Source organism: Corylus avellana, chromosome 11 (assembly GCF_965113065.1).
Source record: "Corylus avellana chromosome 11, dhCorAvel1.hap1.2, whole genome shotgun sequence".
Classification (NCBI taxonomy): Eukaryota; Viridiplantae; Streptophyta; class Magnoliopsida; order Fagales; family Betulaceae; genus Corylus; species Corylus avellana.
The window spans coordinates 11,635,736-11,707,824 of NC_142500.1; the positions used below are offsets into that span (position 1 = coordinate 11,635,736).

A 72,089-nucleotide genomic window follows, 5' to 3' on the forward strand; every position below is an offset into this window, starting at 1 on the left:
CCCACAGAAGTATCACTTTATCTTTTTCTCCAATCTTAATTGCAAAATTCAACTATGTATTCAACATGTTGAATTTGTTGAGGTGCTCCAGCATATCTGTATTTTCCTCAATTTGTAAACCATATAGCTGCTTCTTTACGTACATCTTATTCATCAAATTCTTTGCCATATACAGACTCCATTTTTTGGCAAATTGAATATGTCTTTTCCTCATCAATCACATTGTGAATGACTTAATCTAACAAATTAAGACAGATCGCACTAGCAACCTTCACATCCATCTCTTCCGAAACATCATTGTCCATCTTCTTAGGTTTCTTTGCCTTTTCCAATAACTCCTTGTGGACTCCTTGCTGAATCAATAAATCCTTCATCCTTCTCTACCAAAGAGAGAAATTGTTCTTCCCATTGAACTTCTCAACTTGTTGTGCAAAAAATGATAACAATTACGGTAAATAAGGCAAGAACAACCATACACAAAATAAACTAAGATTTAAGTGGTTTTCTCAATGTGAGGTACATCTACGGGCGGAGGCGATCATAAAGAAATTCACCATGAAAGATGGAATACAAAAATATAGTATAGATAAAATCACTTAGACCCTAAAAACTCAATATACCAAAATCTCATTATCACACAATAAAGATTATTCCCCAAAAGAGAATTTAAAAGACAGAAATACAAACTCTTCTTTTGCTGGGATAAGACAATGGTTGGTCTTTATTTTATCTCTTCCATTGTAGCAGGATCTTTTTTATTATTGTAATTTAACAAGAATTAACCCAATGGTTCGTTATGAGTGATACGTTGGCCTTGTTGGATGAATGTTGATAGAATTACATTAACTAGTCTCACATGCTTTTGTAATAGTATTAATAAAACAAATATGTGTTTCTCACATGCTCAAGAGACACAAGCCACTTTGAGAAATTAAATTGGAGGAATTCACCATCTAGTTTGTAAGAACTTTATATCCTATAAATTTGTAGTGTCAAGCATAAATAGTGGATTTAATCCACGTGGTTACATGTAGCATGTTTACATTCCAACCTTTTTGCAAAAAGAAAAAGAAATGCATACGTTATGACTTGATTCCTTCTACAACTTTAAATTGGAGACTGTCAATCATATATTATTGGGATGCGATATTGCCAAGATCATTTCGAGGCAATGATGGGGATTATGTCTTAAATCTTAATGTATTATATTTGAATGATATTCCAGTTTGTAATGAAAAAAGTCATTATTTACTGATTTAGTTAATTGAGCATACAACATATAACCTTTTTACATGCTTATTTTATTATTTATATTGCATGTGCATGTAAATAGTCCTTAGATTACATTGAATATGGTCTATGGTGTGAGTAATGAGATTATCACACAAGGTCTTAGGCCATAAATCTTGTAGTTTTGAATATTTTCATGTTCACAATCGATAATAGAATTGAACATTCTATTTGCGAAGATAGTTAAATATCAACCATGATGATTTATCTGGATCAAGTAAAGTGGTAGACTTCAAGTTGATGTGTAGATCTAATGCATTAAATGGACCATGAGAGTTGTTTTTCCTGAAAAATACTGTCAACAGAAATGATTGTAACTCTCGAGACTTCTTATAATATTAATTCTAAATCTTGAGAGAATTGTGAACTCAGATGTCAAGTGGAGGTCACTATGATGCATTTAGGAGTGAGACATTTACTGCGCTTAAAATTCTCTGTGCATTGGGTGATCACATGTAGCATTGTTAGAACACTTTTTTGAAGAAGGAATCCAAGTCCTCTATTTGAAGGATAATAAATTTCTTTATGAGATAGATTTTATAAAATAAATTATTTTTCAATCCCTGACTTGGACATTTTGGTAAGGATTACCAAAATGCTTATGTACATGACGAAAAGAGTTTCATAAGTATAAGAATAATAAAAAAAATCAGTTACTCAAGGATAAAGATATGGAGAATTAAAGTAACATCATCTTTGGCTTTAATTTTGCTACGGAGGATTTCATGGAAGAATCATAAGTCAATATTAAAAAAAGTCTAAGAGATTAATTGATTTAATGGAAAATGTAAACTATAATGCAATTACAATTATTTAGCAGAATCAATTGTAATTAAATAATGACTTGCGATAGTCAAGCCTATTTGAAGTTGGTTTTTAATTTTTCTTTTGGGTAGCTTGTCGAGCTAATGTAAATTAATTTGGTAAGACTTTTTATTTATTGGACTGCTTGTTTTTATTTATTAAAACACGGGCTAGCTAAAAAAACAATGCATGAGATGCAAGAATAGGAGATTGGGCTTGCGATAAAATTCAAGCCTAAGGCCACTCTAGTAGACGTCTGGTCGTGAGTAAAATTTCATTCCTGGCCGTGTTTTTTGATGAGTGGAGGCAGTGGCGGAGCCAGATGTTTAAGAATGTAGGGGCCGTAAAAAAAAATTTGGCATCCGAAATTTTTTTTTTTTCCGTCTCTATGAAAAAGGAGAAAAAATGGAATCTTTAGATGCCTTCCTCGATCTTTTTGCTAATATTATGTGAAATTATCTTACTTACAAGTTACAAGTGAATCAAAGAATAAGAGACAAGAAAAAAGGGTTTTACAGGCACTCATAATTATTTTTCAGGAATTACAGTTTTTATTACAAATTTTATTTTATTTTATTTTATTTATTTATTTTTTTTAAATCAGAAATGAGAATGGAAAACAAAGAAGAAGGAAGGAGAGAGAGAAAAGATTTAATCAGAGCCATTAAAATGGGACGGAGGGAATATACCAAAGATTTGGTTTTACATATAAGATGCGTGACGTAGTCACAGGTGCTGAAAAACAGTGATTTGTACCAGGCCCATAGGTGGAGCTGATGACTGCGTCTGTCTGACTCTGAGAGAGAGAGCGTTTGAGAGTCAGAGGGACTGAAGGAGAGCGAGCGATGGAGAAGAGAAAGGGAGAGAACTCAGAGGCGAGTGTGTGAGAAAGAGGGAAAAGAAACAATCTATTTTTTTTTTTTAATAACTTTTGGGGCTACGGAGTATGGAGCAGACTGCAAACCAGCAATAAATTTTATTTTTTTTTAATACTTGGAGGGGCGATCGTGTGCTCCAACAAGTGTTCAATTTTTTTTAAAAAACAAAATTCTTTGTGGGGGCCTATATATGTAGCTAGATGAGTGGTCAGCAGGCAGCAACAAAATTTGTGCTTAAATTTTTTTTTTTTTAATATTTCTTGGGGGGGGGCTGTGGCCACCACTAGCCCATACGTGGCTCCGCCACTGAGTGGAGGCTAGGGTTTTTTCAACCCCTAGCCCTCCACTATGTAGTGAGATTAGTAGTCCCACATTGTTAGTATATCTCTTCTGTCTCTCATGTTAAGCCTATAAATAGAGAAGCCTGTAGCTCTCATTAATCATTCCAATTCTTTAGTATTTAGTAACAACTTTATATTATTAAGTATTATCAAGAATAAGTTTAAGAGTTTTGAAGAGCAAGATAAGAGCCCATGCTTTTCGATATTCTTAGTTATTGGTGAAAAGACTTGAAGATCTCATAATTTCTTAGGCTATACGTGATTTTCATTGTATGAACAAGAAGAAAAGTTTGTTTTGCCCAATAGCTAAAGAGGGGCCCGTACAACCAAGTAGATGATCTTACTTTTCGTTGTTTAATTAAAATAGCATAGATTTAAATAATCATATTTGGAAGCCTACAGGTCAAGTTTTGGCTGCTACTTTTTTAAAGCTTTTCTCAACTGATATAAATGTTTGTGAAGCTATATATTGCTGCTTTATTTAGCCACCAAGTTGGCTAATTCTCTGGATGTTACATCCTTATGCTAGAAGGTGATTCTATCATTACCAAATTTGATTAATAATTGGCAGATAGAGCATATTATAAGGGACATCACTCACCATCTTTCATGCACTGTTCAGGAAAACAAATAATTATAATAATAATTAAAAAAAAAATTAATATTTCCGACATTTTTTCCACCAAAGAAACATACAATATTATCAACAAGCTAGGGGAAGATGTAATCATGCAAAGAATTAAGAATTAAGGGTTAATCATGTGATTATTTGAAATAGAGTTAGTACACACCCGTAGCACGATGGACTTATAATATGTAGGACCCTAAGGAATGGATGAAAACAAGTGGTACCCATTGTTTCTCTAACTTGTGGCTCAAATCACACTACACATATTGTGGCCCCAAGAAGCATTCAAACCATTGAAATCTTTGCACATTAGTCATTACTTATGTCTTTATATTTCACCCTTTCGTCTAAAAGTACGAAAAAAAAAAAATAATAATAAAAAAGTGTTAAAGCTTTTGGTTTCTCATGACGCTATTTGCTCGCCTACCATTACCAATGCAGAATGATTCGACATTTCTTTGAAAGTGAGTGATGAATAAATTTTAATTATGGAATATAGTTAGGTTAACAGCAATTTGGGATGTCACAATCATTTTTCTTTTTCTTGGATCTAGCTTATGCATGTTTTTTCTATTTCAGATTAGGCTTCAGCTCTAATATCATATGTAACAACCAACTCCAAATGGTATGATATTGTCCGTTTTGAATCTTAACTCACAAGGTTTTGTTATTGAATTTCTTCTTAAAAGGCCTTATACTATTTAAAAAGAACATATTATATATAAACATATCCTATTTTCTATGTAAAACGTCATAAATAATTTAATAAGCCAACCCAATACGCCAAATTTCACATCAAGGATTGTAATGATACATGCATTATTCTTGGCATTAATGTGATCCACCTTCAAAGTGACATACCTAGACGCCACCCAAAGAAATTACCACCTCTAATTGCATGCAAGTGCCCCCACACAACCAAAAAGGTTAATCTCTCTAGTGATGGCAAATTGTTACAAGAATATGATGCCATCCAAAGAATCTTTTTTGTGGATGAGAGCAAGAGAGAGAAGATCCTGCTGCCTTCCAATTGTATGCGTGGCTTTTCAGGGAGCTCACTTGTCCGCTCATTTTTCAATGCTTTTCTTTTTTGTTTTACCCAAATAGATAAAATATGTATATATCAATAATTATCCTGTTGATTTTGGCACTAAGTGTTATTTTTATATGATATATGTAGAACCCGTGACTCCCTTCTGTGTGGTCAATCAGGGCTGTTTGAGAGCCCCACTTGCCAACTGCCCCCACCAATGTACAACTCATTTCCTACCACAGGTTAGCCCGTGAACCCCATCTTCAGCTTTCTCTCCACCCAATCATTCAACTTGTTCTCTCAATTTGCTTCAGTTTTCATATTGGTTAATTAGAGTATTTATAAGAAAATGCCCTAAAAGGAAATTGATTTACAGCTTCAGAAAATTAATCATTTAATTTTAAAATTCTCTCTTACGTTTGGGTTTAAACTCTCGTTTAATAGGTGAGACCCAATACGTGAAATATTTAATTTAAATATGATCTGAATTGACAAAATTAAAATTTAAACTTAAAACATCTCGTTTTGATATCATATTAAATCACAATTTTTTTTTTTTCAAATCTTAATTTTTACAAGAAAAAAATAAGTTTAATCACACTGGTGATGTACAGGAAAATACTTGGTCCAATAGTATATAATAGTTGCATGTAAACTGCCTTTTGGCAGCCATTAACGTTAGAATGCTCATATTTCAAGAAAATTTTCTTTTCTTTTCCTTATAATTTTCTAAAATCTTTTATTTTATTTGAATTTTTTTTTTTAATCCTTCTGGAAGGGCTCCATCAAGCATGGCAATGGATGGGAAGTTGAAACGCTTCACGAAGTCGCGCTTACCAAGGCAATAATTTTTCTTACTTAATTGACTCTAGAACCCTCCTATCATTTTCTTTAAAATTAAAAATAAAAATAAAAAAATAAAAAATTCTGAAACTTGTTTAATAATTTGAGGGACATCATTTTGACCTAATCATACATTGTTTTTGTCAACAATACAGCTAGCGTCTCCTCTATCCATACCTGATCAAAGAACCTTTTGTTATTTTGGCTACATTATGAACCACATCATTGCCCTTCCTCTTTATATGGTCTCCTGCATTCACTCACTGCATCCCATCTCCTTCAAGAATAATCGCCTGCAATCTCAGATTACGACAAAACTCTGTAGCGTACAAAGCAGCCAAGGCTTCTGCTGCTATTGGATCCAAAAGCATAGGTTTGATAAAAGGGAAATGTTATATGTACTCTTACTCCAGCTCTTACTTTTTTTGATGTGTTTCTAAAAGTTACCATTGAATTCAAAATTCAATAGTGATTCATTTAAAATCTAATGGTAATTTTTGTGCAATATCAATAAATGTGCATTTGAGAGTCTAATAGTGGGATCCGGATCCCCTCAAATTCTTAGAGAATTCAAGTTTTTCAAATTCCTAAATCTGGCCATCCATTATATCTAAGGATTAAAACAAATGCCATCGGTTATGGTCTTATTAAGGAAACAAAATAACTAATTATATTCCCCAAATAAAAAAGCAACGCATATTGGAAAGTTATACTTTACCTCCCAAAGTTGGCAATAATTTTCAATTCGAACCTCAAAGTTTTAATTTTTGCAATCCATCTCATAAAGTTTCAATTTTTTTTCAATTTAGCCATTCCGTCAGTCAAAGCCGCTTTGACTAACAGAATAGTGATCACATGATGCACGTGATCACTTTTTTTTTTTTTTTTTTCCAAAATGCCCCCATCCTTGTTGCAAAATACCCTCAGGCAAAAAATCAAACGCAATCTCAATTCAAACCCTAATACCCGTTTGGTTGCCAAGAAAAGAAAGAAAAGGAAAAGAAAAACTTGACATGTTCGGTAGTCATTTCAAACCCACGAAAAAATAAACTCCGACCCGCTAAACAAAATCTCAAATTTTCGATTCTTTTCCCAAGCTTCCTCTTTCCGTCCAGACAACCAAAAAGCGATCACCGGAATATTCTGAAAGCTGCGGGAATGATAAAATGAGAAGATTGAACAGAATCAAGGCTTGCTCCCTTTCTGACCTTAATAAGGCTTGCCTTCGCCGGATTCTGGCGAAACCTGGCCGGTAAATCATGGATCTTTGACCTGTTTTGACCCGCTTAGATTTTGCCTTTTCGTTTTTGTTTTTACTCAATCGAACCAAACCAGTATGGAATCGAGACTATTTTTACAAGATTTTATGTCCATTTTGCTTGAATGATCTTAATTTGGTTGGAATTTAAGAGATAGCGTAGTTAGAGTTAGGTTTTACTCCCAATATGGGGATTTTTTCCTGGTTGTAGTTTCTTGGAATTGATGATCAAATCAACTAATTGAGACCCCAGTGGAAGATGGATTTGGACCTTCAATTGGATTGGATTATGCTTGTTTTGTGATTTCTCCAGAAAATCAGCCCAATAAGCACAATTCAAAACCCATTCCATCAAGAACCATAATACGCAATTGCTTTTACCTACTGGAATGTTTCAGGTTTACTGATCGCCGGAGCTGGGTTGCCCAGCCACCAATGGCGCAACCATGGCCACAGGCGGAGCTCTCTCTCTCTCTTCTCCGTGAATATCATTGTCTTCCTCTCTCACTATCTGTCTCAGTCTCACTTTCCGTCATCTCTCTCTGCCCTCTCTCTCGGCATTGTTGTAATGTTACAAACATGCTTTTAATTTTTGAGCCGTTGGTTTACTATTCTTCCTATAATTTTACCATTAAAATTATACTGATGAGTTTTTAAAGAAAAAATCAGACTAACGGTTTTATGACCGTCTGGTTATTATTAAGGGGCCGCTTGGGAGTGCGGTTTCAATAAGTGCGATTTTAAAAATTGCGTTTTTAAAATTGCACAGACGTTTGGTAAAACATGCTAAAAAGTACTTTTTTTTTTTATCAATTGAGTGTTTGGATAACATTAGCATATAATTGTGGTTTCATAACCAAATTACCAATAAGGACATTTCTTTATAAATATAAAATAACTAACATTGTCTATAAGCCTCCATTTTTAACACCTATGCAAACAAAAGTATGACTTATAATTTGACATTAACTTTGAGTTTTCTACTTAGGCAATTATATATTGCTATATTACTTGTTTCTATATGCTTTTTTGTTTTTGTATTTTTTTTTTTCTTGAATCATATTCCAAACAGACATATAATAAAAAATACAAGAACAATCCATCAAATTAAACTAATAATGTTTATTGAATTTAATTGTTACATAATTCACCAATAATTTAAATTAGTACTTGATCAATCACCAAAAAAAACTTAAAAGACATTAAAAATTAGCCTAAAACATAAATAATAAAGCACTGTTTATAGCCCACAAACGGATCGGGCTATATTGTCACGAACCACTTTCATCTCCTCGTCATGTATATTGTCAATGTTTTCCTGACTGTTACTCCTTACATGACTATGCGTGTACAGTGATCTATCACTGCATACTATGATGGATTGCAGATCCCTATACATGCACGGTAATCAAAATGAAATTTTGAAAAAAAAAAATCACAACTTTACTCTGTAAAAATGGTCGAAGAACATAAACGCATATATAAAAAGGCATAGTAATCATACAAACCACATAAAATAACACCAAACACCAAAACAGTGGAAAGTTTTACAAAAGCAAAGGATTTATATGGAGAAAAAGAAAATATTGGGAGAAACTTCACTAAGGACCCCCAAACTTACACCCGTTTTGAAATACCCCCCTGAACTTCAAAATCTCTCAATTTAGTCCCCTAAACTTTCAATTTCTCTCAATTTGGACCCTTCCGTTAATTTTAGCTGTTAAAAATTCAAAAAAAGACCAAAATATTCTTGATTTTTGTTGTTTTTTTTTTAAAATAAAAAAACGTTTTAGAAGTTGGAATTTTATACAAAAGTCAGGGGTATAAATGTCATGTGACGTTTAAAGTCTGATGGAGGGGTCCAAATTGAAAGCAATTGAAAGTTCAAGGGACTAAATTGAGAGATTTTGAAGTTCAGGGGGGGTATTTCAAAACGGGTGGAAGTTTGGGGGTCCTTAGTGAAGTTTTCCCAAAATATTAAGGTGAGATTATTACCTGGTAGAGGGGCGGAGAGATGGACAACAGCGACGCACACTGCTACAAGGCAGAGAAAGGATGAATGAGAAAGAGAGGATGAAGAAAGTAAAAGAGAAAATATGGGTTTTAATATATTTTAGGTTGGTATTCTTGGTATTTTTTTCATTCCCGCTCAAAAAAAGGTAACTATTGCTCCAAATATCTTTTTAATAGAAATTGTGATTTTGTTTTAAATTCGCACTTTTTCAAATAAGTACCCTCTAATCAGCTTATGGAAATCGCGGATTTTTTTGTGATTTTAAAATTTGCGTTTTTAAAATCGCAATCTCAAACACCCTAAAATTGCGATTTGGTTTAAAATCACATATTATTTTTTTAAAAACCCACTCCCAAACGCACCCTAAGTTATATGATTTTTGTTATTCTCTTCAACTGCTTGTCATTTACTCATCTTCATAGCTTTGGAAAAGGTCAGCACTTACTTCGATATATTATATATCTTCTTCAATCTCGATAGTAAAAAAAAAAAAAAAAAAACATTTAGATATATATATAAAAAAAAAAAAAAACATTTATATATATATATATATCACTACCTTGGCCTACGAAAACAGCTCTATTCTTTAAAGTCAATCTTCTGCATATTGGCCTTTCTCCTTCCACTTGCCTCGCTAAGTTGTCAAAGAAACATATAGCATTGTTTATTTGTGAAGACTTGTTAAGTGCCAAAATATCTATATTTTAGCCCTTAAATTTATGTGTGTTAATTCCTTAATATTGTTAATTTGTGTTATTTTAGTTCCTTTTTGTGTTTTCTATGCTTTTATAGGCTTTTGCAAGAAAATGGACTAAATCTGGAAGATTTGGATTTAAAGAGAGAAAATAGAAAAAGTTGGAGCCCCTAATAGTGTGATCGATCGCAGACTCCCTACGATCGAGCGCACTACCAGAGAAGACAAAACATGAAGCAGCCATGCGCGATCGAGTGCACAACAGAAGAGGCTCGATCGCAAACATGCGATCGAGCGCACACGGGTTGTAATCGAGCACACCTGTGTGTAGGTGACACATCAAGAGGCGACCAGACTATTAGTATTTCTATATTAGGGCTTTCCAACTCCCACTTGTAATAAGAATAAAACCCTACGAATTTTCTAGGTTTACTAGTGTAAGAAGGACTTCTAGAAGCCTATAAATAGACCTCTAAACCCTGAGAATAATGTTAAGTGTTAAAATATTCATATTTTCAGCCCTTAACTTGAATATTTAAATCCTTTGGTTTAGTTAATTAGGTCATTTTAATTCCTTTTTGTGTTTTCCATACTTTTGTAGGCTTTTGGAAGAAAATGAAGTAAATTTGGAAGATTTGGGCTCAAAGAGAGAAGATGGTAAAAGTGGGAGCCCCTGACACTGCAATCGATCACAGGTTACCTGCGATCGAGCGCAGTACCAGAGAAGACGCAGCACGAAGCAAGCAATCAATGTTCGAGCGCAGAACAAAAGAGGCTCGATCGCAGACCTACGATCGAGCGCACACGGGTTGCGATCGATCTCACCCCGTGCACAGGAGACATATCAAGTGGCGGCCAGATTGTCATTCTTTCCATATTAGGGTTTTTCAACTCCCAATTGTAATAGGTTTTGAAACCCTACGAAATTCCTAGGTTTACTAGTTTGTCAAGGACTTCTAAAGCCTATAAATAGACCCTTAAGCCTCTAGAATAGGTATGCTTTGTAAGGAGAAGAATTGGAGCTCTTCAAGTTCAAGTCTCGGGTTTATTCTTTTCCTTTCTTTTCTTTTATCTTATGAAGATGTTTAACATCAACTCTATGTGTAGCTAATTTATTTAGTAGGGCTAGATTGAAGCCCTAGTTATGTTTTGTTAATATTCAATATTGGCGCCTTTGTGATAGTCTTGTTATGATGTCTAACTTGATTAATACCTAGTTTCATGAATTCCTCATATGTGTGTGCCTGATCAACATGTGCATGTGGTATGGACTAGTTAGTTAAATCAATTTGGATGACCTAGTTCTGGGTTTAACATAAGTAACAAAAGATATCCACATCGGATTCTTGGGTTAATCAACATGGGGAATCGAGAGTAGACACCCATGCCCTAGTCCTCATGTGTTTGTCGGTTTCCATAGATTTATGCTTTCTTAAATAACAACTTAGTAGACACCCATGCTAAACCCTTTAAGAAAAAAAAGAATTAGAGTAGACACTCATGCCTAATTCATTGCTTAGGGAAATCAATAGCTTATGGAGTAGACACCAATACCCTTAGATTGACAAACATTAGATATTCATAACATGATCAAAACATTAGCATATTGATATATTAGTTAAATATAATTAGTGGTAAATATCAAAGCCCTACCTTTTTTATCATTATCAGTTGTTTTATTTTACTTTGGGAATTAATTTTAGACAAGATTCAGCAGTCTTCGTGGGAATGACCCTGTATTTGCACACTATACTACTATGTTGACCTCGTGCACTTGCGGGTAAAACATCAAGTTATTTGCTTATTAATTTAGGTGGGTAGTTGTGAAACAACAAGTTTTTGGCGCCGTTGCCGGGGACTGCGGTGAATTTTGTTTAAAAATTATTTTCCTTAAGTTATGTTATTTTAATTTTTAATTTTCAATTTTGTTTTTGTCAAAAAGATTTTCTATTGATTCTTGAATTTTTCTATTTTCTGTTTCAGGTTGCGGACTAGCATTCTGTGATTGCGATCGAACGTCAGCCAAGTGCGATCGAGCGCATTGCGATCGAACGCACCAACCTGCGATCGAGCGCAGTTCCAGGCAGCATCCGGACCAGCAGCACTGAAGCTGCTTGACTGAAAAAGCAATTCAATTGATGCATGGTCTTCAATCTCAAGACTCAACCGTCATTCCACTCGATTCTGAAATTGAGTGGACAATTCCACATCGACCTAGAGACAAAGAAGAAGAGGAAGAAATTGAGATGGAAGATTTGCAAGAGAATCCAATTGGGCCAAGACCATTAGAGGCAAATCCACCACCGGTGCGGAGACCGATGAAGCAGGCATTCATTCCAGCAAACCTCCAGCAACCCTCATCCATAGCATATCAACCGGAGGTGGTAGGCAGCTATTATATTTCTCCTTAAATCCTTAATGCATTGACTCACTTCAGAGGCACAGCTACTGAGGATCCCAACTTGCATCTTAAAGAATTCTTTGATTTATGCAAGTTGCAGCATGTCCAAGGCCTAACTCCAGAGAGACTCAGGTTAGTCCTCTTTCCTTTCTCTTTGAAAGATAATGCTAAACTGTGGTATAATTCTTTGTCTGCAGATTCTATCCATACTTGGGAAGAATTAGCCACCAAGTTTCTGAAGAAGTTTTTCCCAGCTCAGAAGACAAGATAACTTAAAAGGGAACTTTAAATGTCCCAACAATGAGATGGAGATCTGTTCTTCGAGGCATGGGATCACTTCAATTTATTGATTCTAAAGTGTCCACATTACAACATCTCTCAAGATGATCAGGTACAAATTTTCTATAAAGGTTTAGATGATACTAACAAAGGGATGGTTGATTCAGCTTGTGGAGGAGCACTTATGGAGAAAAGTAGTAAGGCAATGGAGCTGTTTGGAACATTAAGTGAGCATTCCCAGCAATTCTGCTCTAGAGGAAGGAGAGGAGTCAAAAGCAAGGGCATGTATGAAGTAAAACTTAATGGGGGATCTCCCAAGCAGATGGCCGCTGTGGACAAGAAGTTGGACATGATTGTCAAGGCCATGACTGCTCAGAAAATCTCACCTTTGCAACATGACACACCAATCCAGGTATGAGCTATTTGTTCTCATCTAGATCACACTACTGAGACATGTCCCTTATCTTCATTTGCAGAACAAGAAGAGTTGAATTATGTGGGACAAAACAATTACCCCCACAAGATCAATCTATACTCCAACACTTACAATCCAGAATGGCACAACCATCCAAATTTCTCTTGGAGTAATAATCAAGGACAGCAGAGGGGGCCCCAACAAGGAAGCCAACCAACTCAAGAGTCAAAGTTGAACCAATTGGAGAATATGATACATGATAAGTGCCAAATATTGCATATTTGGACCCCTTTATTTACATTAGTTAATCCTTTAGCTGTGTCGTTATTTAATATTTTGTGTTAGTTTTGTGTTTTTAGTATTTTGTAGGTCATTGAAGAAAAACTATAGCTTTAAAGGGAAAAATGCAAAGTTTGGAAGAAATAATACTTTGAGAAGACCTAGATTGTGTGGTTAAGTCTAACCAAATCCAAGAAAAGGTTAAATCAGATTAAAGTTCAGATTGGATAAGATTTCGGATCGGATTCAAATTCAGATTCTGCACATATCTTAGTATTTTGACCATAACTCTCCGTTCAAATATCGGATTAAATTGATTCAAATGGCATTGGAAAGCTAACTCAAAATACTATAATTCATTGTGAAATAGGATTTTCCTAATTCGTACAGTTACTATGTAAAAATCGCCCCGCAATTAATGGACACGAATCTGGACGAATCCTATTCCGATTTCAGACTTCTATTTTGACTGGGAGACAGACCTCCGAATTATCTAGGTTTACTTGGGCTGCTAGGACTTCCCTAAGCCTATAAATAGACTCCTTTGCATTCAAGAAAAGACACACAATACCAGAGAGCAAAATTCTTTTGTTTAGTTTTTCTTTATGTTTAGAATTAGGTTTAGATTTTATTTTTATGTGGAGCTAAATTCCCAACTAAGGTTGGGGATAAAGCCTCACCAATGAAGAACATCAATACTTTCATGTAAGTTTTTATTATTCTGATTTTATTGGGTTTTATATTTCAATTGTTTTACTTCTAATCAATTGTATGGAGTGATTCTTGGATATCTCTTGTGATTCAAGGATACATGTGATGATTTGAGATAATTTCATATGATTAATTGCTTGGCTTTTAACTCATAAAAATTGGATATCCCTTGTGATTTGTTCTACGGATACATCTGGTGTTTCAATTGAATTTGGATTCCTTTTGTGATTTGGTCAATGAATGGATACATGAGATGGTTTTGATTAATTCTTTGAAGCATAGTAAAACATATCTATGATTTAATTTGTGAGAACTTCGGATTAATATTGATGAACATAAAGTATGTTGTTATGATTTGGTGAGTGTGAATTCCCAAACCTTAGTACCTTTATCCTTAGATTTACTTATTTTATTTAGTTTATGTTTATCCTTTAATTTTCAAAACTCAAAAGTCAAAACCCTTTTGGAACTAGATTAGGATTTAATTAGTTTAGATATAAATTGTTCTTTCAAAAATACAATTCTCTGTGGGATCGACCTCGCACTTGCAATCCATTAAACTACAATTGATTCGTGCACTTGTGAGTTAAATAAATTTGCACAACAATACACAACATGGTGACCTTTCAACAGCAATTCACGGCTGATAAAAAACAATTCAATACAAAGACTGATCAAGTCATTCAAAGACTGGAAGTGCAAATGGGTCAGATGGCAAAGGAGCTAAGTGAGAGGAAACAGGGAGAATTTCTAGCTCAAACAATACCTAACTCAGGAAGTCATCAATAGCTGAAAGCAGCCACAGTTCTCAGAGGTCCCTGTTCCTGCACCACCAAGGACATTTAAGCCACAGTCTGTAGAGCTCAAGTGCAGCTCTTCACACTAGAGACATTACAGTCACAAGTAGAAGCGTTTGAGCAATCCAGGAGCTCAAGCGCATTTACTCAAAACAGTGGTACTGAGGCCACTGAAGGCGGTACATTTTTTTCTCTTATTTTTCATCATATCAATTTCTTTACTTTACATGTCTCACTTATCCTTTGTGTTTCTTTTTCATTATTGAACATTATGTATTCAAAAAAAAAAAAAAAAATTGAACATTCTGTTACTACGATCGATTGTAACAAGTATGTGATCGAGCGCAGTAACCGAATGATGGTATTAAACATTCTGTTAGTGCGATTGAACGCATCTTGCGTGCCCTCGAGCACACCTCAGCCACACACGCACAACCCTGGCCAAATGCGATCGAGCGCACTCGGACAGTAGGGCACGTGACCTATTTTGAGTTTACTTTCCCCCTATTCTCCCTCACACTCCCCTACACCGTACAAGTCCCCATCACCTGCACTTAAACATCACCGGAGCACAACCACTTTCCCTTACCTCCACCAACCTTGAACCACCACCACCACACCACATCTGCACTTGTACGGCCCCATTCTACCCTACGGCCACCACCTTCATCACAGATCTCGTCCCCCATCCACCTCCTCAACTCCAACCCCTCCCACCTTCATTTTTCTTTTTATTTTTTTTGCATAGTGTGGGTGCTTATCCACCCACATTGTCGCCCTGTGTTAGGATTTTTGTGTTTTACAGGGGGTTTTGAGCGGTGTTCCCTTGTATAATAAAGTTGACCTTCTCTAGTGCACACCAACTGTTCGATAAAAGTCCCCAATCAAGCTCAACATGCCTAGAACTCGTGCTTCATCCTCCCGAGGGTCCGAGGCCCAAGCTATTTCTCCCCCGCCGACTTTTGAAGAGCGGAAGCTACTGTTTGAGACCACCTTCGCCATTCGCGAAGACTTCCAAAATCTTGCGGCGACTCAATGGGCGGTCGCCAAGTTCAAGCAAAGGGGGCTCAAGAAGCTGTTCAAACCGGTCACTTCCACCGCCTACCGGAGGTTGGTAGTTGAATTCTATGCCAACCTTTCCCATGACTGCAGCAGCCCTTCAATGCAATGATGAGCTCCCTCCAGAAGCTGCACATCTTGCCGAGCAACCTCCCCGATACTATGTGGCGGATATCATTGAAGACATGTGCCAAGGGCAATATGCAGATGCCCACCATAATGTCGGCAGCCGATCCAAGCTTCCCCAAAGGCTTTGGTTTGTGGACTCCATCCTGCATCGCAATGCCTTCCCCTTGGGACACAAAACTAAGAGGCGTGATCAATTTCTACAGACCCTTTACACCTTCCACAAGGATGCCTGGTACTCCATTCCCAACATTATTTGGAATCAAATACATAAATTTTGGAATGGAGTGCACATTGGGGGAGCAGAGTCCACTCATTCGTGGGGGTTGCCTTTCCCATACCTAATCACGTATATTCTTCGGAAAAAGGGCATCAAGGGCACCGCAGAAGACGAGCCAGCTACTACTACTCCTATATTTGGCATTCGCCAATGGAACAAGAGCTTCTCCCTTATGCCCCGAGTACTCCCAGCACAAGCAGCTGGTGAAGAAGAGAGTGAGGCCAAGCCGATGGCTGAAGATGAACCGGCAGCAGCAGAAGAGGAGGAGGCCCCGATCATTTTTCAAGCCGCACAGTACCGCTCCCTTAGTGAAGAGATGGCAGGCCTTCGAAGAGAATTGGTTGATCAAAGAAGGGAAGCTCGGGAAGATAAAGCATTGATGGATCAACGACTAGCTGCCTTGGAAGACTTGATGCGGACCATACTTAGCCGGTTATCTTCAAAATATTACGGTCATTTCTTTTGGTTGGAGGAAAATGCGGATGTGACTTCCAGATGGATCAGAAGCACTACTTGATGAAGAACCCCATGCCCTGTGTGGTCCTTGCCAAACCAGGGCGGATCAATAATTTTCTGAATGACCATTCTAATGTCAATCTGTTCATCTCCAAGACTAAGGTAATCATCTTTAATCTTTTTTAATTGTGAAGTGTCTGATTAAAACTAAGCCTAAAAGATTTATTTTTCTTTCAATTTATGGTTCTAGATACTTCTGATAAATTGTATTCATAATTTGAAGATGATTTGAGCAGTATCTTATCTCATTCTACCTGTGTAGAGCATTTCTTGTACATTTTGTGGTCGAAATTAGGTTGTAAATGAAGAGTATTGGCTAAGTTATATGCCATAAAAGTCTAGTTTTGTTAGTTTCACTTATATATGTTGTTGGTATTCATGAGAAGTTGAATTAACCAAAAAAGTCTTGAAAATAAAATATTGTATATGGATACACTACAAAAAAAAGATGGTTAGTAACGTGGCAAACAGTAACCAAATTTTGCCACGTCAGTAATTATTGACGTGCCAAAAGTAGCACATCAACAAATTTTTTTTTTGACATGTTGAATATGACACGTCAATATTTAATGATGTGTTACATTCAACACGTCAGGAAATTTAAATTAATTTAATTTTTAAAAATTTTATATATATATTTCTGACGTGCTGATTTTAGCACGTCAGTATTTCTTAATTTTTTTTTTGTATTTTATATCCGATTTCTTTATATATATATATATATAAATTAGCACGTCAGTATTTCTTTATTTATTCATTTTTTTATATCAGGTTTATTTATATTATATATTTCTGACATGCTAAAACTAGCACGTTAGAAAAAAAAAAAAAAATAGCGGAACATTCAACTTTAATTTTCCCTCTTCTTTCCTTCTTTTATTATTTATTCTTTTCCCCATATCTACTTTTCTTATTTAATTCCAGATATTCTTTCCCTCTCTCAATCTCTCTCTTCTCTCTGCATGCATGCAGCAAAAGCTCCCTCTTCTTTCTCAATCTCTCTACACGGCAGTAGAGCTAGAAGAAAAGCAGATCAAGAAGAAGAAAAACAAAAGGAGAAGAGAAGATCGAAGAAGAGAAGCAGAAGGAAAAAAAAAAAAAAAAAAAAAAAAAGGGAGAAGAGAAGAAGATCGAAGAAGAGAGATTTTTGATTTGAAGAAGCTCTGATTTGGTTTATTTTGATTTGATTTGAGAGATTTTTGATTTTTGATTTGAAGAGAAGAAGAGAAGAAGAAACATAAGGTTTATTTTTTTATTTGGGTTTTTGATTTTTTGAAGATTTTTTGGGTTTGGGTTTTTGAAAATGGAGGAAAGAAGAGAGAGAGAGAGAGAGAGTGAAAATGGAGGAAAGAAGAAATTAGGGAGAGAGCTGGGGGAGAAACGTACGGTTGTATTCCAGAATTAAAAAAAAATATATATATTATTTTAATTGAAAAAGAATTTAAATTAATAAATTTTTTAATTGAAAAAAGAATAAAGAAAAAATTTTAAAAAAGAAAAATTACTTTTTTAATTGTTTTTAAATTATTGACTTGTCAATTTTAAGACATCAGGAAATTTACTGACGTGTCAAAATTTAACACGCCAAAAAAATTTTTTGACGTGCTAATTTTGATACATCAAAAAATTCTGACGTGTTACATTTGACACGTTAGAAAATTTTGACGTATTAAATCTAACACGTCGAAAGTTTTCCGTTTCTGACACCCATAATTTTAACGCCCGAAACACATAAAAAATACCCCGTCAAGAGGATTTTCTGACGTGTCAGATGGTCTGACACGTCAGAAAACTTATGTCAGCGAAAAATTGGTTTTTTGTAGTGATACTTGTAGTTTGCATTTTTAGAAAATGAAAATAGAAGTTTGCATATATATATATATATATATATATATATATATAGGTGTGCGCGCGCGCACTTAACTAATTTCTTTATTTATTCCGTGAATTTCTTATTTTTGTCTTTTTTTTGTTTTTTTCCTTCTTTTTTTTTTTTTTTTTTTTTTCAGCATGACGTAGATAGAGTTTAGGTAAAGTGCATAGATTATGCAAAAGTGAGTCAAAACGCATACTTTTATATATGGATACTTGTACTTTGCATTTGTAGAAAATGAAAATAGAAATTTGCCACACTTAGCTCATTTCTTCATTTATTCCGTGAATTTCTTATATTTAGGATTTTTTTTTTTTTTTCGACATAAAGCATATAGTGTTTAGATCAACTGCATAGATTCCGCAAAGTGAGCCAAAAGGCATAATCTTGGTATTTGGATACTTGTATTTTGAATTTGTAAAAAACTGAAGTAGAATATAGTATATGGATACTTGTAGTTTGCATTTGTAGAAAATGAAAATGGAACATAGTATATAGATATTTGTATTTTGAATTTATTGAAAATGAAAATAAAACATATTATATGGATACTTGTATATTAAATTTGTATAAAATGAAAATAGAACATAGTATATGAATATTTGTATTTGTAGAAAATGAAAATAGAATATAGTATATGGATACTTGTATTTTGCCTTTGTAGAAAATGAAAATAGAACATAGTATATGGATACTTGTAATTTGCATTTTTAGAAAATGAAAATAAAAGTTTACATATATATGTGCACTTAGCTCATTTCTTCTTTTATTCCGTTAATTTCTTATATTTATGTTCTTTTTGTTTTGTTTTAGCATGAAATAGAACGTTTATGGATATAGAAGAAAGTAGACTTGCAAAATACGATGTTGATAGTGCCTCTGTAGAGCATTTCTTGTACATTCTGGTATCTTAACACATATATAACATGATTGGGTTATGGCTTGGTTGCATTGTTTTGTGGTTTGTTTTTTGGATTCAGTTTTGGATGATCTCTGAACCTATACTTCTACATTGCTTATTTTGAAAAAAAAAAAATTCAGCTAGATGCATCCATCTTTTTGTACTCATGTCATATATATATATATATATATATATATATAAAAGAAGTTCGAATCGATTTCTTTCACAATTATGTTCAAGTTTAGTTAACTTTAGTGTAAATTTGTTCAATGCTATGATTTGCAGTTGTTGCCCGTTTGATTTTTATTGGATATGTTGCATGATGCTGTTATGTTATTCAATTATTATCTAGCTCATCCTCTAAAAATATGATCATAAAACACATATTTAGGCACCTAGTTGTCCTAAAAACTAGAGGTGAAAGAGAACGAACCGTCATTTTTCAACGTACAAAGTTTTCGTTCGTCATGTTCCACTTGTAGGAATCTTGAATGAAATGAGAAGGATAATTTTTCTTTTTTCAAAACAAATTGCATACAATTTAATTATATTCTAACTTGTGCATTTAGAATTTGGGAGGCAAAATTAAAAAATTTAAAGGATAAAATTTTAATTTTAAAAATTTTTGGGAAAAACATGGCCTGGGGCCTCAGGCCATGTAGTTCCGCCCTTCCTTGTGCACTAACTACACTTCTAACTTTCTATTGAAAAAAATGTACAGCAATAATTTAAACTTTGAGAATAACTTTTATAGGGTCTTGGCACAAACTAAGGTTTTTGTGCCCTCCAATAAGAAGGCAACACATCAACGTGGAATACTATAACAAAAATATGGTGTTCCACCTAATCTTTTTTTTAGAATACCTAACCTAAAACAAAACACCTTCTAGAATAAATTTTTCATATTTTTCTCAAAACCCACCCTAGCCACCAACTTGCCGCCGGAGACGCCACTAGAGATGCCGCCGGAGACGACGCTAGAGATGACACTGGCCGGTACAAAGAAAGCCAGAGATGACGCCGTCCGGTGCCCCTCTCTCTTTCTCCAGCGGCAGGTTGATGGCTAGGGTGGTTTTAAAGAAAAATATGAAAAATTTATTCTAGAAGGTGTTTTGTTTTAGGTTAAATATTTTAGAAAAAAGATTATGGGAACACCATATTTTTGTTATATTGTTCCACACTGATGTGTCGCCTTCTTATTGAAGGGCACAAAGGCCTTGGTTTGTGCCAAGACCCTATAGAAATTATTCTCTTAAACTTTTCCTTAATTCATCCATTATTATTGTGTAAAAGTCTATAACAGCTTTGGGTATGTGAAATTCTAGTGAAGTCTTTGAGTTTATTCTTGGTTGGCTCTTCAAATCTTTAAACTTTTTTTCTCCATGAGTTAACACAAGAACAAATAATTTTCAGAGTGTTTCTAAAACCTATGTATGAAGAGAACTTGATGGGATGATTTGAGAACTCAAGATCTTCTCTATTTATAGGCTTAGTAGGGAGAGAGAATTCCAGATTTTAGCAATGTGAGACAATGAGCCATTGCTGCATGGGGCGGGGAGAAATTCTCCATGGGCCATGCGGCTTCTTGCATTGGGAGTTGGGCCTCAGATTTAATCTCAGTCCTACTGTCTTGTGTCCAATGCACAAGGCGAGGAAAAAATTTCGTCGCCTTATCCGTCCCCATGCTCAATTAGGCCTATGGGTTATTCCAAGCCCAATCACTAACATACTCTCTAGCCCATAAATAAATAAATAAAACATATAGCTCAATAAATAAGAAAGCCTTAATATGGTTAATTTATATGAGCTTGGTGAGGAACCTAAAGGAAAAAATCATTATTGGCTTAAATATTTCCGTAACCATGTCTCTATAACATTCGTTACGTGATAATATTTTAATCACAATTAATTTCACTAAATAATTGTGACTGCACTCCAATAAATTTTTTTTTATTAAACAGTTAATCCATTCGACTAACTTAAAATTGACTTATGATTTGTGCATGAAATATCATGTAGTAGAATTAAGGCTAAGGACGCTGCTAGTTAATTCTCTACCTTTTTATCCTTGAGTCACTAACTTTATGTTATTCTCATAATGTGAAAATCACATGTATATATTTTGGTATGTTAACTAAAATGCTTTGGCCAGAGTCTTGCGAATAATGTCCATAATATCTATCTTAAGGAGAAATTTCTTATCTCATTGCCTACAGAGAAAAGATTTGGATTCTCTCTTGGAAAAAACTTTCCCACAATGTTTCATGTGATTACCCAATGTATTGAGGTTATTTTGACCGATGATAGGTCTCAATCTTTAATACATCTAAGCAATCTATATAAAACATTTGAGTTCATAATTCCCTCAGAATTTATAATTAAAGTCGTAAGTAGTCTTTTAAGGAGTTTTTATCTTTTCTAGTAGACAATATCTTTATAAAAAGACAATCCCTTAGTCAGTTTAGTGCCTTAGGGTTCAGCACCTACACATCAATCGGAAGACGCCACTTCGCCTGATCAAGGCAGATCACTATGATTTGACGTGTAACAATCTTACTCAAAATGGAATTGCCCCACTTCCATTTACGAATTGCGAACTTTCTATCTTCAGGGATACAAGGATTATGGAATAAGACCTTGTGTGATAACCACGTTACTCACACCCATAGCCATATTCAATGTTATCATTAGGACCTCTCACATGCAGGATGAACTATTGGTAATAGGCATGTAAAATACGTTTTATATGTCATATGCTCAAAATTATTTAATCAGTGAATAAAACATATATTCACTATGAACATTAAATGTCATCATAGATATGAAATCACTAGCATTCAAAGCATAATCCCTAAAAAAACCTCCCAAATGCCTTCAATTCTAGTGAGGCATATATTTGACTTTCATTTCTTCCATATGAGATTTGAAAATCTTCTCTAGCAAGGTCTTAGTGAACGAGTATGCCAAATTCTCAGCCTATAGAATCTTAGCTACAGTTGTATCTTCTTGACATACTATTTTCTTATGAGATGATACTTGCGCTTGATGTGTTTCCCTCTCCTATGATTCCTTGGTTCTTTAGATTGTGCAACTCCTCCACTATTGGAAAAGGATTTCCCACAATATTTCATCTGATCACCCAATGTATGGAGGCCATTTCGACCGATGATAGGTCTCATTCTTAGATACATCAAAGCAACTAACATGAAACATCTAAGTCCACAATTCCCTCGGAATTTATAATCATAGTCGTAAGTAGTCTTTTAAGGAGTTAATGTCTTTCCCTATATACAATATCGTTGTGGAAAGACAACTCCTTAGTCCGTTCAATGCCTTAGGGTCTTAGTACCTACACATCAATTTGAAGTCATCGCTTTGCTTGATCAAGGTATATCACCAAGATTCGATGTGTAATAGTCTTTATCAAAACGGAATGCCCCGGTTCCATTTATTGACTGCGGACATTATATGTTGAAGGATTACAAGGATTATGGACTAAGACCTTGTGTGGTAACCAAGTTACTCACACCTATAGCCATATTCAATGTAATCTTACGACCTTTCATATGCATAATGAAATATGATGAACTTGGTAATAAGCATGTAAAAGACTTTTTATATTGCATATGTTCAAATCATTTAGTTAGTGAATATAGAATATATTCATTACAAACATTTGAATGTCAACATTGATATAACTTTTTTTTTTCTTTTCTTTTGTTATTAAGATGCAATGTATCTGTTAGATGAAACACATTGAATATCCAACTTTGGCACAAATATTAATCTAAACAATCAATTACAAGAACTTAATCAAACAATTGAATTGAAATGAACATGCATTACACTAAACGTCAGAATTGTACGAATAAAACATAAAAATATGCAAACAAATCAATGGTGAGGCTTCATCTTCAACCTTAGTTGAAGGTTTAGCCTCTCATGACAAAACGAATCATCAAGAAACTAATTAATTTCATTAAAATCAAAGAACTTACAAAAGAATTGGTGTCAGAGCTACAAAAACCCAGAAAACACGAAAATAATAAATACCAGAGCCCCCTGGCGTGTCTCCATCCGTGTTCTTAGAAAATATGGTATTTATAACATTAAGCTAGGGTTTCAGCGCTTCCAGGTTAGACGAGTGTGCTTGATCGCACTCGTGCATCAGATCTCCTGCAGCGCAGCGCTTGGGCACTCCGGCTTGATGTTGGGCGCAAGTGTGCTCGATAACAGGACGGGTGCGCTTGAGTGCACTCGTGCATGGTTTCTTCTTAAGTGGTGCAACTATGCTCGTGCGCTGCCGTGGCCATGCTCGAGCGCAGATGCGCTCGAGCGTAAGGCTGCTGGGCTCGAGCGCACATGCACTCGAGCACCAGTGTGGTGTGCTCAATCCCAGCTCCATAAATGCTTTTTTCTTCAACTTCTTTGCATCTTCCTCATTAAGATCCCAGTTTTCCCTTAACACCCTACAAAACACTAAGACACCAAAACTAACCGAAACATCAAAAAATAATAAAGCTAAAGGTTTAGCAAATGTAAATTAAGGGGCCCAAATATGTAATATTTGGCAGTCATCACATCCTACGAAGCAATCACAAAAATTAAACTCTTAAGTTTAATTTTTAAGATTGTGAAAAGAAAAAGGGAACAAGCGAGACAATTAAGTCGAGCAAAAGCCCTCATTCAAACTATTCGAAGATTTTTTACTATGTCTTTAGGCCTCAAAATGGCCAGCTTCGGGAGCTCCAGGGCTTCGTCGCAAGTACACAAAAGATTCCCGACGCTCCACTTGCTGGACAAGACAGCCATGGGAATCGGGGGTAACTGTTGGGGATAAAATCCACTATGGGTCCCACTATCTCTCAACAACCCTCAATTATCTCACATTATACCACATTATCTCAGCTACCTCACATTTTCTCTCCACTATCTCAAATTATCCCTCAATCATTTGAAAGGAGAAGATCGAGAGAGTAGTTAAACAAATAAAACCCTATAAAAGGGAACTCAAAGCATCGGTACGGGGAATCGATCAAATTAATTCTCAATATATTGCCAGCTCATTCTACATTCAGACTCCATGCACGATTGCTAACTTAAGTATTAGTGAATCTTTAACAAAGGCTCGGAGACCCCTTTGACGCTCTTGTTATTTTATAGGAGCCCAGAGATCATTGATGAAAGATGCCTCGAAGAACGTGAAGATCACACCAATTGGGAGATTGTTGGACCAAAAATTGCACCAATAGAATGGTTGAAGTCTCGAAGTAAGAAAAAATAAGAAAGCTCAAATCACACTGAGTTGAATTGTTTAATGGAAGTTGATTCTTTGATTTGTCAAATACCACTTAGTTTTACGATTTGAAAATAGTTTCATGTGTCTCTAACCTAACTGCAGAAACAGTGACAAAAAAAAATCAAGTTGGCACGACTTGTAAATCTCGGTCTTCTTGGAAAATATTTGCCCTATGATGAGTGGCTATGAGTGGGCAAACAAGTATCCGAAAAAAAATGTACAGGGGTTAAGGAGAATTTTTGGGAGGTGAGGGGGGCATTTCACCTCTCTCAAACCCCCTCCCTTCGTCTCTGCCCATGGCCCATGGGAGGTGGCCAACCACCCCACGGGGCCAAATGGGGTGACTGAAACGACGCCAAATCCTTAGCCACCTCCATATGGCCAAAAGGGGTGGCTACAGCCACCCCAAAAAGCCGGATTGGGGGTTGCGAGCCACCCCATGACCCATAGGGCTAGCGAAGGGCCCAAATGGGGGTGGCCGAAACCACCCCCAAACCCCTTGGGGGTGGCTCGCCCACCCCTATGTGGCCAATGGGGGTGGCTCGCCCACCCCCAAAATGGTCGAATTGGGGGTGGCCAAGCCACCCCATACCCAAAGGGTGGCCAGCCACCCCAAATGTATTTTTTTGGTTTGACTTGAAAGCATTTTTGAAATTTGTTAAAATACAGAGTGGCAATTTTGAAACTTTAAGACAAAAAAATACACGTGCCTGACACGTGACCAATTTTCAGTCAAATTGGACGGAAATAGTTAACAGATGGGCCATATTGAAAAATTTTGAAACTTTGCTATGCATTGCAATTTTTGAAACGTTTGAGGTTAAATTGAAAATTACTTGAGACTTTAGGGGGTAAAAGTGTAATTTTTCCAAAAAAAAAAAAAAAAAAGAACTCTTGGCTCTATTGTCTTGGTGGCGGCAAATGCAGAGGGTGGCGCCGTATTTGTGGACTGTGGCCTCTCGCACATATAATTTTCAAACTATGATTGGCAAACGACAGACGCTGTTATCTGGAATAATTCTACAAGTCTCTCTTATATCCCTCTTGAGTCCCTCTAAGAATGATGTGACTATTAAAATCACTATTTGATCAAAATTCAATAATGATCAATCACAAGCCCAGTTGTGATTTTAATAGTTAGATCATTCTTGGGGGGACTTAAGAGGGACATAAGAAGAACTTGTAGCATTACTCTATTATCTTCATCCAGATTCTCTTCCCAACCCCTTCCCCATTCTCCATCTTCCGAGTTACTATTGGTTAATTATTTAATTATATTTTTTAATGCCATATTTTTCCAAGAGTTTCGTGCCGATACACTTTGCTTCAACTTTGACTCCCTATGCATTCTTTCATGTTAATCATACCCAACTGGCATTTTAATTTTCTTTAAGAGATAAGACGTCACAACACAATATTTATCTTTTTATTATTTTATTTTTAATTTTTAATGATTAAATAATTAAATTTATCTCTTTTTGTCTGCTTAAGCTGTTAGGCAAATAATTTAACATGATATGAGGGTTAAAAGTCTTGAGTTCTAACCTTGACTCTGTCATTTGCCTTCCACTTCAATTAAATATTTCACGTGGTGGGCTTTACCTATTAAAAAGAAGTTTGAGCTCACACCTTAAAGAAAGTGTTAAAGTAATTGATGATTATAAGTTATGAAATTTACATCTTCCTATCGACTTAAACTTTTTGGATAAGTAGTGATTTAACAATTTTCTCTCCCATGTCACGTCTCCACATTTCATTGTGCACAACACCATTGTATTAGAAAAGAGATTGTGTGCGTTCATGTTGATAACCTTGTGCACAACGCCATTGGAGTTGTATGCCAATCAATAATTTTCTCACATTGCAGATCGTTCTATCACACTTCAATCACTATATCTTGTGTTTTCCCATGGTTTCAGGTGTCGTATAGCTGCCCAAAATTTGGCAGTAAACTAGCAGATATGCAATGCTGAAATGAATGGGCCTCATGTATCACCCTACCCTAACTGTTAGTATATGGTCTTTATAAACATGGCTGTTTTGTTTTTTTAACACTTGATTGTTGGTTTCTATACTTATATCTTAGGGGTTTTTTTTTTTTTTTTTTTTTTTTTTTTTTTTTGGGAAACTCCACTAATGGACTACGTACTTTGAATCACTTTTGTAATTACCCTTCTAAAATTTTAAAAACTATCAATTTAGTATATTGAACTTCGAATTTTTTGCAATGTCACTCCTCCCGTTCGGGTTTGTTGTTAAATCAGATGGCAAAGGAGTGAAATGAACTTAATTATACACTTGAAAATTTTATAAAATTTCAAATTTAACCTTAATTAAAAGTAAATATTAATTTTTTTAGAAAAAAAAAAAAAAACAATTTCAAACTTGACCCATGAGATTTTTTTTTTCTTTCTTTTAGAATTATTTTCAAAAACCAAAAACAAAAACCAAGAGTAGTTTGGTAATTTTCACAAACAGATTTAATAGAAATTCTTAACGAAGGGGTGACATAGTAAAAACTTGATGGTTCGATACAGTAAATTGAGAGTTTTTTTAACTTTGGAGAATAATTGCAAATGTAACTTTTTTTTTTTTTTTTTTTTTTTTAATGCAAGAATTGATTTTAAAAGGGTTTAGCTCATGTTGTTTCTTAGATAGGTGAGGTAAGAAGTGGGTCTCCAAGACTAATAGAGCTTAATGCCTTTCTTGGACACCTTTGAAAAACTTTGTATTGATATAACCAAAGTTAATCCATTACACTTACAATAACATAGTATATATGCTACAATTTGACCTAGTGAGAATATTACAAGACAAAATCAAATATTACAAAATATTCTACAACTAAGCAAATCTTCTAGCATGCTTTCTTACTGTCCAAGCCAACCAATGAATGAGCATCTTTTCCTCTAGAATATCTCTGATTGCAGGCTATATACGCTAGAGAATCTTCTCTGTATGCTGTCATAGGGGTGGACGTGGGATGATCCAAAACTTTCCATATTGATTTTCTGATTTCCTGTCGTTACTGGGATTGTCTATGTATGAGTCTGCGCTTGATAAGTGCTAAAATATTTATATTTTCAGTCATTAACTTGCATGTTTTAATCCTTTGGTTTTGGTTAATTAGGTCATTTTAATTCATTTTTGTGTTTTTCATACTTTTGTAGGCTTTTGGAAGAAAATGAAGTAAATCTAGATGATTTGGGAGCAAAAGAGAGAAGAAGAAAAAATGGGGGCTCTTTGACACTGCGATCGATCACAGGGTACTTGCAATCGAGCATAGTACCCGAGAAGACAAAGCACAATTCAGGCCAGGAGCGATCGAGCGCATGACAGAAGAGGATCGATCGCAGACATGCGATCGAGCGCACACGGGTTGCGATCGATCGCACCTGTGCGCAGGAGACATATCAAGTGGCGGCTAGATTGTCATTCTTTCCATATTAGGGTTTTCCAACTCCCAATTATAATAGGTTTTGAAACCCTACGAAATCCCTAGGTTTACTACTTTGTCAAGGATTTCTAAAGCCTATAAATAGACCCTTAAGCCTCTAGAATAGGTATGCTTTGTAAGGAGAAGAAGAGGAGCTCTTCAAGTTCAAGTCTCGGGTTTATTCTTTTATTTTCTTTATGAAGATGTTTAATATCAATTTTATGTGTAGCTAATTTAATTAGTAGGGCTTGATTGAAGCCCTAGTTATGTTTTGTTAATATTTCAATATTGGTGCCTTTGTGATGATCTAGGTGTGCTATTTAACTTGATTAATACCTGCTTGCATGAATTCCTTATATGTGTGTGCCTGATCAACATATGCATGTGGTATGGACTAGTTAGTTAAATCAATTTGGATGACCGAGTCCTAGGTTTAACATAAGTTACGAAAGGTATCCACACCGAATTCTTCTGTTAATCAACATAGGGAACCGAAAGTATACACCCATGCCCTAGGCCTCATGTGTTTGTCGATTTTCATAGAACATATGCTTTTCTAAAGAACAACTTAGTATATACCATGCTAAATCCTTTAGGAAAGAAAAGAGCTAAAGTATACACTCATGCCTAACTCGTTGCTTAGGGAAATCTATAGCTTAAGGAGTATACACCAATGCCCTTAGGTTGACAAACATTAGATAGACATAACTTGATCAAAACATTGGCATATTGATATATTTGCTTAATATAATTAGTGGTGGATATCAAAGCCCTACCTTTTTATCATTATCATCTCAACCCAATCTTTGTTTTAGTTTACTTTTGGAATTCATTTTAAGCAAGATTCAGCAATCCTCGTGGGAATGATTCCGTATTTGCACACTATACTACTGTGTTGACCTCGTGCACTTGTGGGTAAAACACACGATTATTTGCCTATTAATTTAGGTAGGTAATTGTGAACAACAAGTTTTTGACGCCGTTGCCAGGGATTGCGGCGAATTTTGTTTAAAATTATTTTCCTTTAGTTATGTTATTTTAATTTTCAATTTTTAATTTAGTTGTTAGCCAAAAAAAAAAAAAAAAGAAAGGTCAAAAAGATCTTTTTGTTTTCCCTAAATTTTCTATTTTAAGTTTCAGGTTGCGGATTGGCATTCTGTGATTGCGATCAATCGTCAACCAAGTGCGATCGAGCGCATTGTGATCGAACGCACTGACTTGCGATCGAGCGTAGTTCCAGGGAGCATCCGGACCAACAGCACTGATGCAAGGTCGTCGATCTCAAGCCTCAACCGTTCTTCCACTCGATCCTTAAATTGAGCGGATAATTTGACAACGACCTAGAGGCAAAGAAGAAAAAGAAGAAGAAATTGATGTGGAAGACTTGCAAGAGAATCCAATTGGACCAAGACCATTAGAGGCAAATCCACCATGGGTGAGGAGATCAATGAAGCAGGCATACGTTCCAGCAAACCTCCATCAACCCTCATACATAGCATATCAACCGGAGGTGGATGGCAGCTATTATATCTCTCCTCAAATCCTTAATGCATTGACTCACTTCAGAGGCATAGCTACTAAGGATCCCAACTTGCATATTAAAGAATTCTTCGATTTATGCAAGTTATAGCATGTCCAAGGCCAAACTCCAGAGAGACTCAGGTTAGTCCTTTTCCCTTTTTTCTTTGAAAGATAATGCTAAATTGTGGTACAATTCTTTGCCTGCAGATTCTATCCATACTAGATTGACCACCAAGTTTCTGAAGAAGTTTTTCCCAGCCAGAAGACAAAACAACTTAAAAGGGAACTTCAAATGTTCCAATAGCGAGACGGAGATTTGTTCTTTGAGGCCTGGGATCACTTCAATTCCTTGCTTCTAAAGTGCCCACATCACAACATCCCTCAAGATGATCAGGTACAAATTTTCTATGAAGGATTAGATGATACTAACAAAGGGATAGTTGATTCAGCTTGTGGAGGAACACTTATGGAGAAGAGTAGTGAGGAAGCTGTGGAACTTTTTGAAACATTAAGTGAGCATTTATTCACAGCAATTCTGTTCAAGAGGAAGGAGAGGAATCAAAAGCAAGGGCATGTATGAAGTAAACCTCAGTGGGGGATCAACCAATCAGTTGGCTACTGTAGAAAAGAAGTTGGACAAGATTGTCAAGGCCATGACTGCTCAGAAAATCTCGCCTCTGCAACAGGACACATCAATCTAGGTATGTGCTATTTGTTCCTATCTAGAGCACACCACTAAGAAGTGTCATTTATCTCCATTTGTAGAGCAAGAAGAGGTGAATTTTGTGGGACAAAATAATTACCCCCACAAGAACAATCCATACTCCAATACTTACAATCTAGGATGGTGCAGCCATCCAAATTTCTCTTGGAGTAATAATCAAGGACAACAGAAAGGACCCCAACAATCAAGCCAACCAGCTCAAGAGTCAAAGATGAACCAACTGGAGAATATGATACATAACTTGGTGACTTCACAACAGCAATTCACGGCTGATCAAAAACAATTCAATACAAAGACTGATCAAGCCATTCAAAGATTGGAAGTGCAAATAGGTCAGATGGCAAAGGAGTTGAGCGAGAGGAAGCATGGAGAATTTCCAGCTCAAACAATACCTAACCCAGGGAGTCACCAACAGCTGAAGGCAGCCACAGTTCTGAGAGGTCCTGTTCCTACTAGGGCACTTGAGCCAAATTCTAAAGAGCTCAAGTGCAGCTCTTCACACTAGAAACATTACAGTCACAAGTAGACGCATTTGAGCAATCTAGAACCTCAAGCGCATCTACTCAAAACAGTGGTACTGAGGCCACTGAAGGCGGTAACATTTTCCCTCTTGTTTTTCTTCATAGTACTTTTTTTACTTTACATATGTCTCAATTATCCCTTGTGTTTCGTTTTCATTATTGACCATTATTTTATTTTTATTTTTGTTTTGTTTTAAAAGTGAAAAAAAAGAGAAAAAAAAAATATATATATATATATATATATATATATATATATATATATATATATATTGACATTATGTTACTACGATCGAGCGCAGATGACCCACACACGCACACCTCTGGCCGAATGTGCTCGGATAGCAGGGCACGTGACCTATTTTAGGTCATTTTTCCCCCTTACCCCACAACTCCTTCTCCCGGTGTCGTACAGGTTCTCTCCACACCCACGTCCGGCACACTCTTACTCCTCCTATTTTTCTCCTATTTTTCACCAATTTCACCACACAACCACCACACAGGTCACTTCTCTGGCCACTATACCATCAAATCTTCTACCACATTAACCCACAACCCCTACACCATCCCCATTAACCCCATCTCCGAACACTCACCCAACCTCCAATTTTCTCTTATTTTCTTGCAACTGTGGGTGTTCATCCACCCACATTGCCTCTGTGTTGGGTTTTTCTTGTCTTTACAGGGAGTTTTGGGCATCTTTTGCTGTATTGTGCTACTGTGGTCATCAGAAGTGCGCACCACCTGTTCAACAAAAGTCCCCAATCAAGCTCAACCCGTGCTTCGTCTTCCAAGGGGTCAGAGGCCCAAGCTATTTCTCCCCCGCCCAATTTTGAGGAGCGCGAGCTGCTGTTTGAGACTACCCACTCAAATAACGGGTTGACATGACATGATCTATTTGATCTGTTTATTAAATAGATCATGTCATTTGACATGTTATATATTTGATAAATAAATAACATTTCATCAATCCACAATATAATCTTGGTTACAACATCTATTATTTTTTGTTGTTGAAATAAAGAACTTGATAAGAATTTTTTTTATTGGAGCATTACTACACGAATGCAATTCAAAATGGCACGCAAAAGAAAAACTCAATGCTTACACCAAAACATTGATACAAGATACACAATATTTATTCAAAAGAAACTTCTAAGACATGTCTCTAGACAAGACTTATTTTTTAAGATTAATCCAAGTACAAACACATTTTAGAAGATACAAAGAAAGGATGTTGGATTTAGAGGGATTGGAATATCCAACACATTTCAGATGGTACTTAGAAAAGATGTTGGACTCGGAGGAACTGGAATATCAACAGTCCCTTCTAACATGAGTAGAACCTTTTTCATTGAAGGGCGGAGTGAGGGCTCATCCAAAATGCACCAAAGTCCTACTTTGGTTATTCTCTCCAATTGTCTCTTGTCAACCTCTTCATTATTCACTAGTTTACTAAGCTCACAACTCTCAAAACATTGGTACACCCATTCTTCAAGAATAGCTTCTTCCTCTGGAAGATCAAGGTCCACACTCTTTCGACAACATATAATCTCCAACAGCACAATTCCAAAGCTGTATACATCTACTTTGACTGTCACGGGCATTTTTCGATGCCACTCTGGGGCAACATATCCCTTTGTCCCTCGAATATGAGTAAAAGTTTTGGTTTGATCAGCCTTCATCAACTTTGACAGTCCAAAGTCAGAGATTTTTGGGCGTCTTTTTTCATCCATGAGTATATTTTGGGGTTTTACGTCGCAATGAATGATTTGTGGTTCACACTCTTCATGGAGATAAAGAATTCCTCTCGCTATGTTGCGAGCGATTTCCATTCTTTCATTCCAAGAAGGTTGTTTTTCAGGTGTGAATAGTACATCTGCAAGTGACCCATTACTCATGTACTCGTACACCAAAAGCCTGTTGGGTCCATCATGGCAATAACCCAGTAAACGGACAAGGTTTTTGTGATGCGTTCTCCCAATAACTTTCATCTCTGTATGAAATTCTCTTTCCCGTTCAGCCAACAATTTGTCAAGCCTCTTGACGGCTACAATCCTCTGGCCAACGCCATTCCATATTGCCCCTTTATATACTGTCCCAAAGGCTCCTCTGCCAAGCTCTTCCTTGAAACCACCCGTCACTTTCTCAAGTTGTGCGTAAGTAAATGATTTTGGAGCAACATCCTCTCCCAATACAGTGTTTCCATGATTAGATATCACTTTATATGACCAAACACGATTTCTGTAAACTGCAATTCCAGAAATCGCCAAGACAACTAATGCAAAAGCAAGTAATGAAACACCGACAATTAGGATGTCCAATCGACGCTCTTTCTTCCTTTCTTTCGGCATATATCCATCTATAGTGACTGTAGATGTACCTACCTTGATAAGGGCTACGGTTGAGTCGGTTTGATCTCTTCTCCCAAATCGCAAAGGAAGCCTTTGTTTTGTGCACACCCCGTCTTTGAACAGCGCAGCTTCACAGTTGCAGTCCTGCAAACATGCTTCTCCGCAATTGTCTTGGGTTGTCGATATGATAATAGAATAGTTATTATTCTCCCATACGGTGTTCAGCACTGGTTCCATGGCATATCTGTCGCTTTCGCAACTTTCTGCAGTGAAATTCCTTTGACAGCCTGAACTCCTATCTTCCTTGTTGACCGGTTCAAATTGAGGAAGACAATTGCAACCAACTTGTAGATCAATTACAACACAATATCCATTAATCCCACATAGACCCTTTGGCTTACAGACGTTATCATCTGGAGTAAACCATTTGACTGTCCAATCTCCATTCTGATTCATGTCGTGGGAGTATAGCCGCAAGATCCCATCTGGGTCAATTGTCAATCGGTAGACCACATCTTTTGTAGCATATCCGGCTGTCATATTCACTATAATAACGCCAGCGCCATTGATCAAATAGAGATGACCATCGTCTTCAAGTTGAAGAACCACGTCATTTTTTTGCCCATCTATACCAGGTCCCCCATAACCATATTCAAGCGTGTATGGAGTTCCAACTGGGTACATCGCGAGCCATCCATCTTCTTGCATCAACACCCGAAATATGCCGGTTGACTTGTTAGTGTCTGAAACACTGGAATACAACACTTGCCCGTGGGAAAGATTCTGAGTTGGCAAAAAGGTGTCCGTTGGATAATCGAAACTCTGCCATACCGTCTGATTAGCAGAATTAAGGAGAACAAAGTTGCCCGTGTCAAGCATCGACAATGAGCTTGCACCTTCCGGAAAACTGGCGAGGCTTGTCTCTGCGCCTTGTGCCGATTGAAGAACCAGGCGTCCATCACTTGTGAAATTCAGTTTAGAATCAGAGGAAACTGGAGGTTTGTCTCGGTCGGCTGTCCAAACCACTGTCTTTTGTGGAAGCCCGGCAAGAAAAATGCCGACAGCATAACCGCTGCCTTGCTTGTAGAATCCAAAGGCATATAAACCGGAAGGTGATGGCCAAGAAGAGTTGGTGGATGGCGTCAAGAAAGAGCCTCGCTTTACAAGGGATTGCCCCTGTTGAGCGAAAATAGCTGAGAGAAGAAGAAAAGGGAGGAAGAGAATTGGCATCATTGGAGAATAGGGAATAGTTGTTGTTTGTGCCCTTTGATTGATACTAATTTGATTCGGCCTAGTGGGCTGTGTGTGTTAAGATACATATTGTCAGGCCTACTATATAGCCCCTAATAGTTGTTGTTGTGCACTCCATCGTCCATGATTGATGGTGGTCAACACATCACAACAGCAGCCCTACCTCCTATTCAGCTTTTGTCTCTTTCTCCTTCCTTCTTCGTAGTTACGTACATGTTTCCCTATGTCTGAAGTGTTCTTTCTTTGTTAGTTCTCTTCACTTCACTGTTTTAAGTTAACCAAAAAGAATTTACCATGTGTATTTTGAAGGTATTTTTATACCCACTTTGTTAGAATTAGTAGCTCATATTAAAACACTAGCAATTGGTAAAGTAGATGAAACAAATTGAACGGAGCGAAGCGATGTTCACGGCGAGGGTGAAACCAAGATTTCTAGTGTGGGCAACAGACTTTGTTTTTTTGTTTTTTTTTTTTTTTTTTTTAACTTAGGAACATTGACTTATATAAATATAATTTATCTATATGTACGTGTGTTTGTGCTCGTTTAGCCAAAATTTTTTTAAAAAAATAGAATTTTTAAATTTAATCTCATAGCATCACAAACACATAATGATATAAACAATTAGCAAAATAAACTAAATACGATCTATAGAGTTCAAGAAAAATGGTACCAAAAATAAATATCGTAAACCCAAACGATTATAGAATAATCACTTAAAAAGTAAATAAAAACAGATATTTTTATCATAGTCCACACTTTTGCACAAAAAAACACAAATAAATGCAAGGAAAAATAAGACATGGGGAAGAGAAAAAAATAATAATAAACGGAATAATGCATAATATGTTAATTTTGGGGGACAAATATATCATTTATGGGGGGACAAATTCATAAAATATGTATATTTTATAAAAAATTGTAAAAAATTTGGGGCGACGACTTACACTTGGTTCCGCCCTGGTTCACGGAGCGGGAGCAACACCCCCGCGGTATGATACGAGATATTTTGATAATTTTCAAAATACGTACGTACAATTAAGATTTTCTATGAATATGTTATGTTGTAACTTGAATCATTAATAAAAAAATACAGCCGCACTCTATGTAGACGTAGGCATATTGTCAAACTATGTAAATCTATGTGTCAACTCTCTCTTAATCTCTCTTTTTAATTTGATATTATTCATTATTATTATTATTATTATTATTATTATTATTATGCACAATAACAACACACTTCTTAAAGCTGCAGTTGAGGAGGAAGAGTATATTAATTACAGTACAATCGGATGAAATGGTACTTGGAGTCCCCCCTTGGTTTCAATTCTTTCTCCATTGCCGGGAGAGTTACGATTGATTGAATTGACTTGGTGGCGGCAAATGCTGAAGGCGGCGCCTCCTCTCGCATTTAATTTTCAAACTAGGATTGGCGGACAGCGGATGCTGTTATCTTCATCCAGATTTTTTCCGCAACACCCTCCCAGTCTCCATCTTCCTGGTTCCTATTGGTTAATTAATATTTTTTAGTACATTATTTTTTTGGAATAAATCTTTAAGAAGACTTGAAAGTTGAAAGCAATGGTCGTCGTGAGTGCGTTATTTTTCCATTGTTTGATGCCTTATTTTCCCAAGCGTGTCTTGACTAATTTGTTCCAAGCGCTGGATAAGCATACCAAACTGTTCGATAAGAGAACAGACGTCATAACACAATATTTTTCTTTTTCTTTTGTTAGTTTTTAGTTTTCTCCCTGACTTCTCCACATTCCCTTTTTTTCTTTTTCTAGTTTCTAGTTTGCAAAACAGATTTTTAAACACAAACCGAAGTGAGATCTTTATTTTTGAGGATCAATCTTAAGACTTTTGCATCAAACAAAATAGGCAAACAGCTATGATTTTTCAGTATTTTTTTTTTTTCCCTTGATTTTTCATGAAACAAACTCCTTCCAACCTTCCGGGAAGTCTGGGATTTTGTGGGGGTGAATAAACAAAAGTTTCTAAAATGTAATAATAACTTTTGTGCTCGTCTATGAGACAATGACCGTAGTCACATGATTTACACTTAAAAAACCCACAATTATGGACCAACTTGCCTCTAAAGACGAAAAAGTAGTACCCATCTAATGTTTCCAAGCCATGATACTTCGTGGGTCGATATTGTGCATTCTTTGTTTTATTTTTTGTTTTTGGATTTTTTTTTTTTCTTCTTCTTTGAGGTTTTTAGTGAGCTTCCATTAATGCTGCTTGATTTTTTAACTTGCCAAGCTATTTTTTAGAGCATTCACATTCGACTCAACAAAAGTTTAGTTAAATTTAGAGAAAATATCACATTTTTTTATTTTTGCTATCAACTTTTTTAAAGTACATACATCCGGCTCAACATTTTAACTATCAACTTTTAATATTTTATTTAATATTTATTATTTTTATTATTCTTCATTCTTTATGTAGATCTACGAGGGAGGAGAGAGGAGTTTAATTGATTTTTAATTAGAAAAGAAAGGGAGAAATGATTTTTTTATTAATAAAATTATACATTGTTGAGCTATAGTACTCAACAAAGTCGTTGAGCACTGTACCTCCTCAGAAAACTCTTGGCTAGTTTGTAGAGATAACTCAACAAAATTGACAAAATGCTATTTTGTTGAGCCGGATGTGAATGCTCTTAAAGCATTCCTAATGGAGGTGCAAAATTTTTATTCAAAATGACTCCTCAAAACTCACTTTATCTAGTTTAGCCAATGAATTCTTAAATACCTTCTACATCCAATTAGTTATATTTTTATCTATATCATTTAAATATTATTTTTATTATTTTTTTATAAGCATTGTATTTTTCCTAAATATCATATTTTTCAACTTTTGGGAAAAAAAGATGTGTAGAGAGAAATAGTAGGAGAAAATTTTGGAAAAAAGAGAAATGTGGAAGAGAAATAGCATAAGAAAATTTTGGAAAAAGAGAAAACAGGTAAGAGAGAATAAAAAAATGAAATGTCTCCGGAGAAAAGTGCCGCTACATGTAGTGCTTTTTTTTTTTTTTTTTTTTTGTTAATCTAATAAAATATCCATTTTGCATTTTTTTTTTTTTGCTAATCCAATATGAGGGTTTTTTAACAAACCTTATTAGTCATTTTAGATAAAAGTACAATTTGGCTCATCCATTGAGAAAACTCTTTACCAAGCCATTTTGGTGAGCCAAATTATTAAAAATTAAAAATAAAATAAAAAATAAAAAACCTCTCCATCAACCTCACCAGGCGAAAATGGTGGTTTTTGTTCAATGAGTGAACAGTAGTACTCAGCGATTTCCACTCACCAAATCAATAAAAAAATAACAAAACTTTGAAATTTCTCAATCCTCCCCTTAATTTCTTTTCGTACCTACTCCTCTCTCACACTGGTTCCATCATGGAAGCAAGCACACAAAGACGATCAAGGAGCCAGGACTGAGAATATATTTGGGTCTACGGTGCTGTATTTTTTTTATACCAAGTGCTGGGTCATGAATCAACCACTTAAAAGGCCCGGCAGGCCTCAAGCCCAATCTAAGCATCGAAAGATCAAAGCCCAAAAAGGATTTGGACAATCAAGCCCGAGACCTATCAATCCGAGACCTTTAAGTCTAAGACTAAAAACTTGAGACACATTGGTTTCGGTATCAAGGACAACTCGGACACTTTGCAAATACAGACACTTTGCAAATACATATGTTAATATATTCCAAATAGATAAGTGATCTTATCTATTCATTCAAGAGGGTTATCAAATCTATTCAAAATACGAATCAGATAAGGTATCCGCAGATCACATACAAATATTTAAATTCGGTGATATCTATAACTACCAAATTCTACGATCTTATTCCTCTAAGATCTTGGAACTTAGACTTTGGAGTGTCCCCGCCGGCTCACCCCTGGTCTCTTCGATTCCTATATTCTATTGTGTAGTTAAAGTTCTTTCTTGACACCTGACCCGCCACATCACTCATCGGAAACTGTGCATCAACACCAAGTCCTGACGAGATAGAAAAGAAAGGTCACTCATCGGAAACTGTGCATCAACACCAACTCCTGACGAGATACAAAAGATAGGAAACCAAGGAGGGGTAATGCTAAAGGGAACGCTGGCGTGCATGAACAGTTCATGCACATTAGTCGAATTTTATTTTATTTTTTTTATAATTAAAAATATTAAAAAAAAAAAAAATTTGGCTAGTGTGCATGAACTGTTCATGCACACCAGCGTTCCTTATATCATGACCCCAACCAAGGAGACAAGGAGCTGTGGCATGAGAATTAACAATGGAAAGAAATGAAAGTAAAGAGACTTCCTTAAAAAATATCTGATTAAAAATATTAAAAAGTAAAAAATATGTCTCCTTGTAATCATTTAAAAGTCATTCAAAAACGTGGAATTGAGGTGGTTTAAACCACGGTGTCCTAGGTCAGGGACCTAAAGGTAAAAATAAAAACTATTTAATCTCTTTGACTTAATTAATATTAATTTTTTAATTAAAACAATTAATCTATTTGACTTAATTGATATTAATTTTTTATTTCTTTATGAAATTTTTCGTAACAGAATTAAGGTCAACTATACTGTTACTTAATTCTCTATCTCTTTATTCTTTAGTCACTGATTTTATTATTAATCTCGTACTTGTGAAAGCCTTATCACATGTACATTATTTTGGCTTGCCCAACCAAAATGCATTGGCTAGGGACCGAGAATAATTCAGTCCATAAAATCTATATGAATGAGAAATTTATTTCACCTTTTAAAAGAAAAGGACTTTGATTCCTTCTTGGGAAAAGCTTTTTCATGATGCTATATGTGATTACCCAACACACCGAGAATGTTGACTACAAAAAATATCTCATCCATAGATGTATCAAAGCAATCTCCATTTCACATCTAAGTACACAATCCTCTCAGGATTTAGAATCAATATCATAAATAGTCTTTAAGAGTTATTATCTTGATAGTATTTAATTTGTGAAAAAAAAATAACTCATTAGTCCGTTCAATGCATAAACACCTACACATCAACCTGAAAGCTACTAGCTTCGCTTAATTAAGGTAGATCATTAAGATTCGATGTGTAAGAGTCTTTCTGTAACGCCCGAAAAATTTAATTAACTGGTAATTAAAGTATCAAGTGCCACCCAGACTTATCTATAAAACTGATAAGTCCACAAGGATCTATTTCCTCAATTAGAGTAATTAAGTAGGAGAAGGCCATGAATTTATTTCTATCTGTAAGCATTACAATCAGAGCATTACTAAAATCTCAATGTAGGCTAAGTCATCAAATTATACATGATACTGCAAAGAATATATGAACCCTCCTAAAATACACAAATATATCTCAAATGCTAGATATCACAAATAACCTTCGAAGTTCTACAATGGGTCTTCAAGTCATAACCCAATCAATACCTTTATGTCGGATGGCTGCATCTGTCTCCAAGTCCAGTCTACTCAACCGTAGCTAGCCGCTCTATAAAACGCCGTCATGCTCCTTGGGTGTAGAAAAGTAAGGGGGTAAGTCCAACAACTTAGCAAGTAATCCAATGCTAGTGTGTGACAGTGAATAGTTTATATCCAAATAAAAAGGTTAAGCATGGACATCGTTATTTTCAAAATATTTATTGGGATGCCTCCACAATATTATAGCTTTAAATAATATTATCTAAGCCCTTACTTTTTTCCAACTACTTGAGCCATCTACAAAGTAAGACTAGATTTTCTTAGCATAGCTCCCTCTAATTAACCACCAGAGTAAGGTTGTACTTGTTATGCACATCACCTTTTGGCAAGGACTAGTCCATTCATTCCCTCTCTATGCAACCCTATAAGCCTAATCCCCTTTACTTAGGGTTAACGGCTTATGAGGCCACACCCAACAAATGGTGTGTTGCACTACCTCTGATCATATGCACATACACTACAAAAAAAAAAAAAAAAAAAAAAAGAATTAGTGACGTGTCTACAGTGCACTGATTTTTCATTGTGATAGTACAGCAGCTCTTGCTTATGCTAAGGACCCCAAGTATCATGGGAAGACCAAACACATTGACATAACATATCACTACATTAGAGACATGGTTGCGCAAAAAGAGGTGGTCCTAAAACACATTTCTGCTAGTCAAATGATTGCAGATCCCTTGACAAAGCCTATCGCTAGAGATGCTTTTCAGACTCATGTTAGGAGTTTGAGACTGCGTAGAATGTAATTATTTGTTATTCAGTTGACAATTGTTGTACTTTTTTGGGATATTTATTTATTAATGCATATGATGTTATTCATTATTTGTTTTTGGAATTATCATATAGCATATTGTTTAATACACACATTTACCAAGTGATTGGTTCCATAGTATGGAAGGTATGTCAACAGGTTTAGATTGGCTCACTCACATGAGCAATCGCCTCTGGCGCTTCGGTAGCGAGTTGAGATGAGACATTGTGCTCTTTGATACTTGTGTAGCAAGTAAAGGTAGTTGACACAAACAAATGTTGCCTTAGTTGGTGCTAAGATGAGGTCTATAGTGTTGTTTAGACCATGCATGAATACCCCACAATTCATGTAACCTATGATTAGCCAAATGTGAGACCTTAATTTGGCGCCTAAGATGGTGAGCAAATGAAGGGCTCGGGTTAGGCGCTTGTGTAGCGACTAGACTAAGATCTGTACAGTTTATTGAGCTTAGACATACACTCTTTTTTTGGTTTTTGAAAGAGAACTTAACTACAACATATATTTCATACTACATGTGCTCATGCAACCAAATTGAGGAGGTGAGTGAATCAATCCCTATTTCCTCACCATGTGAGTCCCACAAGTCATTTTTCCATGACTATATATATTTTGTGCCCTTGTTGACTTTTTTGACTATGTCATAAGACGGAGGTCTTTATGTCTGCTACTCTAGTATGTTGCCTATGACTATGATTGATGCAATCTAAAAGGACAAAACTGGGAAAGCGATTGGAGCAAAGTTGAGTGGCATGAGTGCGAAGGGAAGACTATTCGATAACACATTCCTGAGTGTATTCACTATCGACAGGTTAAGGCGCTATATGATAATAGCGACATAATCGTGAATAGATCATGGTATTTTATGGGAAGGTCAAACATTGTTTTGAGTTAACTCAAGAGGGATTAGAGATGTTTGATCTGATGTGTTTGAATGAGTCTAGGGCATAACGAGACATTTTTTTTAGGGATGTTGCTATGCTAGTCTTTTGATAAAGATTTGGTATAGTGCTCCCAACCTTCTTATGCAGGTGTACTCGATGGTCGCATAGTCTATTCGCAAGTATAAATAATGAAAAACACATTGAGAGATGCATGACCGGGTCGTGCCCATTGTGTGCGAGTGGGAGATGTTGAAAATAAGATAGGCGTCCACAAAGGCACGCCTCTACGTGTACAAAGCCAAGTGATACAACACTTAGCTTGTAAGTAGGAAACTGACATTGTTAGTTATTCTAAAAACAAAACTGTTATCTTCATCTAAATAGGTGATAATATAAATACTCTCCTATTGAATGGGTTGAGAGAACGATAACAAAAAAAAAAAAAAAAACAGAAAACAACTCTCTTTCAATATATTTTTCATTGGTGCTCTCAGACTGTGGATTCTGTGAATATTACTCCAATAATTTCTGGTAATGTATTCCATCACTGGGAAAAGAAAGAAATTCATTGGAGAATCACGTGGAACAATGATTGATTGCAGTGCAAATAAGGTACTATTCTATTCCGCTGTGTATATTAATTTTCTAACACTTCCTAACAACAAACGGGCACTATCTGTGAGGAGTAATCAATCGAGTCCATCTGCCAAGAAAAGATTTGCTTCAGGGCTAGTGCATGGTGTTGTACAGGCCATGTCGCATATTTCCGTGCCATGCACGCCGATCTCGTTCAAGTTCATTTTCAAAATCATCACTTTCTTCACCTAATTTGTTGGATAAACAAAAAGGTATTCTTGTTGAAGATGATGTGGCAGGACCATCTTGCTCAAATCAACTATTTACTGATGGAACACCAAATTCGATTAAACAAAGCTCCACTAGCAAGAGTTTGAGGAGCCAGTATTTCTGCTGTGGTACAGCAGGCGTATCTGTGAAAGCCCCAGCAAGCACGCAGCAGCAAGGCCAGAGTTACAAGTGACTTGTTGTTTCAGTGGCTTGATTCACTTGAAGAGAAGACTTGGGTATAGTGATGATGCAGGCCTCAAACGGCAGAAAATAATTGATTGTCATGAAACCATGCCAACAGAAAAAGGCACTAACTTAGAATAAGAATCAGATCAGTCCTCTAGCTGGTTACTGAACTTTAGAAACTTTACAGCATGTTTGCTTGTTTAATATGTGTATGTTATGTACTTGTTCTTCAATCCTGGCTGCTTAATTATGTTTCATGCTGTATTGAGAGCCGATTAGTGGGATGAGATATGTAATGCTCTATATAAGCATGTATGTTTTATCTGCTGCTATACTTCATATCTTTTAGTCCAGCAAAAAAGAAATGGAAAAGGGAAGCAGGGGGGAGAAAAGAGCAATGTGTTGTGCTTTCAAAGGATGCAATGGCTTACTGATGCAGTAGATAGAAAAAAGTTCCCTGTGCTTCAGCTTAAAACAAAATCTAGGAAAACAAGTTTGTAAACTTAGGACATAAAATCATTCATAGTTAGTCCTCTAAATTGCCCACAAGAATGATTCTTTTAAGGATTCGGATTGATTGATTTCCCACAACCCAAAAGGGTTAACCACTTCTATTAAAAAAAAAAAGGAGCTTTAGGCCTAAACTCCTTCAGCTTAGAACCTAGCTTGGTCTTGATGCAGTGCTTTTTCTTGTAGGATGGTATGGATTATCAAGCTGGTGATGGTATAGCTAAAAGAGACATAAGGAGGACTTATAGTATTACTCGGATTGAGATCCTTGAAAGAAAAAATAATGTAATGGGCAATTAAATATAAGGAAAGAAAGTAAAATCTATCATTTTGGTTTACTTAATTTTATTAGCTCCCTATGATATCACAAGTGAACTTAATGATGTATGTTAAAAATTAATTTACTCCCAATAGTCAAATTACATGTTAGAGCCAATAAAATTGTGATACGTGTCTTATTTAATTAAGTCATTATCATACTAACAAAATCCGTTAAATCAATGGACTGAAGGCAATAATTTTTTTTTTTTTTCTAATACCACATGGAGCTAATTGTAAATAAGATAAATTTGAATTCCACAACTAGATAAACATAACCCTTTCCTTATTCAATTAGGTAAAAAAAAAAAGAAAAAAAAAAAGATAAACATAACCCAACTTCTCAACATAATATCCAATCAGAATAATATTAAGTGGATTTATCCTTCAAAGGTGACATCAAACCCCAACCCACGAACAACTTGGGGACAATCGACGAATTCTTGGAGAATCTGTGCCTCCTTCATCAGCGAAGAAGAGCGCTCAATAGCCGCAGACTTCACTGCCATTAACCAAGAAGAACCATACCTGTTTCTGGACTTTGCTAGGTGGACCGTACCATACGATCCTCTCCCAAGAAATTTAATCTTGAACCATTGGATCGCATCCATTGATCAAGAAATTTGAGAGCAAAGAAGAAATTTGATGTGAGTTGTGGACAAATTTGATGCGAGCAGAGTTGCTTTTATAGCTACCTTAAGTCGGTTTAACATAAACCACCGACTCAAAGCATACGGCTCTGTTTTTTTTTTTTTTTTTTGGTATGGTTCTACAATTTATTTTTGGAGTATGCACCGGGAGGCACTCTTCACGATTTAATCCAAAGGAGTGGTGGAAAGTTGGATGAACGTGACATCCAAAAATTTACTCGAATGATACTCAAAGGCCTTCGTTGCATCCACGAAAAGGGTTATGTTCATTGCCATCTCAAGCCAGAGAAAATTCTTGTTTTTCCTTCTCCAGACGGCCGTGGAAGCAACGTCAAGATCACCGACTTTGGGCAGTCCAAGATTCCCGGAGATTTAAACGAACTCATGACAAAAAGGTATGAGTTCCGAGGAACACTGTTTTACATGCCCCCAGAATGTTTTCTAGTCGGTGAAATCAAAGGTAGTTTGGATATATGGTCTCTCGGTTGCATAGTGGTTGAGATGATTACCGGGAAGTGGGTGTGGGACTGCACAGGCGGCATGGGTGGTTCGACGGCTCAACTTATTACAGAGGCGCCCAAAATACCTGAAACCATGTCCGAGATTGGGAAGGATTTCTTGCGAGGTGTTTTACAAGGGACTCAAGTGACAGGTGGAGCGTTGAGATGCTGCTGCGTCATCCTTTTATCCTTGAGACTGATCAAGGTCCGCCGCCATCTACAAGAGCTGGCCTTGGTTTTTCTGTACCATCATAGAAGCTACCTCCTCTTCCTCATGGGTTTTCTTCCAGAAGAATCCTTGCGTAAATGTGCGCTATGATCAATATTTGTAGCTAGCACAGATCTAGATTGACTGATCAGTGTGTTCTTTACTGTAGTGCCACCTTGAATATTTTTTGATCTTTTAGAATTAATGATGAAATCATTCCTTGTAATATCTTATTATAAATGAAGTTGAAGTTTTCTTTATTCAGATTACTGTTTTCTTGTAGAAATTCTATTCATTTGTATTTCTCTGCTTCAGTGAAATTAATAACTTGTTCATCCAATTAAGAAAATATATATCATATGAAATTAATAATTTGCATGCATGCATGGTCTATGGTTTCATATGACCTTGTCTGTTTCTATGGCTTGCGTTGAACAAGTGGAAAAAAAAACAGAACAAGCCAATTAAAAGGAAACTCAATAAATTAACCACCTTAAAAACCCACATTGTTAAAAATTGAATAATCATAGTGAGAAAAATAACAAATATGGTTTAGAAATGACAAAGAGCTACTCAAAAACATGAGTTACTCCAGCCATATCTTTCTTCTATATATTGAGAAAAATATTAAAGGAAAGACATCACCTACAACGGTACAATTTGTTCCATAAAGGAAACTCCTTGACTATGCAACGGTAATATTAGATCCTTTAGGAAAGTTCATAATACAAAGGGAAATATATTTTCTTGCAGCAGGTCCGCACACCCATAGTAGCATTAATGCCTTCAACGATAACTTTAGCATATATAGAAACATCTTCACACATCCACATCTGTAATGGCATAGTTACACCATATACCATATAGAATATGTTCTTGTCTAGGTCCACATGGAAAGTCTTCAACGGTACTAGGAATATATAGGAATATCTTCTCTACTAATGAGAGCCAACGGTAATATTTTTTCCTAAACCAATCTCTTCTCCATAATTTTTGGTGAAGCTCAATGAGTAGTGGATTCTATTAATTCTTTCGCTTTATCACTCCCCCTCAAGCTGGAGGGCGGCGGAGGCAGAACTCCAAGCTTGATTCGAAGAGTATGAAAGTGATCTTTAGAGAGTGCCTTGGTTAGAATATCTGCAACCTGTAAAGCGGAGGGAACATAGCGGGTAATAAGATCACCAGCAGCAACTTTTTCGCGAACATAGTGAACATCAAGTTCAATATGTTTGGTGCGAGCATGAAAAACAGGATTCACTGTCATATGAAGGGCACTAATATTGTCACAGAATAATGTAGGGGGAAAATGCAGTGTAAGACCGATATCACGAAGCAAATAAGTTATCCAAGTAAGTTCAGCTGCAGTAGAGGCCATGGCTTGATATTCAGCTTCAGCACTAGACCGGGAAACCGTGGGTTGTTTCTTGGAAGTCCATGAGATACAATTTGATCCCAAATAAATAGAATAGCCCGTTGTAGATCGTCGTGTGTCAAGGCACCCCTCCCAATAAGCATCAGAAAAACCATAGAGATTAAGGGATGAGTGGGATAAGAGTCTAATTCCATAATGTACCGTACCTTGGAGATAACGCAAGATGCGTTTAACAGCTTGAAGATGAGACAATCCAGGTTGATGCATAAATTGACAAACAAGATTCACAGCATGTGTGAGATCAGGACGAGTCAAGGTGAGATATTGTAAGGCACCAACAAGACTACGAAAATATGTAGCATTAATGAGAGAGTCATCCTTACTATGCAGCTTCAGCTTTTGAGCAAGAGGAGTGCCAATAGGGTTACAACTAGACATGGATGCCTTGGAAAGAATGTCACGGGCATACTTTTGTTGGGAGAGAAATAGGCCACCCGAAAAACGAATAACTTCAATGCCCAAGAAAAAATGTACAAGTTCTAAGTCTTTCATTCAAAATTCTGTACTTAGCTGAGAAATGATGTTAATCAAAAGAGAAGATTGATTAGTAGTAACAATAATATCATCAACATATACCAAAAGAAGAATGAGAGCATTATGAAGCCGAAAAATAAATAGAGATGAATCAGCTCGACTACAAGTGAAACCAAGATGTAACAAAAAAGAGCTAAATCGATCAAACCAAGCACGAGGTGCTTGTTTGAGTCCATAAATAGCCTTGCGAAGGCGACAAACATGAGTTGGAAAAGTAGGATTGGAAAATCCAGGGGGTTGCTCCATGTAGACAACCTCTTTAAGATGGCCATGCAAGAAAGCATTTTTAACATCCAATTGGCGAATGGGCCAACCATGAGTAACAGCTAGAGATAGGACAAGTCGTATAGTAGTTGGCTTGATAACAGGACTAAAGGTTTCAGTAAAATCTGTACCTTCCAATTGACTGTAACCTTTGGCAACCAACCTGGCTTTAAAGCGCTCAACGGAGCCATCAGATTTGAGTTTAGTTTTGAAGACCCATCGGGAGCCCACGATATTCATAGAATCATGACGAGGAACAAGATCCCAGGTGTGTTGGTGATGAAGAGCAGTTAGCTCCTCTCGCATAGCTTGGAGCCAATGAGGACTTTGTAGAGCTGAAGAGAGATTACGAGGCTCCAAGGGAGATGGTGAGCGTGAACTGATTAAGCCAAGGTGTGTACGAGCTTTATGCCGAGTGATCATCGGATGAACATTGAGAGATGAGACGCTGCTAGTGCATGATTCCATGGGAAGTTGAGGCAAATCAATGTATAATTCGCCCGGGTGAACAGAGATCGGTGAAGGGAGCACTGGAATGTTGTTTGAGGAAGTGTCCATGGAAGAGGAATCAAGTTGAGAACTTTCAGGTGAGGAGACAATGGGAACATCATTGTTGTTAGCTGTGTTGGCGGTTGGAGAAGATGCATCTTTGTTGTCTATTACAGTTGGGGCTTTCTGGGTGGTGTCATTTGGTGGACCGCTACACGAGTCTAAGACCCCTCTAGCTAGCGAGTGGCTAATCAAACTTGGGTCATCATGGGATAAATCACGCACTAGAGATGGAGCATTCTCGTTGTTGCAAACATGAACAATTGTGGAGTCCATGGGCTGTTGAAAAATGAAAGAAGAGGCCCCATGTGTTGGTGAAAAGACAACTTCCTTTTGTGGTGTAATGTCACCACGAGATTGCCTAGAGATGTCCTCCAAGAGTCCAGGAGAAGAAGACTGGAAAAATCCATCTGCAAATTCTGAAAATGTAGAAAAAATACTATTTTGTTGTGCAGAAGAAAACAACAATTTTGGGTCAGCATAAGGAAATATTTTTTCATCAAAAATAACATGGCGAGATAAATTGACTCTCTTCGAGGGTGGATGAAGACATCTATAACCTTTATGCATAGGACTATAACCAAGGAACACACAAGGATAGGATTTGGGGGCGAACTTGTTCTTGGCATAGTCACGTAAATAAGGAAAACACCTACATCCAAAAACCTTCAGTGAGTTATAATCAGGATGAGTTCCATGTAATTTAAAAAATGGTGTCTTCATTTTAAGAACTGAGGATGGTAGCCAATTAATGAGATATACAGCAGTCATGAAAGCATCAACCCAGAAATGCTTGGGTAATTGAGCATGAAAAAGCATTGTCAGTCCTGTTTCGACAATGTGCCTATGCTTTCGTTCGGCAACGCCATTTTGCTCGGGAGTTCCTGGACAAGAGACATGTTGGATAATACCATTTGTTTCCAAATGAGATAAAAAATCTTTTAATTCAAATTCACCACCTCCATCACATTGAAAAATTTTAATTTTGGATCCCTAACTGATTTTCCACCATACGTTGAAAAATGAGAAAGGTGTTGAAAAAATCAGATTTTTTTTTCAATGGATATAGCCAGGTATATCTAGTATGATCATCAACAAAAATCACATAATATTTGTAATTTTGGACAGATGCCACAGGGGTGGGTCCCCATAAATCACAGTGAATTTTTGTTAAAGGAGCAAATTCAATTTTATTATGCAAAGGAAAAGGAAGACGACAACTTTTACCCATTTGACAACTGCTACATATAGTTTGAGATTTTAACCAACTACAGACATTAATGATTTGTTTAGAAGCTAAATTCTGTAAAAGCTTGGAATGAGGATGACCAAGTCTTTGGTGCCAAAGAGGCTCGGGTGCTTTTCTAGATTTTATTGCTTCCAAAGCTATAGTTGCTCCCCCTTCATGAAGTGCATATAAGCCACCTTGCTTACGTCCCGTTGCTAGGATTAGCCCCGTGATTCTGTCCTTGATCTTAAAACCAGAAGAAAAAGAATTCAATAGCACAAGAGAGATCTTTAGTTAATTTACTAACATAAATTAATTTTTTCTTAATATCAGGCACTACAAGCACATCTTGAAGTTCTAATTTTCCATGAGAAGAATCTAATATAGTATTACCAATATGAGAAATCGGCAACAATGAACCATCCCCAACCATCACATGATCATTACCAGTGTAAGATTGAGGATCATGAAGATTACCTGGATTAGAGGTCATGTGAGAATTTGCTCCAGTGTCGGTATACCAATTTGGATCAGAATCCTGTGGGTTAGATACCGTAGTAGCAGCAAAGGCTTGAGAGAGATTGTCAGTTGTATCATAGGAATAATCATACCGATACCAACACTTTACCACAATATGTCCAGTGCGTCCACAAATTTGGCATTGAGGAGTTGAGTGTGAATGTGATTGTTGTTGATTTGGTTGTGAAATATCTGACTAAGGTGACTGGTCTTTTTGTTGCACAGAACAACCAAAAATATTGTTGTTGGAAAAAGGTGCATATCGTTGATTTGTTCCACGAGCAATCCCATGACCATACTGAGTGGAAGCTTGATTTGTTGGAGCAAATCCATGTCCTCTAGAGTTGAAAGAGAATCCTTGATTTCTGCCTCGATTCGATCCACGACCCCTTCCACCATTTCGTTGACCAAAAAATGCAAGATTGAGATTTGGATTGAATCTCTCTTTTTCTTCATTTGTCACAGAACCATATCTCATGTCATAGCCTTGTAAGGCTATGACAAATTGACTAAATGTGGGAAACGGTGGTTTAGACAGCATGGTTGTGACAAATACATCATATTTTTTGCCAAGACAATGAGACAGTTGCACGATCTTGTCTTCATCAGAAATTGGTTTCTGTATGGCTGCAAGATTATCACAAATAGATTTAAAATGAGTAAGATAATTACCCAAGGAGGTTGACTCTGGTTTGGGCATCTGAAGTTCGCGTTTTAACTGAACTCCTCTTTCTTTGGTTCCTTGAAGATAGGTTTCTTTGAGACAACACCATACTTCATATGCAGTATTTTGGCCAATAATGTGCCCAAGAGCTTCTTCTAACAATGTTCCTGTGATCCAACTGCGTAGCAGTAAATCTGTGGATTGCCATTCTTCATACTCAGGATTGGGCACTTCCTTATTTGACTCATTTGTTGTTGTTGCCTTAGGCGGACAATGAGTAAGATGGCTCATCAATTTGAGATTTTGAATTAATGGAAGAATGGTCATTCGCCATACAAGATAATTTTTGGAGTTGAGTTTAGGTGGGACTGCTGTGATAAGGTTATGAAGGTTGGACATAGAGAGGGTGAAGGATGTTGATGATTGAGCCATTTGTCTAAAGGTGTAAAAGGCTTCAAGGCTCTGATACCATGAGAAAAATAACAAATATGGTTTAGAAATGACAAAGAGCTACTCAAAAACATGAGTTACTCCAGCCGTATCTTTCTTCTATATATTGAGAAAAATATTAAAGGAAAGACATCACCTACAACGGTACAATTTGTTCCATAAAGGAAACTCCTTGACTATGCAACGGTAATATTAGATCCTTTAGGAAAGTTCATAATACAAAGGGAAATATATTTTCTTGCAGCAGGTCCACACACCCATAGTAGCATTAATGCCTTCAACGATAACTTTAGCATATATAGAAACATCTTCACACATCCACACTTGTAATGGCATAGCTACACCACATACCATATAGAATATGTTCTTGTCTAGGTCCACATGGAAGTCTTCAACGGTACTAAGAATATATAGGAATATCTTCTCTACTAATGAGAGCCAACGGTAATATTTTTTCCTGAACCAATCTCTTCTCCATAATTTTTGGTGAAGCTCAATGAGTAGTGGATTCTATTAATTCTTTTGCTTTATCACATAGGTTGCATTTGCATCAGCCTTTGGCAATCAAGCTATTGCACTCCTTCAATATTGGTTAGATGTACAATGACACATCTCCTCTGTTGCCTTTGATTCTCTCTAAATTAACCTTAATTATCACAGGAAATTACAATAAAGTTAATTTCATGATGAGGACCAATCTAAATGCAAGTATACCACTTTGTGTGTCTTGTTTGGGACTAATTTCAATTGACACAGTTGTTAGAATCTTTAAGGGCTGATGCATGTCAATGCACAATTTAAATTGCTGTCATTGGCAGCCCCTTTTGTCAAACAGTTGGCATGTCCATGAAGGGCACCTCTTCCCACACCCGTCATTGGTTACCCAAGGTTAATTATACGCGGAATGTCCATTAGCATTGTTGGTAATAAATCACATTACAAGCCCATCAGGTTTTGGGCCTTATGGCCAATTACGGGCATACAAAGCGCTATTAGTCAAAATGTCAAATAGCAGAAGATACACTCAAAGTGGATAAAAACAATTAACGAGAGACAACCCGATAAAAAAACAAGGAGCGTCCTCAGAGACAAGAAGACAACCTTGGATAAAAATAAGTAATGGGAGACAACCCGGTAAAAAACAAGAAGATTCACCCTCCGAGATAAGGAGAAAACCTTGGGCAAAAACAAGAAGATTCATCCTCGGAGACAAGGAGAAAACCTTGGGCAAAAACAATGAATATGGAGATAACCCTCTAAAACAAGGACAATAAGAAAACCTTGGACAAAAATAATGAATAAAGAGACAACCCTCTAAAACAAGGACAATGAGAAAACCTTAGGCAAAAACAATTAAAGGAAGACAACCTGGTAAAAAACAAGAAGATTCACCCCCAGAGACAAGGAGAAAACCTTGGGCATAAACAAAAAGATTCATCCTCGGAGACAAGGAGAAAACCTTGGGCAAAAAAAAGAGACAATCAGAGTAGAAAAATTCCTTTAGTATTCTCCTCATTTTATTCCAGTTCATGATTCCTTTCCGGATGAAAAACTGTTTGAGAATACTCAGAGTGATCTACCTCGATTTGCGGACTTTATGAATTACCTTTCTATAGGTAAAATTCATTCCCTTTGGTCGAAGAGAAGAAAAGATTGATGCTTCAAATTTTAACTTAAGGGTCAGAGAGCACTAAGCGCATCAAGGATGTGGACTCCATTGACTTGGCGGATCCCATATATTTTAACTACACGAGTCAGCTTTATAGGTTCAAGCGCAGGCCTTGTGCACTTGAACCTCACTCAAACAGGGTACATGATCTCCATCCAGGTTTATTTTCTCCATTGTTGTTTCATTATTTGATTATATTTTTACAACAATGTGTTGCACTTGACTTGTATTTGGTTGGAGTATCACTTATTTTTTTCAGGACATGTGTTTTAGCATACAAGTTTGGGGGAATGATATGCCCCACATCTGCTCATTCAGGTATTCCTATCCTCTTGCTCTTGTTTTTCAATTCTATATACACATTGGGGACAATGTGTGATTCAAGTTTGGGGGTATGGAAGAAAAAAACATTGTCCAATATTTATGTTATTCTTAAGCATGTGGTTAAGCTTTGATTTTGATTTGAATTTCATTGGTGGGCTTAAAGTTATGAACACATCATCACTTGACTAGGAAATTTGAGTCTTGTTACTTATTTATGGCAACAAGAGATGCTTCTTCTTTCAATTTGATTATCACAAGCACACTAGCATATAGTATGTGAGGTATGAAATCTGAAATCAATTATGTTTGTTGTCAATGTCTTAAATATAGTTGGGTGACTTGTTGGATGAATAATCTTGGCATGATAAAAAAAAAAAAAAAAAAAAAAGAAAAGAAAAGAAAAGAAAAAGAATAATATTGATTCTTTTGAGCTTTTCACTGAGTAACTTGACCTCTTGCCTCATTAAGCATTGAGTGTTCACGTCAAAAGGTTGGAAGTTTTCTTTGATTGATAACATGGCTAGCTTAGCTTTGTATCATTTTTTACTTGAGTTAGTAAGTCCTTAAGGGTATCTTTACACCTAATGACCTAAAGCTATTTGGTTTGAGAGTCATTAGCTTAACGCTCGATACATGGGTCAATTAGAAAGCTTAAGAGAGCTAACCATTACACAGTCCATAAATAATAATAATAATAATAATAAAATAAAAAAATCTATGTCTTGGTTATCTTATCCAATTGGGAGTCTAATGAATTTTGAGCATTGAACCATTCATGTTGAAATTATTTTTGAAGCCTCATAATTATGTGCTAGTTCATTATTACACCGATTGGAACTTGTGTTATCTCCACTGACATATGTTAGTAACTTGATTTTGAATTTCCTAAAATTTTGAAGATAGAGTTTATTTCTTTAAGCTTGCTAATGAATGAGAACCATTATTTTGTGATACTTCATTCTTGTGGATAACATAATAATGATAATGTTTGTGGGTATCATTCCTGTTAAACCCTCACGAGATTTCACTCGTCCTCTAGGGATGCCTAGGAGTTTAAAAGACTTGTTGCATACGCTAAATGCAATTGTATATCCCACGAAAGAAGGATTTATCTTGTTGTTTTCCAGTTTATTTTTTGTTTTGTATTGCTAAGGGACTGACAATATGTAAGTTTCGGGGTATGATAAGCACCGAATGTTGCACATTCAAGCCCATTAACTCGTATGTTAATTCCTTAGCAATGTTCTTTATTTGATTTTGTGTTTTCAGATTCCGAAGGAAAGATGCAATTAATTTCATTGATTTTTGGCTTAAAGCACACTTTGACAATACAGGAAATGGCTAGAGTCATGATACATGCTAAGAATTTGGCACAACATTTTTGGGGAGAAGCAATCCATACGGCATGTCATATTGTAAATTGAGTTTTTCTCAGACCAACAACTACCAAGACACCGTATGAGCTATAGTGAGGCAAGAAACCCACTGTCAAATATTTTAGGGTGTTCGGAAGTACGTGCTACATTCTTCGTGACAGGGAGAACTTAGGGAAGTTTGATGCAAAGAGTGACGAAGGAAATTTTTCATGGGTATTCCACTACAAGTCGAGCTAGTTGTGTGTATAACACAAGGACCAAGTCAGTAATGGAATCAGTCAATGTTGTCATCGATGATGAAACTACCAAGGATCATTTTGCAGAAGAAGAACCTCATGTTGAGGGGGAGCAAGTTGGTATTTCTGATAAGACTCATGAACCTCCTAGTGTGAATTTTTCAGCAGTCTGTACATCAATATCTTCAGCTGCAGAAGACATGACTCCTTCACCAGTTCCAAACATGGTCTCTCATGTACCATCCTCCATAGTCAAACTTAATCACTCAAGAGAAAATTTGCTGGGAAATGTTAATGAAGGTTTACGACTGCGAAACAGGGTGGTTAATCAAGTCTCGTATTCTTGTTATCTTTCTCATATTGAGCCAAAGAAAGTTAATGAGGCATTAGAAGATGAGAGTTGGGTTGCGGCTATGCATGATGAACTCAATCAATTTGTTCGGAATGATGTATGGAATTTGGTTCCAAGACCAAAAGATCAGAATATCATTGGCACTAAATGGATATTCAAGAATAAATCCGACAAGCATGGTACAGTGGTAAGAAACAAGGCTCGATTGGTTGCTCGAGGATACACTCAAGTTGAAGGAATGGATTTTGATGAGACGTTCGTACCAGTAGCCAGATTGGAATCTATCAGAATTTTGTTGAGTATCTCATGTCATCTCCAGATCAAATTGTATCAGATGGACATCAAGAGTGCTTTTCTTAATGGAATTCTTCAAGAGGAAGTGTATGTTGCTCAGCCAAAAGGGTTTTTAGGATCCAACATATCCGGAACATGTTTACAAGCTGAAAAAGGCACTTTATGGATTGAAACAAGCTCCGAGAGCTTGGTATGAATGTCTAACAACTTATCTTCTAGAACATGGATTCTTTAAAGAACAAGCTGACCGTACCTTGTTCATCCATACGAAAGGCAATCAACTACTTATTGTCCAGATTTATGTAGATGACATTATTTTTGGCTCTACAGTTGACTCACATGCTCATCAATTCTCTACAGAAATGAAACAAGAGTTCGAAATGAGTATGATTGGTGAATTGACTTACTTTCTAGGTTTTCAAGTTCAACAATCCCACAAAGGTATCTTTGTGTCCCAACCAAAGTATGCCAAAGATCTTGTGAAGAGGTTTGGATTGGATGGAAAAAGTCATGCTCGCACACCCATGAGTACAAGTGTTAAGTTGAGTGCAGTGGCTGGGAAATCCGTTGACCAAACCTTTTACAGAAGTATAATCGGCTGTCTACTCTATCTTACAGCTAGTCGACCAGATATATCTTTCAGTATGGGTGTATGTGCTCGATTTCAAGCTAATCCAAAGGAATCTCATATGACAGCAGCTAAACGAATCCTCAGGTATGTAAATGGCACTATCAATTTAGGGATTTATTTTTCTACTAATACAAATCTTGAAGTTGTAGGATATTCTGATGCTGACTGGGCTAGTAATGCTGATGATCGAAAGAGTACATCAGGCAGATGTTTTTATGTGGGTACAAACTTGGTCGCCTGGATGAGTAAGAAACAAAACTCCATCTCTCTTTCTACTGCTGAGGCCGAATATATAGCTGTTGGGAGCTGCTGCACACAGCTAATCTGGATGAAGCAACTTCTTGTGGACTATGGATTTGCTCAAGAGAAGATGATTGTCTACTGTGACAATACTAGTGCCATAAACATCTCGAAGAATCCGGTCCAACATTCACGCAAGAAACACATTGACATTCGTCATCATTTCATCCGTGACTTGATGGAGACCCAGATGGTATCTCTTGAATTTATGCCTACTGAACATCAATTAGCTGACCTGTTTACAAAACCACTAGATGGATCTAGGTTTGAGTATCTCAGGAATGCTATTGGTGTATGCGATCTCTCATGATCGTATACATAGAACATTCCTAGAAATTAAGCATATTGATATTTTTCTATAGCTGTTCTAGGGCATTTTTGTTTGTTTTTGTTTGTTTTGTTTTGCTTTTCTTTGTTTCTGTTATTTTTGTGATAATTTTTGTTCGGTAATCAGTTTCTCATGTCTTGCTTTCAAATGAATATTTTACATATGAGTGGGGTCAATATTTTTGCAATTTACATCTAATTCTTCATATGTTTTATGATCTACCTTGTTCTTCTGAAGCTTGTTGAGGGAGTAAGAGTCAGTTTCTCTCATGTTCGAAGTTGTGCACTATTTGCCCCCATTAAGTTTGTATTTTTCATATGTGTTTGGGAATTTGGATCAAACATTTTTTTTGGAAAATAGGCAGTGTCATTTCTATCCACTTGACCAACTCGTTAGTTGAACCTAGCTCCTAAAATTCTGACATTTTCTTCAATAAAAAAAAAAAAATGAAAAAAAAATGAAAAAAGGGGGGGCATAATATATGCTCAAATGACTTATGGTTGCTTCTATATGTCCCTATAGAAAGAATCAATGATCAAATCATTGCGGAAATAGATGGTTACTAAAGGACATTGTGAAAAGCGAATGATTAGTCTCAGGGGGAGTGTATCGGATGAGGGATTCTAGGTCCTAACATTATAAGGTTTGACTGTGGCTTGAATCAAACTGTTTGTCTTCCAGTTACTAAATGTCTGTCTAGATTTACCTTCCACTGATGAAATCTTATTTAATGGGAGTTTTCACACACTACACCCTCACATGAGTTTTCTGAGCTATTGCTTACTTGGCTGAATTCACAAAAAAAGGAGACTTCATACATATGGTACATTTATGGTGTGTGCGTATGTTGTGCAAAAATCTACCTAAATTAATAGGTAAATAATTGTACGTTTTACCTGCAAGTACACAAGGTCAATAGAGTAGTATATGGTGCAAGTACAGGATCATTCCCACGAGGATTGCTGAATTTATGTTTTAAAAATAAATTCCTTAAACCAAATAAAGATTGATTGTTGATGTGATGATAACAAAGGGTAGGGCTTTGATATCCACCACTAATTATATTAAACTAGTATTTCAATATGCCAATGCTTTGATCAAGTTATGCATATTTAATGTTTGCCAACCTAAAGGTTAAACTCTAACGCCTTAAGCTATTGATTTCCCTAAGCAACGAATTAGCCACTTGGTCCATGCTCTAATTCTTTTCCTTCCTAAAGGATTTCATGTCTATACTAAGATTTAGCATGTCTTTTCCTTCCTTCCTAAAGGATTTCCTTCCTAAAGGATTTAGCATGTCTTTAGAAAAGCATATATTCTATGGAAATCGACAAACACACAAGGCCTAGGGCATGGATAATACTCCCCGTTCCCTATGTTGATTAACCCAAGAATCGAGGTGTGGATTCTTTTGTTACTTAAGTTAAACCCAGGACTCGGCCATCCAAATTGATCTAACTAACAAGTCCATACCACATGCACATGTTGATCAGGCATACGCATATGAGGAATTCATGCAAGCAGGTATTAATCAAGTTAAATAGCACAACATGATCATCACAAGGCGCCAATATTGAAATATTAATTTAACATAACTAGGGCTTCAATCTAGCCCTACTAAATAAATTAGCTACACATAGAGTTGATGTTAAACATCTGCATAAAATGAAAGAAAAGAAAAGAAATAATAAACCCGAGATTTGACTTGAGAGCTCCTATTCTTCTCCCTTCTCCAAGCCTCTTATTCTAAAGGCTTAGGAGTCTATTTATAGGCTTTAGAAGTCCTTGGAAAAGTAGTAAACCCTAGGGTTTTCGCAGGGTTTCAGTCCTATTACAATTTGGAGTTCGAAAAACCCTAATATGGAAATAGGGACATTGTAGCCGCCACTTGGAATGCCTCCTGCGCACGGGTGCGCTCGATCGCACGTCTGCGATCGATGCCTCTTTTGCCTGCGCTCGATCGCTCCTGGCCTGGCTCGTGCAGCATCTCCTCTGGTATTGCGCTCGATCGCAGGTACCCTGTGATTGATCACAGTACCAGGAAGCTCCAATTTTCCCATATTCTCTTTTTGAGCCTAAATCACCCAGTTTTACTTCACTTTCTTCCAAAAGCCTGTAAAAACATCAAAAACACAAAAAAGAAGTAAAATGACCTAATTAACCAAAACCAAAGGATTAAAACATGTAAGATAAGGGCTGAAAATATGAATATTTTAGCACTTATCAGCGTAGTAAGTTGATCACTCCGGATTGTTAAAATATTCATAAAAACATGCATGAGTTATTGGATATCTATACATAGTGTGCTTTAATTTTAAACAAAAAAGGGGAGGGTGGGGGGGGGGGGGGGGGGCTTTCTTTTTATTTTATTTTTGAGAGGGAGGATGTCTGGACACGGCACTTACCTGTCCAGACACGCCTATCACATTTTTTTAAAAACCTGAAATTTTCCCCCATTTCCTCATTCTCTCTCTTGGCCGAAGCATTTTTTTTTTCTCTCTCATTATGTTATTTTTTTCGTTCTTTCTCTGTGATTCCATCTCTTCCACTTAAAGGCTTAACACTTCAATCCTCCAAGGTATGTTTTCTTCCCTTATTCTTTTCAGATTTGGTTTCAAATCAAATTCTAGGATGTGAATGTTTGGGTTTCATATTGCCATTCTGGATTGCTTGATTGCTTGATTCACATTGATCATTCTTTCTTTCTCATATAATTGTTGCAAAATACATACACTATCATGTATTTAGGAATGGATTCCTTATCTTGACATATGTTTTTCCACGCCCACATCTTTATGCATAACATGTGTTTGATAAAATGTCTCAAAGATTCCGGTTTGCAATTTTGCTACAATTCTTCAATTACATTGCTCTAGTTCAGTGTTATTGGTCTTTAGATATTGGTTGGGATGTCCCTAGGCAAGGTATTTTCAGTATTCATGAAATCTTTTCATCATGTTATAATCAATACCTCAATGCCTATCAATTGTTCGATAGAATGTCTAAATGAAATATTTCTGCATCTATCTTCATTTTTCCTCGTGAAATAAGTTATTTTTGTTATGTTCAACATTTATAATCTGTTTCTGGTGCATATATCTCATTTGTGGGATCACATGTTTCATATCAAAAAATTTTAAAAAAATAAATTCTTCCAGTGATTTGTGCTATTATTTTGCCATTTACTTCCCTCTTTGGGGTGTGAATGCAGAAAATGGTGTCTCCAATTTCGGAATCCACACCAAGGAGGAAGCGCACTTGAGAAGAAAAATCAATCTTACAAGACAAAATTTTGACACGCAACATTGTGATTAAGCGTGGAGTGGAGCAAAATGATCTTCGAGTTGAACCTTTTAGGTTCATTTATGAGATATTCCAGGCCGATTAATGGACATCTTTGTTCGTTCCTGTTAATGCGTACACTTGGTTAGTTCGGGAATTCTACTACAACATCGAAGATATTGACTTGGTTGGTGACCCGTCATTCAAGACCAAGGTCTCCGGGAAAATTCTTAATATCACTCTTGAGTTGAAAAGTGAAGTTACTGGGATTCCACTAACAAATGAGAAGCCGCTTCCATTTTTGGAGACCGAGCCACAACCAACTAAAGCGGAAATCATGGTGGTTCTTAATCCAAGTCGGGAGCTTGTATGGGACGAAGACAAGAACAAAATTCCGATTGGTTATGTACGGTCTCCAGAGAGGTTGCTAACACGGATTGTGCTGCAAAATCTTTGGCCAATATCTCGAAATAGTCATGTGACTATCGAATGAGAAATGATTATTTATGGCATCATTAACCGTGTTGAGTTCTGTTTATGTACTCATATGGTGTTGACAATGATTGAGCTCCATGAAGATCACTCTATTGCCTTACCCTATGGCGGCCTCATCACAAAGATCTTGCAAGCCACATTGCATAAAATTGCTGCACATGAACATGTGGAATCTCCTGAAGGTTACTTTGGAAAAGCAACTGTGATGAAGTCCATTGCCCAACTTTATAGGCTTCCCGCTCCAGCTGACCATGCTCCTCCAATCGTTCAAGATCCTCCAGCTATGTCCTCCTCGGGATCATCCGATGTTTCCAGTCAATTAAATAAAATAATTGACTTACTTCAAGCTCAAGGCGAAAGCATCAAAGCTATCAACACCCACCTAAAGACTTTGGAACAAGATATGAAGTATATCAAGGACAGTTTTTGGCAAGAATAATTTTCATTTTTTTTTTTTTTGTTTTGTTTGCTTTGCTTACAAATTGAATACCATTATGTGATGGGACTATTTATGTTTTTGTGTCTACTTATTTTAGATTTAATGGGTTGTTTTTTTTTTTTTTTAAGTCTAGAATTTCAATTTTTTGTGTGCTTCCTTTTGTCCTTCACAGACAAAAAGGGGAAGTTGATGTGTCATTTTCATGTATAATTATTTTTGTCTCCGAATGGCTAAAGGGGGAGTTTGTTAGTTTAGGTTTTGGCACATTCGGTTTGGATGTAAGTTGTTGAAAATGAGCACCTCAGCATGTCCAGAGCAGGATTCTAAAAGACCCTATCCGGACCGCCAGAAGCCAAGTTCGGGCCCAATTTCTAGACAATACATTTTGAAGGGCCTGTCCGGACCGTCAAAAGCCGGGTCCAGACACAATATCCAGCAAGTCAAATGTAAAGGGCCTATCCGGACCGTCAGAAGCTGGGTTCGGACCCAATTTCCAGTAAACTACATTTGAGAAGTAGGTCCGGACCGTCAGAAGCTGGGTCCGGACCCAATTTCCAGCAAGACCATTTTGCATGGCATGTCCGAACACCACGTGGTTTCGCATTTGTAACCCTAGCCATGTCCGGACACCTAATTATCCCTGTCCAAACATGGCTGCTGAATTATTGTTTTATTCTCTATTTAAACAAAATGTTTTGCCTAATATAGGTACGTATTTTGAGAGCTAAAACAGAGAGATTAGAAAGAGATATTGTTCTAGTTTATGTGAGTGAAGATTAAATACGTGAAGCCAATCGGAGTTCCGGTGAAAGGAAATCTTTTAGAAGAATTGTGCTAGAGGTTTTGGAAAGGGCTACTGCGGTAGAAGTCAAGTGGGTTGCTTGTCATGCGCAAGGGAGAGTAAATTGCAAAGGTTTTGTAATTCTTCTTGTATTCCTTGTTCTTCTTATAGTGGATTGATTTCGTAGGTTTGGCTGCCCCAGAGAGGTTTTACATTTAGAGAATTCTCTAAATGGTTTCCTCTTCGTAACCAAATATTTGTGTTCTTAAAGTTCATTACATATCTGTATTTGGTTGATTGTTAACTATTAAGTGAGATCTTGTTCTATTGCTTCTAAGTGATACATCTAGGCAGTTGAATAGGTGTAGTTTGGAGTCGTATATAGGTTTTTCAACTCAAATATGCAATATTTGGCACTCATCAATTTCTTCCTTGTGGGTTTCCTCTAAACTCACCTCTAGGTTTCACAGGATATTTTGAGTCTCTATTTCTAAAATTTCCTTTCATGGGTTTGAAGAAATTTCCAAACTTCCTACCAAACATGGTTATTTCCTCCTCATCCCCGGAATCCTCACCAGAGGAGTCACTCAAGTTCACTTTATCAGTTTTTATCTTAAGAGCAATATTTTTGGTTTTCTTAGGTTTAGGTAGGATGAGTTCAAAAGTCTAAAGTGAACCAATAAGTTCCTCTACTCTCATGGTGTCTAGATATTTGCTCTCTTGTATGGCAGCATTTTGAGGTATAAACCTTTCAGGTAAAGATCTTAAGATTTTATTAACAATTTTAGCATCTGACACTTTGTTTCCAAGATAAATGGTAGAGTTTCTTATGACACTCAGTTTAGAATAAAACTCATCAAAAGTTTTGTCTTCTTGCATCTTGATCTCTTAAAATTTAGAGCCCAACATTGATGTTTTGAAGATCTCACCATTTTGGTTCCTTCATGACTAATTTTTAATGTTTCTCATGCTTCCTAGCAATCTCACATCGAAAAATTCTTGAGAATTCCTCGGTTGAGATAGAAATAAATATGGAATTTGGAGCTTCATCATTAGTAATGTGATAAGTGCCAAATGTTGCACATTCAAGCCCCTTGACTCACATATTTAATTCCTTAGCATTGTTATCTATTTGATTTTATGTTGTTTTAATGTTTTCAAGTTCTAAATGAAGATGCAAGAAATTCCATTTATTTTGGGCTTAAGACACACTTCAGGTAGATGTGGAAGTATGTGGGATCAAGCTCAACATTCTTAGGCTCGAGCGTATCTCCACTCGAGCGCGTATTCCCTTAGGCTCGAGCACACGCATGCCAACCTGTTGGAGAGAAACATAGAATTGTTATGGAAATAAGCCTAGGTCGCCCAATTCGACTAGGGGATAAAAATCCAAAATTTCTAGGACTCTAATGGCTCCTAGGGTTTATTTTAAGCCCTATAAATAAACTAGAAACTTCAAGAGAAACGTGTGCTAATTTCTAGAGAGAATTTAGATAAATATCTTCTTGGACGCTTGAAGAGTTGAAGAAAAGATGAACATAGCAGAAGGTCATCCTAGCACCACCATGAGCAACTAATTCTGTAATAGGGTGTTAATGTAGCCCTTTCCAAGTAACAATGGTTTAATTGTATTTTAATTTAGGGTTTTTCTATATGCATGATGGTTGTATAACTGTGAGAGTTTATCCTTAATGTTTATATTCAATCATTATGAAATTCTTCTCTTGTCTTAGAAAGTGTTGTGCAAATTTATTTAACTCGCAAGTGCACGAATCGATTGTAGTTTAATGGATTGCAAGTGCGAGGTCGATCCCACAGAGAATTGTATTTTTGAAAGAGCAATTTATATCTAAACTAATTAAATCCTAATCTAGTTCCAAAAGGGTTTTGATTTTTGAGTTTTGAAAATTAAAGGATAAACATAAACTAAATAAAATAAGTAAATCTAAGGATAAAGGTACTAAGGTTTGGGAATTCACACTCACCAAATCATAACAACATACTTTATGTTCATCAATATTATTCCGAAGTTCTCACAAATTAAATCATAGATATGTTTTACTATACTTCAAAGAATTAATCAAAACCATCCCATGTATCCATTCATTGACAAATCACAAAAGGAATCCAAATTAAATTGAAACACTAGATGTATCCGTAGAACAAATCACAAGGGATATCCAATTTTTATGAGTTAAAAGCCAAGCAATCAATCATATGAAATTATCTCAAATCATCAAATGTATCCTTGAATCACAAGAGATATCCAAGAATCACTCCATACAATTGATTAGAAGTAAAACAATTGAAATATAAAACCCAATAAAATCAGAATAATAAAAACTTACATAAAAGTATTGATGTTCTTCATCGGTGAGGCTTCATCCCCAACCTTAGTTGGGAATTTAGCTCCACATAAAAATAAAATCTAAACCTAAACCTAAACCTAAAGAAAAACTAAACAAAAGAATTTTGCTCTCTGGGATTGTGTGTCTTTTCTTGAATGCAAAGAAGTCTATTTATAAGCTTAGGGAAGTCCTAGAAGCCCAAGTAAACTTAGATAATTCGGAGGTCTGTCTCCCAGTCAAAATAAAAGTCTGAAATCGGATACAATTCGTCCAGGTTTGTACCATTTAATTACGGGACGATTTTGGAATAGTAAACGTACGAATTACGAAAATCCTATTTCACAACAAATTGTAGTATTTTGAGCTAGCTTTCCAATTCCATTTGAATCACTTCAATCCGATATTTGAGCGGAGAGTTATGGTCAAAATACTAAGACGTGTGCAGAATCTGAATTTGAATCCGATCCGAAATCTTATCCAATCTGAACTTTAATCTGATTTAACCTTTCCTTAGATTTGGTTAGACTTAACCACACAATCTAGGTCTTCTCAAAGTATACTTTCTTCCAAACTTCGCATTTTTCCCTTTAAAGCTGCAGTTTTTCTTCAATGACCTACAAAACACTAAAAACACAAAACTAACACAAAATATTAAATAACGACACAGCTAAAGGATTAACTAATGTAAATAAAGGGGTCCAAATATGCAATATTTGGCACTTATCAGAAAGCTTTTATTTTGATTAAACTCAATCCTTTATATTTTCTGTGATTATATGAATGATTGTTAAGTCGATGGATTCCACGTTCTCGCTACATTCAATTCCTTGAATGCAGGGCTTCAATCTCTAACCTTTAACCTTGAAAAAATTACCATTCTCCGGGCCTTGCAATTCAACGGCTCCATGAGGAGAGACTAGCGTTAGTGTGAAGGGACCATCCCATTTTTAGCGGAGGTTACCAGGAAAGAGCCGGAGTTTGCAATTGAAAGGACTTAGGCAAAATATGTCAATCGTGAAAATTCTTTGTTTTCTCCTTATAAATGTGGGCGATGTCATAAGCATCGTTGCGTTATTCTTCCAATTCAGTCAGCTGAAGTTTTTGGTGGGAGTGAGCCGCTTTTATGTTAAAGTTGAACTGCTTGATGGCCCACGGAACCTTATGCTCTAGCTCTACATGGAGGTGACAAGCCTTTCCATAAACAAGCCGGTATGGAGACATGCCAATCGGCATCTTGGAAGTTGTATGGTAAGCCCAAAGTGCATCATTGAGTCTCATGCACAAATCTTTACAGTCTGGCCTGTCTTCTCTAGTTGCTTGATTACCATGTTCGAAACTTCCACTTGGCCACTAGTCTGAGGTTGGTAGGGCGTGGTAACTTTATGTGTGATGGAGTACTTAAGGAATAGGGCTTTGAGAAACCTTACTGGGATAGATAGGCAAACATTTTCAGTTAGTTTGGTATGCTTCGATTTATTTATAGGGTTCTGAGAAACCCTATAAATAGAACAAAGTTTTTCAAATGCCTCGAGACATACTTCATCAAAGTCGAAGGGAGTGTCCTTGGCAAGAAGATTGCACAAGGGTCGAGAAATCTTGCTAAAATCTTTGATGAAGTGTCGATAGAAGCCAACATCCTCGAGGAAGGAACAAATTTGCTTCACCAAAGTAGGCAATGGAAGATTGACAATCAACTCAACTTTCGCTCTATCTACCTTAATCCCTCTTTTGGACATGATATGTCCCAAAACTAATCCCTCTTGAACCTTGAAATGGCTCTCCTCCCGACTTAAAATCAGGTTCGTCTCCTTGCATCATTGAAGAATGAGTGAAAGATTGTGGAGACTGTTAAGTGCCAATATATTCATATTTTAGCCCTTAAACTTATATGTGTTAATTTCTTAGTGTTGTTAGTTTAAGCTATTTTAGTTTCTTTATGTGTTTTCCATGCTTTTGTAGGCTTTTGGAAGAGAATGAAGTAAATTTGGAAGATTTGAGCTCAAAGAGAGAATTTGAGAAAAGTTGGTGTTCCTGGCAGTGCGATCGATTGTAGGGAACCTGCGATCGAGCGCACTACCAGAGAAGACAAGCAGAGAGTGCAGCCATGTACGATTGTGTGCACACCAGAAGAGTCTCGATCGCAGACATGTGATCGATCGCACACGGGTTGCGATCAAGCGAACCTATGTGTTGGAAACACATCAGAGGCGGCCAGATTCCCTTTCCTACCATATTAGGGTTTTCCAAGTCCCACTTGTAATAGGACTAAACCCTACGAATTTTCTAGGTTTACTAGTGTGTCAAGGACTTCTAAAAGCCTTTAAATAGACCTCTTAGCTTCTAGAAAAATGTGTGGAGAAAGAAGCACAAGCTCTGGAAAAGAACTGAAGGCTAGATCAAAAGGAGTTTGGGTTTTTCTTCTCTTCCACCTTTTATTTTTGTTATGTAGTTTATATTTTAATTAGGGCTAGATTGAAGCCCTAATCATGTCTATTTATGATTTCAATTTTGGCGCCTTTGCTACAATTATATTTTGGTGTATTTAACTTGATAATTCCTGATATATTGAATTCCTCATATGTGTTTGTCGGGCCAACATATGCATCTGGTAATGACTAGTTAATTAAATCAATTTGGATGATCTAGTCCTAGGTTTAATAAGAGTAACAAAAGAAATCAACACCGACATGGGGAACTAGTAGTAGACACCCATGCCTTAAGCCTCTGTGTTTGTCAATTTCCACTGATTTATGCTTTCTTAAAGAACAACTTTGTAGACACCCATGCTAAATCTTTTCAAAAAGAAAAGAATTAGAGTAGACACTCATACCTAATTTGTTGCTTAGGGAGATCAATAGCTTAAGGAGTAGACACCCATACCCTTATGTTTGCAAACATTAAATATACCGGTATAATTGACACATTGGCATATTGTTTTCTTCATTAGTCAGATTAGTGGTGGATATCAAAACCCTAATCCTTTTTACTTTTAGTTTATCTTTTATTTTATTTCTTTATTTTAACTCAATCGTGACAATTGAGTTTTATCTATTAATTAAATAGGAAATTACTTCTAAACATAATTTACCAATCCTAGTGGAAATGATCTCGTATTTGCCTGCTATACTATCGTTTGATCTTGTGCACTTGCGAGTAAAACGTAACAATTATTTGCCTATTAATTTAGGTGGGTATTTGGCACAACAAGTTTTTAGCGCCATCGCCGGGGATTGTGGCAAATTTCGTTTAGAATTATTTTCCTTTAGTTTGGTTATTTTAATTTTTAATTTTAATTATGTTTTTATCAAAAAAGTAAAAATATTTTCGTTTTCCATTTAATTCTCTATATTTGATTCTGTTTCAGCGTTGGGGCATCCGGCATTCTGTTACTGCGATCGAGCGGAGGCCAAGGGAAAAATCTGTTGTGACTACAAGGAAAAAATCTTCTTATGCAAGGTCGTCGATCTCAAGTCTCAACCATCTTTCCACTTGATCTGGAAGGACCATTCGACAAGGGCATAGAGACAACTCCGACATAGAAGAAGAAGAAGAAGTTGAGGAAACAATGGAAGAGCTACTAGAAAACCCGCTGTTGCGAAGGCCCATGAAGTAGTCCTTCATCCTGAAAAACCTTAACTAGCCGTCATACATAGCCTATCAACCGGAGGTGGAAGGAAATTACTACATATCCCCGCAAATACTCAATGCCTTGACTCGCTTCAGAGGCATAGTTGCGGAGGATCCAAACTTGCACCTCAGGGAGTTCTTTGATCTTTGCAAGCTTCAACATGTTCAAGGCCAAACTCCAGAGAGACTCAAGTTAGTCTTATTCCCCTTTTCCTTGAAAGAAAATGCTAAGTTGGGGTACAATTCCTTGCCTGCAGAATCCATTCATACTTGGGAAGAGTTGTCCACTAAGTTCCTAATGAAGTTCTTACCAGCTCAAAAGACAAGGCAGCTTAGAAGGGAGATTCAATCGTTCCAACAAAGAGATGAAAATCGGTTCTTTGAAGCAAGGGACCACTTCAATACGCTGCTTCTTAAGTGTCCATATCACAACATGCCTCAAGAAGATCAGGTTCAAGCTTTTTATGAAGGTTTAAATGATATTAACAAAGGTATTGTTGATTCAGCTTGTGGAGGTGTGCTGATGGAAAAGAGCAGTAAGGAAGCCATAGAGCTCTTTGAAACATTGAGTGAACACTCCCAACCATTCTCATCCAAAGGGAGGCAAGGAATAAATAGCAAGGGCATGAATAAAGTGAACCTGAGTGGTGGACCCCCAAATCTGATGGCTGTTGTGGAAAGAAAGCTAGATATGATTGTCAAAGCTATGACTGCTCAGAACGTCTCACCTAGTCAACAAGCCGTGCAACCCTAGGTATATGCTTTATGTTCTCATTTTGATCACACTACTGAGACTTGCCCCTTGTATTCATCTGTAGATCAAGAGCAAGTAAATTATGTGGGACAGAACAACTATCCTCCCAAGAATAATCCCTACTCCAACACCTACAATCCAAGGTGGCGAAACCACCCCAATCTTTCATGGAGTAACAATCAGAATACTCTAAACCATCAAGGGCAGCAGAGGAACTACCAACAAGCAAGCCAACCCATGCAAGAACCAAAGTAGAATGACCTGGAGAGCACCTTGGCAACTACACAACGGGAATTTATAAATGATCAAAGACAAATCAATGCAAAAATCGATCAAGCGATACAAAGAACCGAGCAAGCTACGCAAAGAGTGGAAGTACAAATGGGGCAAATGGCTAAGGAGCTGAGTGAAAGAAAACAGGGTGGATTTCCATCCCAAACAATACCCAATCCAGGAGCATCTTCTTCGGGACAGAAATAAGAGAGTATGAGGAGAACAACAGTGTAACTGAAGACGTTAAACTTATCGCTCATGGGAGGCACCCCATAGTTTATCTTGTTATTTTTCTATTTATTTTTCAATTTATTTTTATGTTTGTCTTTAATTTTGTTTTTGTTTCCTTTTTATTTGTTTTATTGTTTTATTTTGCAGGGACAAGTGTGCTTCAATTGAAGTTTGGGGGTGTGCTATGAGCCATGCTATTCCAGACAATTCCGTCCATATCCCGAGTAAATTCTTTCCATGTTATAGACACATTGAGAACAATGTGTAATTTAAGTTTAGGGGTATGGGAGACACTTTACACACACTTTGTCTCAGTTTTATTTTATTTTTATTTTTGTTTTTTATGAAAGAAAAAAAAAAAACAAAAATATATGCATGTTCATGTTTGTCTTAAAATTTTGATTAATCTTCAAAATTGTGATTTGATTTCATTGGTGGGCTTAAAATTTTGAACACATGATCTGATAATTGAGTTTTTCAGGTCGATTACTTGCTTAGGACAGTTGAGAATTTACATGTTTAGTCTGATCTACACAAGCACATTAGAACATAATTTGTGGGGTATAACATGAAGTCTGATGTGTGTGTTTCTATGTCTTGGGTAAAACTGGATGATTTATTAGATGTGTGTGTGTGTGTGTGTGTGTGTGTGATCATTGATAAGCTTTTCACTAAGTAACTGGACCTTTTTCCTCAAAGCATTGAGTGTTTACATCAAAAGGTAAAGAATTTTGATTTCGTTAATGTCATGGTTAGTTTGGTTTCGTAGCTTTTTTTACTCGAGTTAGTAAGTCTTAGGGGTGTCTCTTCCCCTAATGCCCTAAAACCATCTGGTTTGGGAGTCATTGACTTAACACTCATTACATGGGTCAATTAGAAAGAAGCCCTAGTTATGCTAAATTAATATTTCAATATTGGCGCCTTGTGATGATCTTGTTATGCTATTTAACTTGATTAATACCTGCTTGCATGAATTCCTCATATGTGTGTGCCTGATCAACATGTGCATGTGGTATGGACTAGTTAGTTAGATCAATTTGGATGACCGAGTCCTGGGTTTAACTTAAGTAACAAAAGAATCCACACCGCGATTATTGGGTTAATCAACATGGAGAACCGGGAGTATACACCCATGCCCTAGGCCTCATGTGTTTGTTGATTTCCATAGAACATATGCTTTTCTAAAGAACAACTTAGTATATACCATGCTAAATCCTTTAGGAAAGAAAAGAGTTAGAGTATACACCCATGCCTAACTCATTGCTTAGGGAAATCTATAGTTTAAGGAGTATACACCCATGCCCTTAGGTTGACAAACATTAGATATGCATAACATGATCAAAGCATTGACATATTGTTATATTAATTGAATATAATTAGTGGTGGATATCAAAGCTCTACTCTTTTTATTATTATCAACTCAATCTCTAATTTACTTAAGGAAATTATTTTTAAACGGAAATTCAGCAATCCTTATAGTAATGATCCTGTATTTGCACCATATACTACTATGTTGACCTTGTGCACTTGCAGGTAAAACGTACAATTATTTACCTATTAATTTAGGTAGATTTTTTATCAACAAAACCCAAGAAACCACTAAAAGAAGATTCACAGTTACATAATAGACAATACCCACACCCTTGAGTATCTCTAAACTTAGTAAGAACGACAAACAGCCCAGCTTGTCTCCATTGTGAGCATTTTCAAGCAACGACTTCCTTTACTAACCCTTCGGTAGACTTCTTCAACAAACACCAACCAAAGATTCTAGCTTTGTTATCATCAAGTGAGCAAGGCAACACGCCAAAGGCTAAGACGCCAAACAAGAAAAAGATAGCTTCAAGCTATATCATGTACCCTCTTGAAAATCAATACCACTAGGACCCAGTGCTAGTCGAGAAAATGAGACTTTAGAGAAGAGAGAGCTCTCAAAATAAAACCCAAAGGCTGAACAGTGAACAGTGACTTAAATCCTTTTATAGAGGAAACAAATCCTTCAACACGTCATAACGGGACACTTTCTCGTTATGATGGGAAGAACAGATTTCGTAGATCTGAAATTCCCATGACTTAATGAGACAACAATCTCGTTTTGACGGGAAGGCAAAATGCCTCTTCCATCTTGATGAACCAGCTGACGAGAAACCAGGGAATCCAACTTTGTTCCCTTTACATGTCCTGTCTTGACGGGATTTTTGAGAGAAACTAGGGAGACAAATTTTGCTCTCATCACATCCTTGTTCTAACGATATTCCTGACGAGAAACCAGAGAGTTGAACCTACAAACCAAGGAAATAAGACAGCTCTCCAATCATGCTCATTTCAAACATTTTCTTCATTTCCTCAGTAAAAGAGTGTGAATGAGAGTTAACTGTAGATCCAAAAACTATGTCATCGACATAGATTTGAGCAATCAACATATCTTTTCCTTTGTTTTGAATGAAAGGAGTAGAGTCAACGGTTCCATGAGTAAACCCATGTGAGACAAGATAAGCTGTGAGTCTCTCATACCATGCTCTTGGCGCTTGTTTCAACCCATATAAAGCTTTCTTCAGCTTGTATACATGATCAGTGTGATGGTGATCCTTGAACCGTTTAGGCTGTTCCACATAGACTTCTTCTTGTAGAATCCCATTTAGAAAGGCACTTTTAACATCCATTTGATACAATTTAAAACCAAAATTGCACACTATTCCAAGAAGAATTCGAATAGACTCAAGTCTAGCAATTGGAGCAAACGTCTCATCAAAGTCTATACCTTCAATTTGAGTGTACCTCTGAGCAACCAATCTAGCCTTATTTCGTATCACAGTGCCATGTTCATTGGAATTGTTCTTGAAGATCCATTTTGTACCTATGATCACTAGGTCTGGGAACCAAGGTCCAAACATCATTTCTAGTAAATTGATTCAAATCCTCGTGCATAGCTTAAATCCAGCTTTCATCTTGTTGTGCTTCTTCAACCTTCTTTGGTTCGAATTGAGACGATAACACAAGTGAGAAGCCTGATTTAAGACCTTGTTCTGAGGTTCCTAATGAGAAACCAGGAGGTCCAATTTTTCTCTCGTCACATCTGCATCCTAATGCAATTCCTGACGGGAAATTAGGGAGTCCAGAATGCCCCCGTCACATCCTCGTCCTAATGCCATTCCTGACGCGAAATGCTCCTATCACTACCTCTTCCTAATGAGAAACAAGGGAGTCCATAAATGCTCCTGTCACATCCCTGTCTTGACACTGCTTTTGGCAAGAAACCAGAGAATCCAGAAATGCCCTCGTCACTTATTCGTTCTGATGAGCCTTCTGACGAGAAAACTGAGAGACCAAAGTTTTCTTCCGTTACATGTTCCGTTCTGAAAGGGCTTCTAACGTGAAACTAGGGCACTCTTTAATTAGTCCCATTACGAGCCTCATCTTGACGGTACTTTTGACGGGAAACCAAGGTACTCTTTAATCAGTCCCGTTACGAGCCTCATCCTGACGGCACTTCTGATGGGAAAATAAGGAACCTCTCAAAAGACCCTAAAAGCACTAGGACTCCCCCAAACACACTCTTAAAGTTTTAAACAAACAAGATTACAAGAACAATCATTGAATTTAGGCCAATCTAAAACCTAACTTAAGTAAACAAACACAACCACAACATAGAGTTTGTTTACGAAGTGGAAAACCCTTGAGCACCTTAAGGTAAAAACCACTCTAGGGCAGCCAAACCCAGGAAACCACTAAAAGAAGATTCACAATTACAGAATAGACAATCCCACACCCTTAAGTATCTCTAAACTTAGTAAGAACGACAAACCTCCTAGGTTGTCTCCATTATA

The 72,089-nt window shown here is 36.6% G+C and overlaps 1 protein-coding gene across 1 annotated transcript; it reads right to left on the reverse strand.

Moving 5' to 3' along the window:
• Positions 1-32,009: 32,009 nt before the first annotated feature.
• On the reverse strand, positions 32,010-34,547 carry LOC132166208 (G-type lectin S-receptor-like serine/threonine-protein kinase LECRK3). Its single transcript, XM_059576989.2, has one exon. It carries the CDS (start codon positions 34,503-34,505, stop codon positions 32,190-32,192), a length of 2,316 nt encoding a protein of 771 aa, XP_059432972.2. The 5' UTR covers positions 34,506-34,547; the 3' UTR covers positions 32,010-32,189.
• Between the last annotated feature and the right edge of the window lie 37,542 nt (positions 34,548-72,089).

Coding starts and splice junctions, on each gene's coding strand:
- LOC132166208 (XM_059576989.2), bottom strand. CDS start 34,505: ATGATGCCAATTCTCTTCCTCCCTTTTCTTCTTCTCTCAGCTATTTTC.